This window comes from Heptranchias perlo, unplaced genomic scaffold, assembly GCF_035084215.1.
Source record: "Heptranchias perlo isolate sHepPer1 unplaced genomic scaffold, sHepPer1.hap1 HAP1_SCAFFOLD_325, whole genome shotgun sequence".
Lineage (NCBI taxonomy): Eukaryota > Metazoa > Chordata > Chondrichthyes > Hexanchiformes > Hexanchidae > Heptranchias > Heptranchias perlo.
In genome coordinates this window covers 12851-83656 of record NW_027139337.1, presented here as the reverse complement: position 1 = coordinate 83656, position 70806 = coordinate 12851, and the positions used below count along the sequence as shown (strand labels likewise).

At 53.1% G+C, this 70806-nt stretch overlaps 1 protein-coding gene across 1 annotated transcript; it reads right to left on the bottom strand.

The window, feature by feature from the left end:
* Positions 1-23386: 23386 nt before the first annotated feature.
* LOC137311312 (oxysterol-binding protein 1-like) lies at positions 23387-63286 on the bottom strand. Its single transcript, XM_067978600.1, has 13 exons — positions 63060-63286; positions 61581-61831; positions 58841-59039; positions 51455-51566; positions 50111-50165; positions 44978-45160; positions 43304-43549; positions 41597-41717; positions 40352-40455; positions 34433-34528; positions 29549-29733; positions 26250-26470; positions 23387-24860 (listed from the first exon to the last, which is right to left on the bottom strand). The coding sequence occupies exons 1-13, from the start codon at positions 63253-63255 to the stop codon at positions 24712-24714; spliced, it is 2118 nt and encodes a 705-aa protein (XP_067834701.1). The 5' UTR covers positions 63256-63286; the 3' UTR covers positions 23387-24711.
* Positions 63287-70806: the final 7520 nt, after the last annotated feature.

The following is a 70806-nucleotide window of genomic DNA, read 5'->3' as shown; positions in this document are numbered from 1 at the left end:
TGGTGTCTCTCTCTCACTGTACTCAGTCTCACCTTTATCCATCTCCCTCTGTTGGTGTCTCTCTCTCTCTCTCTATCACTGTACTCAGTCTCACCTTGATCCATCTCCCTCTGTCGGTGTCTCTCTCTCTCTCTATGCTCAGTCTCACCTTTATCCATCTCCCTCTGTTGGTGTCTCTCTCTCTCTATCACTGTTCTCAGTCTCACCTTTCTCCATCTCCCTCTGTTGGTGTCTCTCTCTCTCTCTCTCTCTATCACTGTACTCAGTCTCACCTTTATCCATCTCCCTCTGTTGGTGTCTCTCTCTCTGTCACTGTACTCAGTCTCACCTTGATCCATCTCCCTCTGTTGGTGTCTCGCTCTCTCTGTCACTGTACTCAGTCTCACCTTTATCCATCTCCCTCTGTTGGTGTCTCTCTCTCTCTCTCTCTATCACTGTACTCAGTCTCACCTTTATCAATCTCCCTCTGTTGGTGTCTCTCTCTCTCTCTCTATCACTGTACTCAGTCTCACCTTTATCCATCTCCCTCTGTTGGTGTCTCTCTCTCTCTCTCTCTATCACTGTACTCAGTCTCACCTTTATCCATCTCCCTCTGTTGGTTTCTCTCTCTCTCTCTCTCTATCACTGTACTCAGTCTCACCTTTATCCATCTCCCTCTGTCGGTGTCTCTCTCTCTCTATGCTCAGTCTCACCTTTATCCATCTCCCTCTGTTGGTGTCTCTCTCTCTCTCTCTCTATCACTGTACTGTCTCACCTTTATCCATCTCCGTCTGTTGGTGTCTCTCTCTCTCTCTCTCTCTCACTGTACTCAGTCTCACCTTTATCCATCTCCCTCTGTTGGTGTCTCTCTCTCTCTCTCTATCACTGCACTCAGTCTCACCTTTATCCATCTCCCTCTGTTGGTGTCTCTCTCTCTCTCTCTCCATCACTGAACTCAGTCTCACCTTTATCCATCTCCCTCTGTTGGTGTCTCTCTCTCTCTCTCTCTATCACTGTACTCAGTCTCACCTTTATCCATCTCCCTCTGTTGGTGTCTCTCTCTCTCTCACTGTACTCAGTCTCACCTTTATCCATCTCCCTCTGTTGGTGTCTCTCTCTCTCTCTCTATCACTGTACTCAGTCTCACCTTGATCCATCTCCCTCTGTCGGTGTCTCTCTCTCTCTCTATGCTCAGTCTCACCTTTATCCATCTCCCTCTGTTGGTGTCTCTCTCTCTCTATCACTGTTCTCAGTCTCACCTTTCTCCATCTCCCTCTGTTGGTGTCTCTCTCTCTCTCTCTCTCTATCACTGTACTCAGTCTCACCTTTATCCATCTCCCTCTGTTGGTGTCTCTCTCTCTGTCACTGTACTCAGTCTCACCTTGATCCATCTCCCTCTGTTGGTGTCTCTCTCTCTCTCTCTCTATCACTGCACTCAGTCTCACCTTTATCCATCTCCCTCTGTTGGTGTCTCTCTCTCTCTCACTGTTCTCAGTCTCACCTTTATCCATCTCCCTCTGTTGGTGTCTCTCTCTCTCTCTCTATCACTGTACTCAGTCTCACCTTGATCCATCTCCCTCTGTCGGTGTCTCTCTCTCTCTATGCTCAGTCTCACCTTTATCCATCTCCCTCTGTTGGTGTCTCTCTCTCTCTATCACTGTACTCAGTCTCACCTTTATCCATCTCCCTCTGTTGGTGTCTCTCTCTCTCTCTCTCTCTATCACTGTACTGTCTCACCTTTATCCATCTCCGTCTGTTGGTGTCTCTCTCTCTCTCTCTCTGTCACTGTACTCAGTCTCACCTTTATCAATCTCCCTCTGTTGGTGTCTCTCTCTCTCGATACTCAGTCTCACCTTCATCCATCTCCCTCTGTTGGTGTCCCTCTCGATCACTGTACTCAGTCTCACCTTGATCCATCTCCCTCTGTTGGTGTCTCTCTCTCTCTGTCACTGTACTCAGTCTCACCTTGATCCACCTCCCTCTGTTGGTGTCTCTCTCTCTCTCTCTCTATCACTGTACTCAGTCTCACCTTTATCCATCTCCCTCTGTTGGTGTCCCTCTCTCTCTCTCTCTCTATCACTGTACTCAGTCTCACCTTTATCCATCTCCCTCTGTTGGTGTCTCTCTCTCTCTCACTGTACTCAGTCTCACCTTTATCCATCTCCCTCTGTTGGTGTCTCTCTCTCTCTCTCTCTATCACTGTTCAGTCTCACCTTTATCCATCTCCCTCTGTTGGTGTCTCTCTCTCTCTCTCTATCACTGCACTCAGTCTCACCTTTATCCATCTCCCTCTGTTGGTGTCTCTCTCTCTCTCTCTCTCTATCACTGTTCAGTCTCACCTTTATCCATCTCCCTCTGTTGGTGTCTCTCTCTCTCTCTCTCTATCACTGTTCAGTCTCACCTTTATCAATCTCCCTCTGTTGGTGTCTCTCTCTCTCTCTCTCTCTATCACTGTACTCAGTCTCACCTTTATCCATCTCCCTCTGTTGGTGTCTCTCTCTCTCTCTATCACTGTACTCAGTCTCACCTTTATCCATCTCCCTCTGTTGGTGTCTCTCTCTCTCTCTATCACTGTACTCAGTCTCACCTTGATCCATCTCCCTCTGTTGGTGTCTCTCTCTCTCTCTTTCTATCACTGGACTCAGTCTCACCTTTATCCATCTCCCTCTGTTGGTGTCTCTCTCTCTCTCTGTGTCACTGTCCTCAGTCTCACCTTTATCCATCTCCCTCTGTTGGTGTCTCTCTCTCTCTCTCTCGATACTCAGTCTCACCTTTATCCATCTCCCTCTGTTGGTGTCTCTCTCGATCACTGTACTCAGTCTCACCTTTATCCATCTCCCTCTGTTGGTGTCTCTCTCTCTCTGTCTCTGTCACTGTACTCAGTCTCACCTTTATCCATCTCCCTCTGTTGGTGTCTCTCTCTATCTATCACTGTACTCAGTCTCACCTTCATCCATCTCCGTCTGTTGGTGTCTCTCTCTCTCTATCACTGTACTCAGTCTCACCTTTATCCATCTCCCTCTGTTGGTGTCTCTCTCTCTCTATCACTGTACTCAGTCTCACCTTTATCCATCTCCGTCTGTTGGTGTCTCTCTCTCTCTCTCTGTCACTGTACTCAGTCTCACCTTTATCCATCTCCGTCTGTTGGTGTCTCTCTCTCTCTATCACTGTACTCAGTCTCACCTTTATCCATCTCCCTCTGTTGGTGTCTCTCTCTCTCTATCACTGGACTCAGTCTCACCTTTATCCATCTCCCTCTGTTGGTGTCTCTCTCTCTCTATATCACTGTTCTCAGTCTCACCTTTATCCGTCTCCCTCTGTTGGTGTCTCTCTCTCTCTCTCTATCACTGTCCTCAGTCTCACCTTTATCCATCTCCGTCTGTTGGTGTCTCTCTCTCTGTCACTGTACTCAGTCTCACCTTTATCCATCTCCCTCTGTTGGTGTCTCTCTCTCTCTCTCTCTATCACTGTACTCAGTCTCACCTTTATCCATCTCCCTCTGTTGGTGTCTCTCTCTCTCTATCACTGTTCTCAGTCTCACCTTTATCCATCTCCCTCTGTTGGTGTCTCTCTCTCTCTCTCTGTCACTGTACTCAGTCTCACCTTTATCCATCTCCGTCTGTTGGTGTCTCTCTCTCTCTCTATCACTGTACTCAGTCTCACCTTTATCCATCTCCCTCTGTTGGTGTCTCTCTCTCTCTCTCTCTATCACTGTTCTCAGTCTCACCTTTATCAATCTCCCTCTGTTGGTGTCTCTCTCTCTCTCCATCACTGTACTCAGTCTCACCTTTATCCATCTTCCTCTGTTGGTTTCTCTCTCTCTCTCTCTCTATCACTGTACTCAGTCTCAACTTTATCCATCTCCCTCTGTCGGTGTCTCTCTCTCTCTCTCTCTATCACTGTACTCAGTCTCACCTTTATCCATCTCCGTCTGTTGGTGTCTCTCTCTCTGTCACTGTACTCAGTCTCACCTTTATCCATCTCCCTCTGTTGGTGTCTCTCTCTCTCTCTCTCTATCACTGTACTCAGTCTCACCTTTATCCATCTCCGTCTGTTGGTGTCTCTCTCTCTCTCTCTGTCACTGTACTCAGTCTCACCTTTATCCATCTCCCTCTGTTGGTGTCTCTCTCTCTCTCTCTCTATCACTGTACTCAGTCTCACCTTTATCCATCTCCCTCTGTTGGTGTCTCTCTCTCTCTATCACTGTACTCAGTCTCACCTTTATCCATCTCCCTCTGTTGGTGTCTCTCTCTCTCTATATCACTGTTCTCAGTCTCACCTTTATCCGTCTCCCTCTGTTGGTGTCTCTCTCTCTCTCTCTATCACTGTACTCAGTCTCACCTTTATCCATCTCCGTCTGTTGGTGTCTCTCTCTCTGTCACTGTACTCAGTCTCACCTTTATCCATCTCCCTCTGTTGGTGTCTCTCTCTCTCTCTCTCTATCACTGTACTCAGTCTCACCTTTATCCATCTCCCTCTGTTGGTGTCTCTCTCTCTCTATCACTGTTCTCAGTCTCACCTTTATCCATCTCCCTCTGTTGGTGTCTCTCTCTCTCTCTCTGTCACTGTACTCAGTCTCACCTTTATCCATCTCCGTCTGTTGGTGTCTCTCTCTCTCTCTCTCTATCACTGTACTCAGTCTCACCTTTATCCATCTCCCTCTGTTGGTTTCTCTCTCTCTCTCTCTCTATCACTGTACTCAGTCTCAACTTTATCCATCTCCCTCTGTCGGTGTCTCTCTCTCTCTCTATCACTGTATTCAGTCTCACCTTTATCCATCTCCCTCTGTTGGTGTCTCTCTCTCTCTATGCTCAGTCTCACCTTTATCCATCTCCCTCTGTTGGTGTCTCTCTCTCTCTCTCTATCACTGTACTGTCTCACCTTTATCCATCTCCGTCTGTTGGTGTCTCTCTCTCTCTCTCTCTGTCACTGTACTCAGTCTCACCTTTATCCATCTCCCTCTGTTGGTGTCTCTCTCTCTCTATCACTGTACTCAGTCTCACCTTTATCCATCTCCGTCTGTTGGTGTCTCTCTCTCTCTCTCTCTGTCACTGTGCTCAGTCTCACCTTTATCAATCTCCCTCTGTTGGTGTCTCTCTCTCTCGATACTCAGTCTCACCTTTATCCATCTCCCTCTGTTGGTGTCTCTCTCGATCACTGTACTCAGTCTCACCTTTATCCATCTCCCTCTGTTGGTGTCTCTCTCTCTGTCACTGTACTCAGTCTCACCTTGATCCATCTCCCTCTGTTGGTGTCTCTCTCTCTCTGTCACTGTACTCAGTCTCACCTTGATCCATCTCCCTCTGTTGGTGTCTCTCTCTCTCTCTCTCTATCACTGCACTCAGTCTCACCTTTATCCATCTCCCTCTGTTGGTGTCTCTCTCTCTCTCTCTCTATCACTGTACTCAGTCTCACCTTTATCCATCTCCCTCTGTTGGTGTCTCTCTCTCTCTCACTGTACTCAGTCTCACCTTTATCCATCTCCCTCTGTTGGTGTCTCTCTCTCTCTCACTGTACTCAGTCTCACCTTTATCCATCTCCCTCTGTTATTGTCTCTCTCTCTCTCTCTCTATCACTGTACTCAGTCTCACCTTTATCCATCTCCCTCTGTTGGTGTCTCTCTCTCTCTCACTGTACTCAGTCTCACCTTTATCCATCTCCCTCTGTTGGTGTCTCTCTCTCTCTATCACTGTTCTCAGTCTCACCTTTATCCATCTCCCTCTGTTGGTGTCTCTCTCTCTCTCTATCACTGTACTCAGTCTCACCTTTATCCATCTCCCTCTGTTGGTGTCTCTCTCTCTCTCTCTCTCACTGTACTCAGTCTCACCTTTATCCATCTCCCTCTGTTGGTGTCTCTCTCTCTCTCTCTCTATCACTGTTCAGTCTCACCTTTATCCATCTCCCTCTGTTGGTGTCTCTCTCTCTCTCTCTCTCACTGTACTCAGTCTCACCTTTATCCATCTCCCTCTGTTGGTGTCTCTCTCTCTCTCTCTCTATCACTGTTCAGTCTCACCTTTATCCATCTCCCTCTGTTGGTGTCTCTCTCTCTCTATATCACTGTTCTCAGTCTCACCTTTATCCGTCTCCCTCTGTTGGTGTCTCTCTCTCTCTCTCTCTCGATCACTGTACTCAGTCTCACCTTTATCCATCTCCGTCTGTTGGTGTCTCTCTCTCTCTCTATCACTGTACTCAGTCTCACCTTTATCCATCTCCCTCTGTTGGTGTCTCTCTCTCTCTCTCTATCACTGCACTCAGTCTCACCTTCATCCATCTCCCTCTGTTGGTGTCTCTCTCTCTCTCTCTATCACTGTACTCAGTCTCACCTTTATCAATCTCCCTCTGTTGGTGTCTCTCTCTCTCTCTCTATCACTGTACTCAGTCTCACCTTTATCCATCTCCCTCTGTTGGTTTCTCTCTCTCTCTCTCTCTATCACTGTACTCAGTCTCACCTTTATCCATCTCCCTCTGTCGGTGTCTCTCTCTCTCTATGCTCAGTCTCACCTTTATCCATCTCCCTCTGTTGGTGTCTCTCTCTCTCTCTCTCTATCACTGTACTGTCTCACCTTTATCCATCTCCGTCTGTTGGTGTCTCTCTCTCTCTCTCTCACTGTACTCAGTCTCACCTTTATCCATCTCCCTCTGTTGGTGTCTCTCTCTCTCTCTCTGTCACTGTACTCAGTCTCACCTTTATCCATCTCCCTCTGTTGGTGTCTCTCTCTCTCTATCACTGTACTCAGTCTCACCTTTATCCATCTCCCTCTGTTGGTGTCTCTCTCTCTCTCTCTCTATCACTGTACTCAGTCTCACCTTTATCCATCTCCCTCTGTTGGTGTCTCTCTCTCTCTCTATCACTGTACTCAGTCTCACCTTTATCCATCTCCCTCTGTTGGTGTCTCTCTCTCTCTCTCTCTCTATCACTGTACTCAGTCTCACCTTTATCCATCTCCCTCTGTTGGTTTCTCTCTCTCTCTCTCTCTCTATCACTGTACTCAGTCTCACCTTTATCCATCTCCCTCTGTTGGTGTCTCTCTCTCTCTCTCTCTCTATCACTGTACTCAGTCTCACCTTTATCCATCTCCCTCTGTTGGTTTCTCTCTCTCTCTCTCTATCACTGGACTCAGTCTCACCTTTATCCATCTCCCTCTGTTGGTGTCTCTCTCTCTCTCTATCACTGTACTCAGTCTCACCTTTATCCATCTCCCTCTGTCGGTGTCTCTCTCTCTCTCTCTATCACTGTACTCAGTCTCACCTTCATCCATCTCCCTCTGTTGGTGTCTCTCTCTCTCTCTCACTGTTCTCAGTCTCACCTTTATCCATCTCCCTCTGTTGGTGTCTCTCTCTCTCTCTGCTCAGTCTCACCTTTATCCATCTCCCTCTGTTGGTGTCTCTCTCTCTCTATCACTGTACTGAGTCTCACCTTTATCCATCTCCCTCTGTTGGTGTCTCTCTCTCTCTCTCTCTCTATCACTGTACTCAGTCTCACCTTTATCCATCTCCCTCTGTTGGTGTCTCTCTCTCTCTCTCTCTATCACTGTACTCAGTCTCACCTTGATCCATCTCCCTCTGTTGGTGTCTCTCTCTCTCTCTCTATCACTGTACTCAGTCTCACCTTTATCAATCTCCCTCTGTTGGTGTCTCTCTCTCTCTCTCTCTATCACTGTGCTGAGTCTCACCTTTATCCATCTCCCTCTGTTGGTGTCTCTCTCTCTCTCTCTCTATCACTGTACTCAGTCTCTCCTTTATCCATCTCCCTCTGTTGGTGTCTCTCTCTCTCTCTCTATCACTGTACTCAGTCTCACCTTGATCCATCTCCCTCTGTTGGTGTCTCTCTCTCTCTCTCTCTCTATCACTGTACTCAGTCTCACCTTTATCCATCTCCCTCTGTTGGTGTCTCTCTCTCTCTCTCTATCACTGTACTCAGTCTCACCTTGATCCATCTCCCTCTGTTGGTGTCTCTCTCTCTCTCTCTATCACTGTACTCAGTCTCACCTTTATCAATCTCCCTCTGTTGGTGTCTCTCTCTCTCTCTCTCTATCACTGTACTGAGTCTCACCTTTATCCATCTCCCTCTGTTGGTGTCTCTCTCTCTCTCTGCTCAGTCTCACCTTTATCCATCTCCCTCTGTTGGTGTCTCTCTCTCTCTCTGCTCAGTCTCACCTTTATCCATCTCCCTCTGTTGGTGTCTCTCTCTCTCTATCACTGTACTGAGTCTCACCTTTATCCATCTTCCTCTGTTGGTGTCTCTCGCTCTCTCTCTCTGTCACTGTACTCAGTCTCACCTTTATCAATCTCCCTCTGTTGGTGTCTCTCTCTCTCGATACTCAGTCTCACCTTCATCCATCTCCCTCTGTTGGTGTCTCTCTCGATCACTGTACTCAGTCTCACCTTTATCCATCTCCCTCTGTTGGTGTCTCTCTCTCTCTATCACTGTACTCAGTCTCACCTTTATCCATCTCCCTCTGTTGGTGTCTCTCTCTCTGTCACTGTACTCAGTCTCACCTTGATCCATCTCCCTCTGTTGGTGTCTCTCTCTCTCTCTCTCTCTATCACTGTACTCAGTCTCACCTTTATCCATCTCCCTCTGTTGGTTTCTCTCTCTCTCTCTCTCTGTCACTGTACTCAGTCTCACCTTGATCCATCTCCCTCTGTTGGTGTCTCTCTCTCTCTCTCTCTATCACTGTACTCAGTCTCACCTTTATCCATCTCCCTCTGTTGGTGTCCCTCTCTCTCTCTCTCTCTATCACTGTACTCAGTCTCACCTTTATCCATCTCCCTCTGTTGGTGTCCCTCTCTCTCTCTCTCTCTATCACTGTACTCAGTCTCACCTTTATCCATCTCCCTCTGTTGGTGTCTCTCTCTCTCTCACTGTACTCAGTCTCACCTTTATCCATCTCCCTCTGTTGGTGTCTCTCTCTCTCTCTCTATCACTGCACTCAGTCTCACCTTTATCCATCTCCCTCTGTTGGAGTCTCTCTCTCTCTCTCTCTATCACTGTTCAGTCTCACCTTTATCAATCTCCCTCTGTTGGTGTCTCTCTCTCTCTCTCTCTCTATCACTGTACTCAGTCTCACCTTTATCCATCTCCCTCTGTTGGTGTCTCTCTCTCTCTCTATCACTGTACTCAGTCTCACCTTTATCCATCTCCCTCTGTTGGTGTCTCTCTCTCTCTCTATCACTGTACTCAGTCTCACCTTGATCCATCTCCCTCTGTTGGTGTCTCTCTCTCTCTCTTTCGATCACTGGACTCAGTCTCACCTTTATCCATCTCCCTCTGTTGGTGTCTCTCTCTCTCTCTGTGTCACTGTCCTCAGTCTCACCTTTATCCATCTCCCTCTGTTGGTGTCTCTCTCTCTCTCTCTCGATACTCAGTCTCACCTTTATCCATCTCCCTCTGTTGGTGTCTCTCTCTCTCTCTCTGTCACTGTACTCAGTCTCACCTTTATCCATCTCCCTCTGTTGGTGTCTCTCTCTATCTATCACTGTACTCAGTCTCACCTTTATCCATCTCCGTCTGTTGGTGTCTCTCTCTCTCTATCACTGTACTCAGTCTCACCTTTATCCATCTCCCTCTGTTGGTGTCTCTCTCTCTCTATCACTGTACTCAGTCTCACCTTTATCCATCTCCCTCTGTTGGTGTCTCTCTCTCTCTATATCACTGTTCTCAGTCTCACCTTTATCCGTCTCCCTCTGTTGGTGTCTCTCTCTCTCTCTCTATCACTGTCCTCAGTCTCACCTTTATCCATCTCCGTCTGTTGGTGTCTCTCTCTCTGTCACTGTACTCAGTCTCACCTTTATCCATCTCCCTCTGTTGGTGTCTCTCTCTCTCTCTCTCTATCACTGTACTCAGTCTCACCTTTATCCATCTCCCTCTGTTGGTGTCTCTCTCTCTCTATCACTGTTCTCAGTCTCACCTTTATCCATCTCCCTCTGTTGGTGTCTCTCTCTCTCTCTCTGTCACTGTACTCAGTCTCACCTTTATCCATCTCCGTCTGTTGGTGTCTCTCTCTCTCTCTATCACTGTTCTCAGTCTCACCTTTATCCATCTCCCTCTGTTGGTGTCTCTCTCTCTCTCTCTATCACTGTACTCAGTCTCACCTTTATCCATCTCCCTCTGTTGGTGTCTCTCTCTCTCTCTCTCTATCACTGTTCTCAGTCTCACCTTTATCCATCTTCCTCTGTTGGTTTCTCTCTCTCTCTCTCTCTATCACTGTACTCAGTCTCACCTTTATCCATCTCCCTCTGTTGGTGTCTCTCTCTCTCTCTCTCTCTATCACTGTACTCAGTCTCACCTTTATCCATCTCCGTCTGTTGGTGTCTCTCTCTCTCTCTCTATCACTGTACTCAGTCTCACCTTTATCCATCTCCGTCTGTTGGTGTCTCTCTCTCTCTCTCTATCACTGTACTCAGTCTCACCTTTATCCATCTCCCTCTGTTGGTGTCTCTCTCTCTCTCTGTCACTGTACTCAGTCTCACCTTTATCCATCTCCCTCTGTTGGTGTCTCTCTCTCTCTCTCTCTCTCTATCACTGTACACAGTCTCACCTTTATCCATCTCCCTCTGTTGGTGTCTCTCTCTCTCTATCACTGCACTCAGTCTCACCTTTATCCATCTCCCTCTGTTGGTGTCTCTCTCTCTCTCTCTATCACTGTACTCAGTCTCACCTTTATCCATCTCCGTCTGTTGGTGTCTCTCTCTCTCTATCACTGTACTCAGTCTCACCTTTATCCATCTCCCTCTGTTGGTGTCTCTCTCTCTCTATCACTGTACTCAGTCTCACCTTTATCCATCTCCCTCTGTTGGTGTCTCTCTCTCTCTATATCACTGTTCTCAGTCTCACCTTTATCCGTCTCCCTCTGTTGGTGTCTCTCTCTCTCTCTATCACTGTACTCAGTCTCACCTTTATCCATCTCCGTCTGTTGGTGTCTCTCTCTCTGTCACTGTACTCAGTCTCACCTTTATCCATCTCCCTCTGTTGGTGTCTCTCTCTCTCTCTCTCTATCACTGTACTCAGTCTCACCTTTATCCATCTCCCTCTGTTGGTGTCTCTCTCTCTCTATCACTGTTCTCAGTCTCACCTTTATCCATCTCCCTCTGTTGGTGTCTCTCTCTCTCTCTCTGTCACTGTACTCAGTCTCACCTTTATCCATCTCCGTCTGTTGGTGTCTCTCTCTCTCTCTATCACTGTACTCAGTCTCACCTTTATCCATCTCCCTCTGTTGGTTTCTCTCTCTCTCTCTCTCTATCACTGTACTCAGTCTCAACTTTATCCATCTCCCTCTGTCGGTGTCTCTCTCTCTCTCTATCACTGTATTCAGTCTCACCTTTATCCATCTCCCTCTGTTGGTGTCTCTCTCTCTCTATGCTCAGTCTCACCTTTATCCATCTCCCTCTGTTGGTGTCTCTCTCTCTCTCTCTCTATCACTGTACTGTCTCACCTTTATCCATCTCCGTCTGTTGGTGTCTCTCTCTCTCTCTCTCTCTGTCACTGTCCTCAGTCTCACCTTTATCCATCTCCCTCTGTTGGTGTCTCTCTCTCTCTATCACTGTACTCAGTCTCACCTTTATCCATCTCCGTCTGTTGGTGTCTCTCTCTCTCTCTCTCTGTCACTGTGCTCAGTCTCACCTTTATCAATCTCCCTCTGTTGGTGTCTCTCTCTCTCGATACTCAGTCTCACCTTTATCCATCTGCCTCTGTTGGTGTCTCTCTCGATCACTGTACTCAGTCTCACCTTTATCCATCTCCCTCTGTTGGTGTCTCTCTCTCTGTCACTGTACTCAGTCTCACCTTGATCCATCTCCCTCTGTTGGTGTCTCTCTCTCTCTGTCACTGTACTCAGTCTCACCTTTATCCATCTCCCTCTGTTGGTGTCTCTCTCTCTCTCTCTGTCACTGTACTCAGTCTCACCTTGATCCATCTCCCTCTGTTGGTGTCTCTCTCTCTCTCTCTCTATCACTGCATTCAGTCTCACCTTTATCCATCTCCCTCTGTTGGTGTCTCTCTCTCTCTCTCTCTATCACTGTACTCAGTCTCACCTTTATCCATCTCCCTCTGTTGGTGTCTCTCTCTCTCTCACTGTACTCAGTCTCACCTTTATCCATCTCCCTCTGTTGGTGTCTCTCTCTCTCTCACTGTACTCAGTCTCACCTTTATCCATCTCCCTCTGTTGGTGTCTCTCTCTCTCTCTCTCTATCACTGTACTCAGTCTCACCTTTATCCATCTCCCTCTGTTGGTGTCTCTCTCTCTCTCTCTCTATCACTGTGCTCAGTCTCACCTTTATCCATCTCCCTCTGTTGGTGTCTCTCTCTCTCTCTCTCACTGTACTCAGTCTCACCTTTATCCATCTCCCTCTGTTGGTGTCTCTCTCTCTCCATCACTGTTCTCAGTCTCACCTTTATCCATCTCCCTCTGTTGGTGTCTCTCTCTCTCTCTATCACTGTACTCAGTCTCACCTTTATCCATCTCCCTCTGTTGGTGTCTCTCTCTCTCTCTATCACTGTACTCAGTCTCACCTTTATCCATCTCCCTCTGTTGGTGTCTCTCTCTCTCTCTATCACTGTACTCAGTCTCACCTTTATCCATCTCCCTCTGTTGGTGTCTCTCTCTCTCTCTCTCTATCACTGTACTCAGTCTCACCTTTATCCATCTCCCTCTGTTGGTGTCTCTCTCTCTCTCTCTATCACTGTACTCAGTCTCACCTTTATCCATCTCCCTCTGTTGGTGTCTCTCTCTCTCTCTCTCTCACTGTACTCAGTCTCACCTTTATCCATCTCCCACTGTTGGTGTCTCTCTCTCTCTCTCTCTATCACTGTTCAGTCTCACCTTTATCCATCTCCCTCTGTTGGTGTCTCTCTCTCTCTATATCACTGTTCTCAGTCTCACCTTTATCCGTCTCCCTCTGTTGGTGTCTCTCTCTCTCTCTCTCTCGATCACTGTACTCAGTCTCACCTTTATCCATCTCCGTCTGTTGGTGTCTCTCTCTCTCTCTCTCTGTCACTGTACTCAGTCTCACCTTTATCCATCTCCCTCTGTTGGTGTCTCTCTCTCTCTCTCTATCACTGTTCTCAGTCTCACCTTTATCCATCTCCCTCTGTTGGTGTCTCTCTCTCTCTCTCTGTCACTGTACTCAGTCTCACCTTTATCCATCTCCCTCTGTTGGTGTCTCTCTCTCTCTCTCTCTCTCCATCACTGTTCTCAGTCTCACCTTTATCCATCTCCCTCTGTTGGTGTCTCTCTCTCTCTCTATCACTGTACTCAGTCTCACCTTTATCCATCTCCGTCTGTTGGTGTCTCTCTCTCTCTCTATCACTGTACTCAGTCTCACCTTTATCCATCTCCCTCTGTTGGTGTCTCTCTCTCTCTCTCTATCACTGTACTCAGTCTCACCTTCATCCATCTCCCTCTGTTGTTGTCTCTCTCTCTCTCTCTATCACTGTACTCAGTCTCACCTTTATCAATCTCCCTCTGTTGGTGTCTCTCTCTCTCTATCACTGTACTCAGTCTCACCTTTATCCATCTCCCTCTGTTGGTTTCTCTCTCTCTCTCTCTCTATCACTGTACTCAGTCTCACCTTTATCCATCTCCCTCTGTCGGTGTCTCTCTCTCTCTATGCTCAGTCTCACCTTTATCCATCTCCCTCTGTTGGTGTCTCTCTCTCTCTCTCTCTATCACTGTACTGTCTCACCTTTATCCATCTCCGTCTGTTGGTGTCTCTCTCTCTCTCTCTCTATCACTGTACTCAGTCTCACCTTTATCCATCTCCCTCTGTTGGTGTCTCTCTCTCTCTATCACTGTTCTCAGTCTCACCTTTATCCATCTCCCTCTGTTGGTTTCTCTCTCTCTCTCTCTATCACTGTACTCAGTCTCACCTTTATCCATCTCCCTCTGTCGGTGTCTCTCTCTCTCTCTCTATCACTGTACTCAGTCTCACCTTTATCCATCTCCCTCTGTTGGTGTCTCTCTCTCTCTCTCTATCACTGTACTCAGTCTCACCTTTATCCATCTCCCTCTGTTGGTGTCTCTCTCTCTGCTCAGTCTCACCTTTATCCATCTCCCTCTGTTGGTGTCTCTCTCTCTCTCTATCTCTGTACTCAGTCTCACCTTTATCCATCTCCCTCTGTTGGTGTCTCTCTCGCTCTCTCTGTCACTGTACTCAGTCTCACCTTTATCCATCTCCCTCTGTTGGTGTCTCTCTCTCTCTATCACTGTGCTCAGTCTCACCTTTATCAATCTCCCTCTGTTGGTGTCTCTCTCTCTCTCTCTCTATCACTGTACTCAGTCTCACCTTTATCCATCTCCCTCTGTTGGTGTCTCTCTCTCTCTCTCTCTCTATCACTGTACTGTCTCACCTTTATCCATCTCCGTCTGTTGGTGTCTCTCTCTCTCTCTCTCTGTCACTGTACTCAGTCTCACCTTTATCCATCTCCCTCTGTTGGTGTCTCTCTCTCTCTCTCTCTCTATCACTGTACTCAGTCTCACCTTTATCAATCTCCCTCTGTTGGTGTCTCTCTCTCTCTCTCTATCACTGTACTCAGTCTCACCTTTATCCATCTCCCTCTGTTGGTGTCTCTCTCTCTCTCTCTCTATCACTGTACTCAGTCTCACCTTTATCAATCTCCCTCTGTTGGTGTCTCTCTCTCTCGATACTCAGTCTCACCTTTATCCATCTCCCTCTGTTGGTGTCTCTCTCGATCACTGTACTCAGTCTCACCTTTATCCATCTCCCTCTGTTGGTGTCTCTCTCTCTCTGTCACTGTACTCAGTCTCACCTTGATCCATCTCCCTCTGTTGGTGTCTCTCTCTCTCTCTCTCTCTATCACTGTACTCAGTCTCACCTTTATCCATCTCCCTCTGTTGGTGTCTCTCTCTCTCTCTATCACTGTACTCAGTCTCACCTTTATCCATCTCCCTCTGTTGGTGTCTCTCTCTCTCTCTCTATCACTGTACTCAGTCTCACCTTTATCCATCTCCCTCTGTTGGTGTCTCTCTCTCTCTCTCTCTCTCACTGTACTCAGTCTCACCTTTATCCATCTCCCTCTGTTGGTGTCTCTCTCTCTCTCTCGATCACTGTACTCAGTCTCACCTTTATCCATCTCCCTCTGTTGGTGTCTCTCTCTCTCTATCACTGTTCAGTCTCACCTTTATCCATCTCCCTCTGTTGGTGTCTCTCTCTCTCTCACTGTACTCAGTCTCACCTTTATCCATCTCCCTCTGTTGGTGTCTCTCTCTCTATCACTGTTCTCAGTCTCACCTTTATCCATCTCCCTCTGTTGGTGTCTCTCTCTCTCTCTCTCTATCACTGTTCAGTCTCACCTTTATCAATCTCCCTCTGTTGGTGTCTCTCTCTCTCTCTCTCTATCACTGTACTCAGTCTCACCTTTCTCCATCTCCCTCTGTTGGTGTCTCTCTCTCTCTCTCTATCACTGTACTCAGTCTCACCTTTATCCATCTCCCTGTTGGTGTCTCTCTCTCTCTCTCTCTATCACTGTTCAGTCTCACCTTTATCCATCTCCCTCTGTTGGTGTCTCTCTCTCTCTATCACTGTACTCAGTCTCACCTTTATCAATCTCCCTCTGTTGGTGTCTCTCTCTCTCTCTCTATCACTGTACTCAGTCTCACCTTTATCCATCTCCCTCTGTTGGTTTCTCTCTCTCTCTCTCTCTATCACTGTACTCAGTCTCACCTTTATCCATCTCCCTCTGTCGGTGTCTCTCTCTCTCTATGCTCAGTCTCACCTTTATCCATCTCCCTCTGTTGGTGTCTCTCTCTCTCTCTCTCTATCACTGTACTGTCTCACCTTTATCCATCTCCATCTGTTGGTGTCTCTCTCTCTCTCTCTCTCACTGTACTCAGTCTCACCTTTATCCATCTCCCTCTGTTGGTGTCTCTCTCTCTCTCTCTGTCACTGTACTCAGTCTCACCTTTATCCATCTCCCTCTGTTGGTGTCTCTCTCTCTCTATCACTGTACTCAGTCTCACCTTTATCCATCTCCCTCTGTTGGTGTCTCTCTCTCTCTCTCTCTATCACTGTACTCAGTCTCACCTTTATCCATCTCCCTCTGTTGGTTTCTCTCTCTCTCTCTCTATCACTGGACTCAGTCTCACCTTTATCCATCTCCCTCTGTTGGTGTCTCTCTCTCTCTCTCTCTCTCTATCACTGGACTCAGTCTCACCTTTATCCATCTCCCTCTGTTGGTGTCTCTCTCTCTCTCTATCACTGTACTCAGTCTCACCTTTATCCATCTCCCTCTGTCGGTGTCTCTCTCTCTCTCTCTGTCACTGTACTCAGTCTCACCTTTATCCATCTCCCTCTGTTGGTGTCTCTCTCTCTCTCTGCTCAGTCTCACCTTTATCCATCTCCCTCTGTTGGTGTCTCTCTCTCTCTATCACTGTACTCAGTCTCACCTTTATCCATCTCCCTCTGTTGGTGTCTCTCTCTCTCTATCACTGTACTCAGTCTCACCTTTATCCATCTCCCTCTGTTGGTGTCTCTCTCTCTCTCTCTCTCTATCACTGTACTCAGTCTCACCTTTATCCATCTCCCTCTGTTGGTGTCTCTCCCTCTCTCTCTATCACTGTACTCAGTCTCACCTTTATCCATCTCCCTCTGTTGGTGTCTCTCTCTCTCTCTCTATCACTGTACTCAGTCTCACCTTTATCCATCTCCCTCTGTTGGTGTCTCTCTCTCTCTCTCTATCACTGTACTCAGTCTCACCTTTATCAATCTCCCTCTGTTGGTGTCTCTCTCTCTCTCTCTCTATCACTGCACTGAGTCTCACCTTTATCCATCTCCCTCTGTTGGTGTCTCTCTCTCTCTCTCTATCACTGTACTCAGTCTCACCTTTATCCATCTCCCTCTGTTGGTGTCTCTCTCTCTCTCTGCTCAGTCTCACCTTTATCCATCTCCCTCTGTTGGTGTCTCTCTCTCTCTATCACTGTACTGAGTCTCACCTTTATCCATCTCCCTCTGTTGGTGTCTCTCTCTCTCTCTCTCTCTATCACTGTACTCAGTCTCACCTTTATCCATCTCCCTCTGTCGGTGTCTCTCTCTCTCTATGCTCAGTCTCACCTTTATCCATCTCCCTCTGTTGGTGTCTCTCTCTCTCTCTCTGTCACTGTACTCAGTCTCACCTTTATCAATCTCCCTCTGTTGGTGTCTCGCTCTCTCTATCACTGTACTCAGTCTCACCTTTATCCATCTCCCTCTGTTGGTGTCTCTCTCTCTCTCTCTCTATCACTGTACTGTCTCACCTTTATCCATCTCCGTCTGTTGGTGTCTCTCTCTCTCTCTCTCTATCACTGTACTCAGTCTCACCTTTATCCATCTCCCTCTGTTGGTGTCTCTCTCTCTCTCTCTGTCACTGTACTCAGTCTCACCTTTATCCATCTCCCTCTGTTGGTTTCTCTCTCTCTCTCTATCACTGTACTCAGTCTCACCTTTATCCATCTCCCTCTGTCGGTGTCTCTCTCTCTCTCTCTATCACTGTACTCAGTCTCACCTTTATCCATCTCCCTCTGTTGGTGTCTCTCTCTCTGCTCAGTCTCACCTTTATCCATCTCCCTCTGTTGGTGTCTCTCTCTCTCTATCACTGTACTGTCTCACCTTTATCCATCTCCGTCTGTTGGTGTCTCTCTCTCTCTCTCTCTGTCACTGTACTCAGTCTCACCTTTATCCATCTCCCTCTGTTGGTGTCTCTCTCGCTCTCTCTGTCACTGTACTCAGTCTCACCTTTATCCATCTCCCTCTGTTGGTGTCTCTCTCTCTATCACTGTACTCAGTCTCACCTTTATCCATCTCCCTCTGTTGGTGTCTCTCTCTCTCTATCACTGTGCTCAGTCTCACCTTTATCCATCTCCCTCTGTTGGTGTCTCTCTCTCTCTCTATCACTGTACTGTCTCACCTTTATCCATCTCCGTCTGTTGGTGTCTCTCTCTCTCTCTCTCTCTGTCACTGTACTCAGTCTCACCTTGATCCATCTCCCTCTGTTGGTGTCTCTCTCTCTCTCTCTCTATCACTGTACTCAGTCTCACCTTTATCCATCTCCCTCTGTTGGTGTCTCTCTCTCTCTCTCTATCACTGTACTCAGTCTCACCTTTATCCATCTCCCTCTGTTGGTGTCTCTCTCTCTCTCTCTCTCACTGTACTCAGTCTCACCTTTATCCATCTCCCTCTGTTGGTGTCTCTCTCTCTCTCTATCACTGTACTCAGTCTCACCTTTATCCATCTCCCTCTGTTGGTGTCTCTCTCTCTCTCTCTCTATCACTGTACTCAGTCTCACCTTTATCAATCTCCCTCTGTTGGTGTCTCTCTCTCTCGATACTCAGTCTCACCTTTATCCATCTCCCTCTGTTGGTGTCTCTCTCAATCACTGTACTCAGTCTCACCTTTATCCATCTCCCTCTGTTGGTGTCTCTCTCTCTCTATCACTGTACTGTCTCACCTTTATCCATCTCCGTCTGTTGGTGTCTCTCTCTCTCTCTCTCTGTCACTGTACTCAGTCTCACCTTTATCCATCTCCCTCTGTTGGTGTCTCTCTCGCTCTCTCTGTCACTGTACTCAGTCTCACCTTTATCCATCTCCCTCTGTTGGTGTCTCTCTCTCTATCACTGTACTCAGTCTCACCTTTATCCATCTCCCTCTGTTGGTGTCTCTCTCTCTCTATCACTGTGCTCAGTCTCACCTTTATCCATCTCCCTCTGTTGGTGTCTCTCTCTCTCTCTATCACTGTACTGTCTCACCTTTATCCATCTCCGTCTGTTGGTGTCTCTCTCTCTCTCTCTCTCTGTCACTGTACTCAGTCTCACCTTGATCCATCTCCCTCTGTTGGTGTCTCTCTCTCTCTCTCTCTCTATCACTGTACTCAGTCTCACCTTTATCCATCTCCCTCTGTTGGTGTCTCTCTCTCTCTCTCTATCACTGTACTCAGTCTCACCTTTATCCATCTCCCTCTGTTGGTGTCTCTCTCTCTCTCTCTCTCACTGTACTCAGTCTCACCTTTATCCATCTCCCTCTGTTGGTGTCTCTCTCTCTCTCTATCACTGTACTCAGTCTCACCTTTATCCATCTCCCTCTGTTGGTGTCTCTCTCTCTCTCTCTCTCTATCACTGTACTGTCTCACCTTTATCAATCTCCCTCTGTTGGTGTCTCTCTCTCTCGATACTCAGTCTCACCTTTATCCATCTCCCTCTGTTGGTGTCTCTCTCAATCACTGTACTCAGTCTCACCTTTATCCATCTCCCTCTGTTGGTGTCTCTCTCTCTCTCTCTATCACTGTACTCAGTCTCACCTTTATCCATCTCCCTCTGTTGGTGTCTCTCTCTCTCTCTGCTCAGTCTCACCTTTATCCATCTCCCTCTGTTGGTGTCTCTCTCTCTCTATCACTGTACTGAGTCTCACCTTTATCCATCTCCCTCTGTTGGTGTCTCTCTCTCTCTCTCTATCACTGTACTCAGTCTCACCTTTATCCATCTCCCTCTGTCGGTGTCTCTCTCTCTCTATGCTCAGTCTCACCTTTATCCATCTCCCTCTGTTGGTGTCTCTCTCTCTCTCTCTGTCACTGTACTCAGTCTCACCTTTATCAATCTCCCTCTGTTGGTGTCTCGCTCTCTCTATCACTGTACTCAGTCTCACCTTTATCCATCTCCCTCTGTTGGTGTCTCTCTCTCTCTCTCTCTATCACTGTACTGTCTCACCTTTATCCATCTCCGTCTGTTGGTGTCTCTCTCTCTCTCTCTCTATCACTGTACTCAGTCTCACCTTTATCCATCTCCGTCTGTTGGTGTCTCTCTCTCTCTCTCTCTGTCACTGTACTCAGTCTCACCTTTATCCATCTCCCTCTGTTGGTGTCTCTCTCGCTCTCTCTGTCACTGTACTCAGTCTCACCTTTATCCATCTCCCTCTGTTGGTGTCTCTCTCTCTATCACTGTACTCAGTCTCACCTTTATCCATCTCCCTCTGTTGGTGTCTCTCTCTCTCTATCACTGTGCTCAGTCTCACCTTTATCCATCTCCCTCTGTTGGTGTCTCTCTCTCTCTCTATCACTGTACTGTCTCACCTTTATCCATCTCCGTCTGTTGGTGTCTCTCTCTCTCTCTCTCTCTGTCACTGTACTCAGTCTCACCTTGATCCATCTCCCTCTGTTGGTGTCTCTCTCTCTCTCTCTCTATCACTGTACTCAGTCTCACCTTTATCCATCTCCCTCTGTTGGTGTCTCTCTCTCTCTCTCTATCACTGTACTCAGTCTCACCTTTATCCATCTCCCTCTGTTGGTGTCTCTCTCTCTCTCTCTCTCACTGTACTCAGTCTCACCTTTATCCATCTCCCTCTGTTGGTGTCTCTCTCTCTCTCTATCACTGTACTCAGTCTCACCTTTATCCATCTCCCTCTGTTGGTGTCTCTCTCTCTCTCTCTCTATCACTGTACTCAGTCTCACCTTTATCAATCTCCCTCTGTTGGTGTCTCTCTCTCTCGATACTCAGTCTCACCTTTATCCATCTCCCTCTGTTGGTGTCTCTCTCAATCACTGTACTCAGTCTCACCTTTATCCATCTCCCTCTGTTGGTGTCTCTCTCTCTCTGTCACTGTACTCAGTCTCACCTTGATCCATCTCCCTCTGTTGGTGTCTCTCTCTCTCTCTCTCTCTATCACTGTACTCAGTCTCACCTTGATCCATCTCCCTCTGTTGGTGTCTCTCTCTCTCTCTCTCTCTATCACTGTACTCAGTCTCACCTTTATCCATCTCCCTCTGTTGGTGTCTCTCTCTCTCTCTCTGTCACTGTACTCAGTCTCACCTTTATCCATCTCCCTCTGTTGGTGTCTCTCTCTCTCTCTCTCTCACTGTACTCAGTCTCACCTTTATCCATCTCCCTCTGTTGGTGTCTCTCTCTCTCTATCACTGTTCAGTCTCACCTTTATCCATCTCCCTCTGTTGGTGTCTCTCTCTCTCTCACTGTACTCAGTCTCACCTTTATCCATCTCCCTCTGTTGGTGTCTCTCTCTCTATCACTGTTCTCAGTCTCACCTTTATCCATCTCCCTCTGTTGGTGTCTCTCTCTCTCTCTCTCTGTCACTGTTCAGTCTCACCTTTATCAATCTCCCTCTGTTGGTGTCTCTCTCTATCACTGTACTCAGTCTCACCTTTCTCCATCTCCCTCTGTTGGTGTCTCTCTCTCTCTCTCTATCACTGTACTCAGTCTCACCTTTATCCATCTCCCTGTTGGTGTCTCTCTCTCTCTCTATCACTGTTCAGTCTCACCTTTATCCATCTCCCTCTGTTGGTGTCTCTCTCTCTCTATCACTGTACTCAGTCTCACCTTTATCAATCTCCCTCTGTTGGTGTCTCTCTCTCTCTCTCTATCACTGTACTCAGTCTCACCTTTATCCATCTCCCTCTGTTGGTGTCTCTCTCTCTATCACTGTTCAGTCTCACCTTTATCAATCTCCCTCTGTTGGTGTCTCTCTCTCTCTCTCTCTATCTCTGTACTCAGTCTCACCTTTATCCATCTCCCTCTGTTGGTGTCTCTCTCTCTCTCTCTCTCTCACTGTACTCAGTCTCACCTTTATCCATCTCCCTCTGTTGGTGTCTCTCTCTCTCTCTCTCTGTCACTGTACTCAGTCTCACCTTTATCCATCTCCCTCTGTTGGTGTCTCTCTCTCTCTCTCTATCACTGTACTCAGTCTCACCTTTATCAATCTCCCTCTGTTGGTGTCTCTCTCTCTCTATCACTGTACTCAGTCTCACCTTTATCAATCTCCCTCTGTTGGTGTCTCTCTCTCTGTCACTGTGCTCAGTCTCACCTTGATCCATCTCTGTCTGTTGGTCTCTCTCTCTCTCTCTGTCACTGTACTCAGTCTCACCTTTATTCACGGTTCATACTCCTGTGACTCGGCCAACGTTGTCTCCCTCATACGTTGCAGGAAAGAATGCCCTCCCGGAGCATGGTACATTGGCGAGACCATGCAGACACTGCGACAACGGATGAACGGACACCGCGCAACAATCGCCAGACAGGAGGGTTCCCTCCCAGTCGGGGAACACTTCAGCAGTCAGGGACATTCAGCCACCGATCTTCGGGTAAGCGTTCTCCAAGGCGGCCTTCGAGACACACGACAACGCAAAATCGTCGAGCAGAAATTGAGAGCCAAGTTCCGCACCCATGAGGACGGCCTCAACCGGGATCTTGGGTTCATGTCGCGCTACACGTAACCCCACCAGCAAGGGAAAAAAAGGTTATCTGTTTTTAATACAACTGGACATTCTCTCTCTCTCTCTCTCTCTCACTGCCATTCGGGTCTCTTTCTCTCTCTGGCTTTGTAATCTGACCCATTGTGTATTCAGTATACTGGGACGGACTGTTTTCCGTGGCTCACCTGTCTGAACACCAACGACACCTTTGATTGGTATGATCGTGTCCCAGCCTGATATAAGATTATGCGATTTGAGAACCTTTCACTCACTCACCTGACGAAGGGGATAATCTCCGAAAGCTTGTGATTTACAAATAAAACTGTTGGACTGTAACCTGGTGTCGTAAGACTCCTGACATTCTGTTGAAAGGTCTTTGACCTGAAAATTTAACTCTGTTTCTTTCTGCACAGATGCTGCCTGACTCGCTGAGCTATTTTCTGTTCATGGGGATGTGGGTTTATCAAACTGTTAACAGCCCATTCTATCAGTCAGGCCTCATTGTCTGCAAAGTGATTAATACTGTCCCCCGACTCCCACACACAACCCACCTCCCCCCAGGATTCTCGGCATTCTCCCCCACCCCCCCCTCCGCGGGATCCTGCAGTCGACCCAACCCCCCCCCGACACCTCCTGGATCCTCAGACCTCAGAGCGCTGGAGACTCGACGTGACATTTCTACGTCTCCTTCGACGAATCCAACAACCCATGGAATTGACCTTCAGGAGAGCGTCCAACTTTCTTCAGACTTGAGCAGGACCCAAGGAGGGGGCCTGGGACAGGACGAGGAGGGGGCCTGGGACAGGACGAGGAGGGGGCCTGGGACAGGACGAGGAGGGGGCCACGGTAGACAACGAGGGAGGGAAGGGGAGCAGCACGAGGGAATAATGGAGGTCCAACAAGACAATATCTGGTGAGTGTGAAATATTGGCCAAGTCTGTCCCAGCTCACTGCCCGTGTGAACAGAACCAAGCTTCACTGGCTGGCTCTTTTGACAATGTCGAAACACCAGCAAATCCCACTCCTCCCCCCCCCCGCGGGACGACCCCGCTCCCTCCCGCGGGACAATCCCACTCCCTCCCCAATCAAGGGACCAAGAAACCTTCCGTTCCCTCAATCCCCGAACCCACGACTCCCTGCGACGCGGCTCCTTCCCATCGTCAAACCATTGGAAAGAAAGACTCCCCTCCCCGTCGTGCCTTTCACCAGGACGCCCTGAAGCCCTTCACAGCCAACAAAGTACTTTTTATTGAAGTGTGCTCACTGTTGGAACGTGGGAAACGCAGCAGCCGATTTACACACAGCAAGATCCCACAAACCGCCATGTGATAAATGAAAAGATAATCTGTGGTGGTTTTTTTTCTGAAAAAGTGATGCTGGTCAAGGGATAAAGATGGGCCCCAGGACACCAAGGAGATCTCCAACCCCCCCCCCCATTGCTGCTCTTCGAAATAGCGGCCGTGGGATCTTTTGCGTCGTCCCGAGAGGGGCAGACGTGGACTTGGTTTCACGTCTCATCGCGAAGGTGGCACCTCAGACAGTCCCTCGGTACCACCCCTCCAACAATACAGCACTCCCTCAGTACCGACCCTCCGACGCTCCCTCGGGACCGACCCTCCGAGCCGACTGGCGCCTGAGGAGTGTGGGCCTGGCTTATGGAGTGGGGGCTCCAACCCAGGACTTTTGGATGCAGAGGAGAGAGAGAGAGAGAGAGAGAGAGAGAGAAAGAGACACCCAGGGCTGACAATTCAGCCATCCCCTGCAACCTGGGGAACGATGAGCCCCAAACCCTTCCCGCCACCGCCCCATGTTAAAAGCCCACGCAGTCCCTCTCCTTGCGAGGGGAACATCTCTCCCACTTATCAGTCTTCACCCGACAAAGCGAACAGACAAAACCCTCCCCCACGTCCGACTGCTGCTGCAAATCCAGCTCTCAACTCAGTCTGTCTCTCAGCCCCCCCCAGGCCAGATCCTGACAACTTCCAGCTGAAGGCAGCCCCCCAAGGCCGAATAGCTACACCCAGACCGCCCCCCGGCCCCCACCTCCCGCGTTCCGAAGGTGGACCCACGCTGGGAAAAGGCACGGAAATATCGCCAGCCAAGGCGCGGCCATCATCGACAGCAGCCGTCGCAAAAAAACGCCCGGTACGTGCGTGAGCCCCATCTCCGCTCGCCGGAAGAGATAAATAAAACGGTAAAAGGAGGGGCGGGGGTGGGGGGGGAGAAAGAGAAATAGGGAATCGGTTAAAAGAAAACTGGTTTTGGAAAGTAACCCAATAACATTACTTTTTATAGAATATATTGGCAGCCATTTTACAACAGGGTAATATGGCCCCCCTCCCCCCGCCCCAACGGCTTTGGCGGGGGGGGGGAAAAAAAAAAGAGGGGTTTTGGGAGATCCTTCGCTGTCGATGCTCCTCCTCCCTCGGGAATCAATACAGAGGAGGACGCTCAGTCCAGTCTGGTACAGTCCGTCCCGTCCCGTCCCGTCCCGTCCAGTCCAGTCCGTCGCGCACACACACGCACACAGCAGCGGTGGGCAGCGGGCGTCAGAAGATTTCAGGGCACAGTTGCCAGTCCTGCCTCTCTTTCGCCTCCCAGTAGCTGCCCTTGTACATGTGAACCATCTCTTTGGTGAAAGGGTCTTCCTCCTTCTCAAACCACAGCGGGCGGTACGAGGAATCCAGGGCGGGGTGACCTGCAAACGGGAGGAGCAAGGGGTTAATGTAATCCTTCCAAAACACTCCCAGGGTCAGGGACAGGGTTAGATACAGAGTAAAGCTCCCTCTACACTGTCCCATCAAACACTCCCAGGGTCAGGTACAGGGTTAGATACAGAGTAAAGCTCCCTCTACACTGTCCCATCAAACACTCCCAGGGTCAGGTACAGGGTTAGATACAGAGTAAAGCTCCCTCTACACTGTCCCATCAAACACTCCCAGGGTCCGGTGCAGGGTTAGATACAGAGTAAAGCTCCCTCTACACTGTCCCATCAAACACTCCCAGGGTCAGGTACAGGGTTAGATACAGAGTAAAGCTCCCTCTACACTGTCCCATCAAACACTCCCAGGGTCAGGTACAGGGTTAGATACAGAGTAAAGCTCCTTCTACACTGTCCCATCAAACACTCCCAGGGTCAGGTACAGGGTTAGATACAGAGTAAAGCTCCCTCTACACTGTCCCGTCAAACCCTCCCAGGGTCAGGTACAGGGTTAGATACAGAGTAAAGCTCCCTCTACACTGTCCCATCAAACACTCCCAGGGTCAGGGACAGGGTTAGATACAGAGTAAAGCTCCCTCTACACTGTCCCATCAAACACTCCCAGGGTCAGGTACAGGGTTAGATACAGAGTAAAGCTCCCTCTACACTGTCCCATCAAACACTCCCAGGGTCAGGTACAGGGTTAGATACAGAGTAAAGCTCCCTCTACACTGTCACATCAAACACTCCCAGGGTCAGGTACAGGGTTAGATACAGAGTAAAGCTCCCTCGACACTGTCCCGTCAAACACTCCCAGGTCAGGTACAGGGTTAGATACAGAGTAAAGCTCCCTCTACACTGTCCCATCAAACACTCCCAGGGTCAGGTACAGTGTTAGATACAGAGTAAAGCTCCCTCCACACTGTCCCATCAAACACTCCCAGGGTCAGGTACAGTGTTAGATACAGAGTAAAGCTCCCTCTACACTGTCCCATCAAACACTCCCAGGGTCAGGTACAGGGTTAGATACAGAGTAAAGCTCCCTCTACACTGTCCCATCAAACACTCCCAGGGCAGGTACAGTGTTAGATACAGAGTAAAGCTCCCTCTACACTGTCCCGTCAAACACTCCCAGGATCAGGTACAGGGTTAGATACAGAGTAAAGCTCCCTCTACACTGTCCCATCAAACACTCCCAGCCCTCCCACAGCGCCGACACCAAGTGTGTCGGCCTGGATTATGAGCTCGAGCTCGAACCCACGACCCTGAGGCCGAGTCGCATGACAGCAAGGGAGAGACAGCCGACACCAATTGAGGGAAGGCGATGGGGGACTTCGGAGGTCGGGGTCTCTCCCTCCCTCCCTCCCCTCCCCGAGACGCCCTCACCGTCCTCCGCTGCCTTGTTGATTTCGGACTCCCGTTTGCGGCGGACGGCCCGCTGCTTCTCCTCCAGACGCTGCTTCTCCATGTTGGCCTCGTCCCACCTGCCGTTCTCCATCAGTCTCTGGTCGGGCCTCAGCCTGCTGTCGGTGGGAGCCACCCCTTCCTCAGGCTCGTTCAGGGTCAGGGCCAGCTCCGAGAAGTAGTACATGGTCTCGGCGTGCTCCCTGGCGGGACAGGAGAGGGGGAGGAGAAGAGGGGGATGAGAGGCCTGCATTCATTCAAAGCAATTCCCTCCCTCAATATCGGGGCCATGGTCCCTCTGGGCACCAGCCTCCTGCACAATGTCGGAGGGCTGCTCGACCGTGAGCAGCATCGCATCCGACGCCCCCACCCCCCCAACATTTTTCAGCATTAGGGACTGGTACAGCACGGGTTCGATACAGAGCAAAGCTCCCTCTACACTGTCCCGTCAAACACTCCCAGGGTCAGGTACAGGGTTAGATACAGAGTAAAGCTCCCTCTACACTGTCCCATCAAACACTCCCAGGGTCAGGTACAGGGTTAGATACAGAGTAAAGCTCCCTCTACACTGTCCCGTCAAACACTCCCAGGGTCAGGTACAGGGTTAGATACAGAGTAAAGCTCCCTCTACACTGTCCCGTCAAACACTCCCAGGGTCAGGTACAGGGTTAGATACAGAGTAAAGCTCCCTCTGCACTGTCCCGTCAAACACTCCCAGGGTCAGGTACAGGGTTAGATACAGAGTAAAGCTCCCTCTACACTGTCCCGTCAAACACTCCCAGGGTCAGGTACAGGGTTAGATACAGAGTAAAGCTCCCTCTACACTGTCCCATCAAACACTCCCAGGGTCAGGTACAGGGTTAGATACAGAGTAAAGCTCCCTCTGCACTGTCCCGTCAAACACTCCCAGGGTCAGGTACAGGGTTAGATACAGAGTAAAGCTCCCTCTGCACTGTCCCGTCAAACACTCCCAGGGTCAGGTACAGGGTTAGATACAGAGTAAAGCTCCCTCTGCACTGTCCCGTCAAACACTCCCAGGGTCAGGTACAGGGTTAGATACAGAGTAAAGCTCCCTCTACACTGTCCCGTCAAACACTCCCAGGGTCAGGTACAGGGTTAGATACAGAGTAAAGCTCCCTCGACACTGTCCCATCAAACACTCCCAGGTCAGGTGCAGGGTTAGATACAGAGTAAAGCTCCCTCAACACTGTCCCATCAAATACTCCCAGGGTCAGGTACAGGGTTAGATACAGAGTAAAGCTCCCTCAACACTGTCCCATCAAACACTCCCAGGGTCAGGTACAGGGTTAGATACAGAGTAAAGCTCCCTCTACACTGTCCCATCAAACACTCCCAGGGTCAGGTACAGGGTTAGATACAGAGTAAAGCTCCCTCCACACTGTCCCGTCAAACACTCCCAGGGTCAGGTACAGGGTTAGATACAGAGTAAAGCTCCCTCTACACTGTCCCGTCAAACACCCCCAGGGTCAGGTACAGGGTTAGATACAGAGTAAAGCTCCCTCTACACTGTCCCATCAAATACTTGCATTTATACCCAGCCCCTTTCACCATCTCAGGACGTCCCAAAGCTTCACAGCCAATGAAGTACTTTTTTTTTTGAAGTGTGCTCACTGTTGTATTGTGGGAAACGCAACAGCCAATTTGCACACAGCAAGATCCCACAAACAGCAATGAGATAAACGACCAGACCATCTGTTTTCTTTTAGTGATGTTGGTCGAGGAATAAATATCGGGGCCCAGGACCCCGGGGAGAACTCCCTCCTGCTCTTCTTCCAATAGTGGGCCGTGGGATCTTTTCCATCCACCCGAGAGGGGCAGACGGGGCCTCGGTTTAACGTCTCATACGAAAGACGGCGCCTCCGACAGCGCGGCGCTCCCTCAGTACTGACCCTCCGACAGCGCGGCGCTCCCTCAGTACCGACCCTCCGACAGTGCGGCGCTCCCTCAGTACCGACCCTCCCACAGTGCGCTCTCCCTCAGTACCGACCCTCCGACAGTGCGGCGCTCCCTCAGTACCGACCCTCCGACAGCGCGGCGCTCCCTCAGTACCGACCCTCCCACAGTGCGCTCTCCCTCAGTACCGACCCTCCGACAGTGCGGCGCTCCCTCAGTACCGACCCTCCGACAGCGCGGCGCTCCCTCAGTACTGACCCTCCGACAGTGCGGCGCTCCCTCAGTACCGACCCTCCCACAGTGCGCTCTCCCTCAGTACCGACCCTCTGACAGTGCGGCGCTCCCTCAGTACTGACCCTCCGACAGTGCGGCGCTCCCTCAGTACTGACCCTCCGACAGTGCGGCGCTCCCTCAGTACCGACCCTCCGACAGTGCGGTGCTCCCTCAGTACCGACCCTCCGACAGTGCGGCGCTCCCTCAGTACTGACCCTCCGACAGTGCGGCACTCCCTCAGTACCGACCCTCCGACAGCGCGGCGCTCCCTCAGTACTGACCCTCCGACAGTGCGGCACTCCCTCAGTACTGACCCTCCGACAGTGCGGCACTCCCTCAGTACTGACCCTCCGACAGCGCGGCGCTCCCTCAGTACCGACCCTGGATTTTGTGCTCAGGAGTGGGACTCGAACGCACAACCTTATGATTCAGAGGCGGGAATGCTTCCCACTGAGCCATGGTTGACACCTTTAATTGCCCATCCCTAGTTGCCCTCGAAAAGGTGAAGAGCCTGGATCTGGAATAACTCCCCTTCATACAGCGTCTTCAACACAGGAGAAACGTCCCCGAGCGATTCACAAGAGTGTTCGCAGGCAAAATCCAACACCGGGCCACGTAAGGAGATATTAGGACAGGTGACCAAAAAAGCTCGGTCAAAGAGGGAGGTTTTAAGGAGCGTCTGAAAGGAGGAGGGAGAGAGAGGGGGAGAGGTTTAGGGAGGGAATTCCAGAGCTCAGGGCCCCGGGCAGCTGAAGGCACGGCCGCCAATGGTGGAGCGATGGGAATCGAGGGGAGGGGGGGATGGACAAGAGGGCGGAATCGGAGGAGGGCCGAGATCTGGGAGGTTCCAGAGATCGGGAGGGCGTGGAGGGATTTGAGAATTTGCAATTGCGGACCGGGGGTCAGTGTCGGTCCAGGGGAGGGGAAGGATTTTGACCCAGCGACGGTGAAGGATACTCGGGACGGTGTGCGATGGTAAGAGGTGGCGGGGGGGTCGGAGCCCCCCGCCCCTCCTCCTGCCGCTGGCTTTCAGCGAGACGACGCCCCGCCCCGCCCGTTGCGAACCGCCCTGACGGTCTATCCGCTCCACTCACGGTGCTTTGTGTTTCCTCCACAGCTCTTTCCCCCGCAGCGTCTCGTACACCGTCTTCTGCCGGCCCTCCGTGCCGTTCTCCCCCCTGCTGCTGTGCAGGACCCGCGAGTAGTCCATCTTTTCGTCCCAGGTGCCTGAGAGGACGAAGTGAGCTTTGCCCGCGCTGTCCGTCACGACGCCAGTGACCTGCGCCGTGGCAAATTGGAAAAAAAAAAAAAAAATGAACACACGCGCACGCAGTCGCTCAGACCTCGGGCGGTCGTTCCACGTTGCAAACCCGGACAGAATCGATTTCTCGCATCCCCAGCGCTCTGCTGTCGTTTCGATGTTGAATTCACTGCCCGGAATTGTCCCGCCTTTATCGAATCGTAGAATGTTGCAGCGCAGGAGGCCGCTCGGCCCATTGTCCCTGGGCCGGCCCTGTGGGAGAGCTCTCCAATCAGTCCCAATCTCTCCCTCCCCCCGTCGCCCTGTAAATTTTCCCCCTTCGAGCATCTCTCCGATTCCCCCCTTTTGAAAGTTATTATTGAATCTGCTCCCTCCGCCCTTTCAGGCAGTGAATTCCAGATCATCACAACTCGCTGCGTAAAAAAACATTCTCCTCATCTCCCCCTCTTTCCCCGATTATCTTCAATCTGCGTCCTCTGGTTCCCGACCCTCCTGCCCACTGGGAAACACTCTCTCCTTATTTACTCTCTCAAAACCCCTCCTGATTTCGAACCCCTCGATTAAATCTCCCCTTAACCTTCTCTGCTCTGAGGAGAACAATTCCCAGTTTCTCCAGTCTCTCCACATAACTGAGGTCCCTCATCCCTGGTCCCATTCTGGGAAATCTCCCCTCAACCTTCTCTGCTCTGAGGAGAACAATTCCCAGTTTCTCCAGTCTCTCCACATAACTGAGGTCCCTCATCCCTGGTCCCATTCTGGGAAATCTCCTCCGCACCCTCTTCGAGGCCTGGACATCCGTCCTCCTAAATGAATATTTACGGTTGAGAAAGGCATGGATGTTAGGGAACTTGGGGAAATAAATAGTGATGTCTTGAGGAGTGTACATATTACAGAGAGGGAGGTGCTGGAAGTCTTAACGCGCATCAAGGGAGATAAATCTCCGGGACCTGATGAAATGTATCCCAGGACGTTATGGGAGGTTAGGGAGGAAATTGCGGGTCCCCTAGCAGAGATATTTGAATCATCGACAGCTACAGGTGAGGTGCCTGAAGATTGGAGGGTAGCAAATGTTGTGCCTTTGTTTAAGAAGGGCGGCAGGGAAAAGCCTGGGAACTACAGACCAGTGAGCCTGACATCTGTAGTGGGTAAGTTGTTAGAGGGTATTCTGAGGGACAGGATCTACAGGCATTTGGAGAGGCAGGGACTGATTAGGAACAGTCAGCATGGTTTTGAGAGAGGAAAATCATGTCTCACGAATTTGATTGAGTTTTTTGAAGGGGTAACCAAGAAGATAGATGAGGGCTGTGCAGTAGACGTGGTCTACATGGACTTCAGCAAAGCATTTGACAAGGTACCGCATGGTAGGTTGTTACATAAGGTTAAATCTCATGGGATCCAAGGTGAGGTAGCCAATTGGATACAAAATTGGCTTGACGACAGGAGACAGAGGGTGGTTGTGGAGGGCTGTTTTTCAAACTGGATGCCTGTGTCCAGCGGTGTGCCTCAGGGATCGGTGCTGGGTCCGCTGTTATTTGTTATTTATATTAATGATTTGGATGAGAATTTAGGAGGCATGGTTAGTAAGTTTGCAGATGACACCAAGATTGTTATCTAGGATTGCAACGGGATCTTGATAAATTGGGCCAGTGGGCCGACGAATGGCAGATGGAGTTTAATTTAGATAAATGTGAGGTGATGCATTTTGGTCGATCGAATCGGGCCAGGACCTACTCCGTTAATGGTAGGGCGTTGGGGAGAGTTATAGAACAAAGAGATCTGGGAGTACAGATTCATAGCTCCTTGAAAGTGGAGTCACAGGTGGATAGGGTGGTGAAGAAGGCATTCGGCATGCTTGGTTTCATTGGTCAGAACATTGAATACAGGAGTTGGGATGTCTTGTTGAAGTTGTACAAGACATTAGTACGGCCACACTTGGAGTACTGTGTACAGTTCTGGTCACCCTATTATAGAAAGGATATTATTAAACTAGAAAGAGTGCAGAAAAGATTTACTAGGATGCTACCGGGACTTGATGGTTTGATTTATAGGGAGAGGTTAGACAGACTGAGACTTTTTTCCCTGGAGAGTAGGAGGTTAAGGGGTGATCTTGTAGAAGTCTATAAAATAATGAGGGGCATAGATAAGGTCGATAGTCAAAATCTTTTCCCAAAGGTAGGGGAGTCTATAACGAGAGGGCATAGATTTAAGGTGAGAGGGGAGATACACAAAAGGGTCCAGAGGGGCAATTTTTTCACTCAAAGGGTGGTGAGTGTCTGGAACGAGCTGCCAGAGGCAGTAGTAGAGGCGAGTACAATTTTGTCTTTTAAAAAGCATTTGGACAGTTACATGGGGAAGATGGGTATCGAGGGATATGGGCCAAGTGCAGGCAATTGGGACTAGCTTAGTGGTATAAACTGGGCGACATGGACATGTTGGGCCGAAGGGCCTGTTTCCATGTTGTAAACTTCGATGATTCTATAAGTGTGCAGGGCCCAGAATTGGACACAATACTCCAGCTGAGGCCTAACCCAGTGTTTTATAAAGGTTTAGCATAACTCCCATGCTCTCCGTGCCTCTCCGAAACAAAAAGGCAGCTGGGATGCTTGCCAACAGGCTTCCCAACTTGTCCTGCCAAAGGTGAGTGCAGAGACAAGTTGAGAAGGTTTACAGAAATTGTCTCCAGCTCTGATGAAAGGTCATCGGCCTGAACCGCTAACTCGTTTCTCTGTCTCTCCACAGACGCTGCCTGACCTGCTGAGCTCGTGCCAGTATTTTCTGATCCTATTAATAAACGTGTTGGCAAAACGGAAGCCCCTGGGATTGACGGGGCAGTGGCAGTACGGATCGGAGAATGGCCAAGTTTCAGGGGCGATCGAATTGAGGGCGTTAAGACGATTAACGGAGTTGATAGAGCAGATCGAGAGAGGCTGCTTCCAGTGGGCAGGAGGGTCGGGAACCAGAGGACGCAGATTGAAGATAATCGGGGAAAGAGGAGGAGATGAGGAGAACGTATTTTTACGCAGCGAGTTGTGATGATCTGGAATTCGCTGCCTGAGAGGGCGGAGGGAGCAGATTCAATAATAACTTTCGAAAGGGGGAATCGGAGAGATACTCGAAGGGGGAAAATTTACAGGGCTGTGGGGGGGGGAAGATTGGGACTAATTGGAGAGCTCTTTCACGGAGCTGGCACAGGGCCCGACGGGCCGAGCGGCCTCCTCCGGCAGAGTACGATTCAATCGGCAAAAGCTCCGCAGAAAGACCGAACCAGCACCGCACTGGGTCGACGCGGCGACGGCGATGGCAGTGTTTCAGTACGGCCGATTGTACATGGCGGGGGGGTTGGGAGCTCGGATTATGGGGAGGCCTCTGTTCCCCAGGTGAGGCGCACAGGGTCCTGGGAACTTCTGGGCATGGCGCGAGCAATTCCCGAGTCTCGCGCAAGCCATCATTTCTCCGCTACAGCAACGGCAGCTGGCGTCGAATTTCACCGCAGAGAAACGGGCCATTCGGCCCGACTGTGGTCTATCCCGGTGTTCCTGCTCCTCCCTCCCCTACTCCATCTCACCCTCTCACCATCTCCTTCTATCCCTTTCTCCCTCATGTGTTTATCGAGCTTCCCCTTAAATCCATCTCCACTATTCACCTCAACTACTCCTTGTGGGAGCGAGTTCCACATTCTCACCGCTCTCTGGGGAAAGAAGTTTCTCCTGAATTCCCCGATTGGATTTATTAGTGACGATCTTATATTGATGGCCCCCTAGTTCTGGTCTCCCCCCACAAGTAGAAACATCTTCTCTCCGTCTACCCTATCGAACCCCTTTCATAATCTTAAAGACCTCCATCAGGTCACCCCTCAGTCTTCTCTTTTCTGGAGAAGAGAGCCCCCAGGCCTGTTCAGCCTTTCCTGATAACCCGATAAGATTCTGGGCCAATTAATCTGGTAAATTGTGCGGGTGGGTGGCATGAAAATAACTGAATAGTATTTCACCCACCTCCCACCCGGCCTGAGCTACACGCGACTGCAGTCCCTCGCCCGATGGTTGGGGTCTTCATGGCCTCAAGGCCAAGCAATCAGGGAATGGACGACCAACATGGGCTTGCAAGCTCCGCCCACCTCCCAAGAACAAATTAGAAACAAAAAATATGAGCGATATCTGGGAGGAACAACATCTTAATAAGTCTTGCATTTATATAGCGTCTTTAACGCAGTAAAACGTCCCCCAGGAGCGATTATCAGACAAACTTTGACACCGAGCCACAGGAGGAGATATTAGGACAGGCGACCAAAAGCTGGGTCCAAGAGGGAGGTTTTAAGGAGCGTCTTAAAGGAGGAGGGGAGAGAGGCGGAGAGGTTTAGGGAGGGAATTCCAGAGCTCAGGGCACGGCCGCCAATGGTGGAGCGATGGGAATCGGAAGGGGATGGACAAGAGGCCGGAATTGGAGGAGGGCAGAGATCTCGGAGGAGGTTACAGAGATAGGGAGGGGGGCGAGGGGCCGCGGAGGGGATTTGAACACGAGGACCGGGAGCCAATGTCGGTCCAGCGAGCACAGGGGGGGTGATGGGTGAACGGGACTCGGTTCACCTCTCGAGGGTTGAGGAGGCGGCCTTCCTGAGAGAGGTGGGAGTTTGGAGGGAGAGAGGGGGGGTGCTGACTGGCCGAGGTCCCTTCACTCAGTCCGAGCTCTCTCGTGCGCGTCCAACATCCCAGCAACCTACCTTTCGGGCCACGTCCCGGGAGAAGTAGCTGTAAGGTGCAAACTTAAGGTGGCACTTATCCCCTGTCTTCTTGTTGATGATGTCGATTTCCCCACTCTGTCAGCACAAAAAACAAGAGGACGACTGTAAGGTACCACATGTCAGAGGAACAGGAGGAGGCCCATTCAGCCCCCCTCGAGCCTGTTACACAGGAACAGGAGGAGGCCATTCAGCCCCCCCTCGAGCCTGTTCGTTCATTCAATTAGATCATGGCTGATCTGCATCTTAATTGCATCTACCCACTTTGGTTCCAGAACCTTTACTACCCTTACCGAACAAATATCTATCAGTCCCAAATAATCCCACTGCCCCACTCTCTCCCCATAGCCCCGTATCAATCCCCAAACTAATCCCACTGCCCCACTCTCTCCCCATAGCCCTGTATCAATCCCCAAACTAATCCCACTGCCCCACTCTCTCCCCATAGCCCCGTATCAATCCCCAAACTAATCCCACTGCCCCACTCTCTCCCCATAGCCCTGTATCAATCCCCAAACTAATCCCACTGCCCCGCTCTCTCCCCATAGTCCTGGATCAATCCCCAAACTAATCCCACTGCCCCGCTCTCTCCCCATAGTCCTGGATCAATCCCCAAACTAATCCCACTGCCCCGCTCTCTCCCCATAGTCCTGGATCAATCCCCAAACTAATCCCACTGCCCCGCTCTCTCCCCACAGCCCTGTATCAATCCCCAAACTAATCCCACTGCCCCACTCTCTCCCCATAGCCCTGTATCAATCCCCAAACTAATCCCACTGCCCCGCTCTCTCCCCATAGTCCTGTATCAATCCCAAACTAATTCCACTGCCCCACTCTCTCCCCATAGCCCTGTATCAATCCCCAAACTAATCCCACTGCCCCGCTCTCTCCCCATAGCCCTGTATCAATCCCCAAACTAATCCCACTGCCCCGCTCTCTCCCCATAGCCCTGTATCAATCCCCAAACTAATCCCACTGCCCCGCTCTCTCCCCATAGCCCTGTATCAATCCCAAACTAATCCCACTGCCCCACTCTCTCCCCATAGCCCTGTATCAATCCCCAAACTAATCCCACTGCCCCACTCTCTCCCCATCGCCCTGTATCAATCCCAAACTAATCCCACTGCCCCGCTCTCTCCCCATAGCCCTGTATCAATCCCAAACTAATCCCACTGCCCCACTCTCTCCCCATCGCCCTGTATCAATCCCAAACTAATCCCACTGCCCCGCTCTCTCCCCATAGTCCTGTATCAATCCCACACTAATCCCACTGCCCCACTCTCTCCCCATAGTCCTGTATCAATCCCCAAACTAATCCCACTGCCCCACTCTCTCCCCATAGCCCTGTGTCAATCCCCAAACTAATCCCACTGCCCCACTCTCTCCCCATAGCCCAGTATCAATCCCCAAACTAATCCCACTGCCCCACTCTCTCCCCATAGCCCTGTATCAATCCCCAAACTAATCCCACTGCCCCACTCTCTCCCCATAGCCCTGTATCAATCCCCAAACTAATCCCACTGCCCCACTCTCTCCCCATAGCCCTGTATCAATCCCCAAACTAATCCCACTGCCCACTCTCTCCCCATAGCCCTGTATCAATCCCAAAATAATCCCACTGCCCCACTCTCTCCCCATAGCCCTGTATCAATCCCCAAACTAATCCCACTGCCCCACTCTCTCCCCATAGCCCTGTATCAATCCCCAAACTAATCCCACTGCCCCACTCTCTCCCCATAGTCCTGTATCAATCCCCAAACTAATCCCACTGCCCCGCTCTCTCCCCATAGCCCTGTATCAATCCCCAAACTAATCCCACTGCCCCACTCTCTCCCCATAGCCCTGTATCAATCCCCAAACTAATCCCACTGCCCCACTCTCTCCCCATAGCCCTGTATCAATCCCCAAACTAATCCCACTGCCCCACTCTCTCCCCATAGTCCTGTATCAATCCCCAAACTAATCCCACTGCCCCGCTCTCTCCCCATAGCCCTGTATCAATCCCCAAACTAATCCCACTGCCCCACTCTCTCCCCATAGCCCTGTATCAATCCCCAAACTAATCCCACTGCCCCACTCTCTCCCCATAGCCCTGTATCAATCCCCAAACTAATCCCACTGCCCCACTCTCCCCATAGCCCTGTATCAATCCCAAACTAATCCCACTGCCCCACTCTCTCCCCACAGTCCTGTATCAATCCCCAAACTAATCCCACTGCCCCACTCTCTCCCCATAGCCCTGTATCAATCCCCAAACTAATCCCACTGCCCCACTCTCTCCCCATAGTCCTGTATCAATCCCCAAACTAATCCCACTGCCCCACTCTCTCCCCATAGCCCTGTATCGATCCCCAAACTAATCCCACTGCCCCACTCTCTCCCGAAAGCCCTGTATCAATCCCAAACTAATCCCACTGCCCCACTCTCTCCCCATAGCCCTGTATCAATCCCAAACTAATCCCACTGCCCCACTCTCTCCCCATAGTCCTGTATCAATCCCAAACTAATCCCACTGCCCCGCTCTCTCCCCATAGCCCTGTATCAATCCCCAAACTAATCCCACTGCCCCGCTCTCTCCCCATAGCCCTGTATCAGTCCCCAAACTAATCCCACTGCCCCGCTCTCTCCCCATAGCCCTGTATCAATCCCCAAACTAATCCCACTGCCCCGCTCTCTCCCCATAGCCCTGTATCGATCCCCAAACTAATCCCACTGCCCCACTCTCTCCCCATAGCCCTGTATCAATCCCCAAACTAATCCCACTGCCCCGCTCTCTCCCCATAGCCCTGTATCAATCCCACACTAATCCCACTGCCCCACTCTCTCCCCATAGCCCTGTATCAATCCCACACTAATCCCACTGCCTCACTCTCTCCCCATGGCCCTGTATCAATCCCCAAACTAATCCCACTGCCCCGCTCTCTCCCCATAGCCCTGTATCAATCCCCAAACTAATCCCACTGCCCCACTCTCTCCCCATAGCCCTGTATCAAACCCCAAACTAATCCCACTGCCCCACTCTCTCCCCATAGCCCTGTATCAATTCTCAAACTAATCCCACTGCCCCACTCTCTCCCCATAGCCCTGTATCAATCCCCAAACTAATCCCACTGCCCCACTCTCTCCCCATAGCCCTGTATCAATCCCCAAACTAATCCCACTGCCCCACTCTCTCCCCATAGCCCTGTATCAATCCCCAAACTAATCCCACTGCCCCACTCTCTCCCCATAGCCCTGTATCAATCCCCAAACTAATCCCACTGCCCCACTCTCTCCCCATAGCCCTGTATCAATCCCACACTAATCCCACTGCCCCACTCTCTCCCCATAGCCCTGTATCAATCCCCAAACTAATCCCACTGCCCCACTCTCTCCCCATAGCCCTGTATCAATCCTCAAACTAATCCCACTGCCCCACTCTCTCCCCATAGCCCTGTATCAACCCAAACTAATCCCACTGCCCCGCTCTCTCCCCATAGCCCTGTATCAATCCCACACTAATCCCACTGCCCCACTCTCTCCCCATAGCCCTGTATCAATCCCCAAACTAATCCCACTGCCCCACTCTCTCCCCATAGCCCTGTATCAATCCCCAAACTAATCCCACTGCCCCGCTCTCTCCCCATAGCCCTGTATCAATCCCAAACTAATCCCACTGCCTCACTCTCTCCCCATAGCCCTGTATCAATCCCACACTAATCCCACTGCCTCACTCTCTCCCCATAGCCCTGTATCAATCCCAAACTAATCCCACTGCCTCACTCTCTCCCCATAGCCCTGTATCAATCCCACACTAATCCCACTGCCCCACTCTCTCCCCATAGCCCTGTATCAATCCCAAACTAATCCCACTGCCCCGCTCTCTCCCCATAGCCCTGTATCAATCCCCAAACTAATCCCACTGCCCCACTCTCTCCCCATAGCCCTGTATCAACCCAAACTAATCCCACTGCCCCGCTCTCTCCCCATAGCCCTGTATCAATCCCCAAACTAATCCCACTGCCCCACTCTCTCCCCATAGCCCTGTATCAACCCAAACTAATCCCACTGCCCCACTCTCTCCCCATAGCCCTGTATCAATCCCCAAACTAATCCCACTGCCCCGCTCTCTCCCCATAGCCCTGTATCAATCCCAAACTAATCCCACTGCCTCACTCTCTCCCCATAGCCCTGTATCAATCCCACACTAATCCCACTGCCCCACTCTCTCCCCATAGCCCTGTATCAATCCCAAACTAATCCCACTGCCCCACTCTCTCCCCATAGCCCTGTATCAATCCCAAACTAATCCCACTGCCCCACTCTCTCCCCATTGCCCTGTATCAATCCCACACTAATCCCACTGCCCCACTCTCTCCCCATAGCCCTGTATCAATCCCAAACTAATCCCACTGCCCCGCTCTCTCCCCATAGCCCTGTATCAATCCCCAAACTAATCCCACTGCCCCACTCTCTCCCCATAGCCCTGTATCAATCCCAAACTAATCCCACTGCTCCGCTCTCTCCCCATAGCCCTGTATCAATCCCCAAACGAATCCCACTGCCCCACTCTCTCCCCATAGCCCTGTATCAATCCCAAACTAATCCCACTGCCCCACTCTCTCCCCATAGCCCTGTATCAATCCCAAACTAATCCCACTGCCCCACTCTCTCCCCATAGCCCTGTATCAATCCCAAACTAATCCCACTGCCCCACTCTCCCCCCATAGCCCTGTATCAATCCCAAACTAATCCCACTGCCCCGCTCTCTCCCCATAGTCCTGTATCAATCCCCAAACTAATCCCACTGCCCCACACACTGACCATGAATTGCTTCGGGATGTCCCAAGGACTGAAAGGCACAACATAAATTAAGATAAGAGGCCTTTCATGGCCTCAGGACCTCCCAGAGCCAATGAAGTACTTTCGAAGTGCAGGAAATACAGCAGCCAATCTGCGCACAGCAAGATCCCACAAACAGCGATGTGATAAATGACCCAGATCATCTGTTTTATTTTTTAGTGATGTTGGTCGAGGGATAAATATCGGGGCCCAGGACCCCGGGGAGAACTCCCCCCTGCTCTTCTTCCAATAGTGGGCCGTGGGATCTTTTACACCCACCCGAGAGGGGCAGACGGGGCCTCGGTTTAATGTCTCATCCGAAAGATGGCACCTCCGACAGTGCGGCGCTCCCTCAGTACTGACCCTCCGACAGTGCGGCTCTCCCTCAGTACTGACCCTCCGACAGTGCGGCGCTCCCTCAGTACTGACCCTCCGACAGTGCGGCGCTCCCTCAGTACTGACCCTCCGACAGTGCGGGGCTCCCTCAGTACCGACCCTCCGACAGCGCGGGGCTCCCTCAGTACCGACCCTCCGACAGTGCGGCGCTCCCTCAGTACCGACCCTCCGACAGTGCGGCGCTCCCTCAGTACCGACCCTCCGACAGTGCGGCGCTCCCTCGGTACTGACCCTCCGACAGTGCGGCGCTCCCTCAGTACCGACCCTCCGACAGTGCGGCGCTCCCTCAGTACCGACCCTCCGACAGTGCGGCGCTCCCTCAGTACCGACCCTCCGACAGTGCGGCGCTCCCTCAGTACCGACCCTCCGACAGTGCGGCGCTCCCTCAGTACCGACCCTCCGACAGTGCGGCGCTCCCTCGGCACTGGGAGGTGTCGGCCTGGATTATGGGGCTCGAGTCTCTGGAGTGGGGGCTCGAACCCACGACCTTCTGACTCACGAGGGCGAGAGAGAGAGAGAGAGAGAGAGAGCGCCCCCGCTGACACCTCATTCCTTTCGATCTACTGGACGGAGGGAGCGGGCTGCACCCATCGCAGCTGGTGGGCCTGCTCCCTTGCCCTCGCCCTCGGGCCCCCCGTCCTCACAGCGAGCGAACAGACGGGCACGCGGCTCGCGCTCCCTCACCTGGTCGATCCACAACTTGCCCACGATGATGTTGTGCACGGTTGTAGTGACTTTCTTCCAGGTGTAGTGATTGCCGCTCTGAAGGAACGTACAGTGAATGGAGCCTGCAACACAGAAGGGACGGGCTCAGCTCAGCTCAGAGCCCAGGCCTCACCGAGACGAGACTCCAGGCCTCGACCCCGGTCTGGGCCCAGACGCGACCCCAGTCCCCGCCCCCAGTCCGGGCCCAGACGCGACCCCAGTCCCCGCCCCAGTCCGGGCCCAGACGTGACCCCAGTCCCCACCCCAGTCCGGGCCCAGACGCGACCCCAGTCCTCGCCCCAGTCCGGGCCCAGACGCGACCCCAGTCCCCGCCCCCAGTCCGGGCCCAGACGCGACCCCAGTCCCCGCCCCCAGTCCGGGCCCAGACGCGACCCCAGTCCCCGCCCCCAGTCCGGGCCCAGACGCGACCCCAGTCCCCACCCCCAGTCCGGGCCCAGACGCGACCCCAGTCCCCGCCCCCAGTCCGGGCCCAGACGCGACCCCAGTCCCCGCCCCCAGTCCGGGCCCAGACGCGACCCCAGTCCTCGACCCCAGTCCGGGCCCAGACGCGACCCCAGTCCCCGCCCCCAGTCCGGGCCCAGACGCGACCCCAGTCCCCGCCCCCAGTCCGGGCCCAGACGCGACCCCAGTCCCCGCCCCCGGTCCGGGCCCAGACGCGACCCCAGTCCCCGCCCCCAGTCCGGGCCCAGACGCGACCCCAGTCCCCACCCCCAGTCCAGGCCCAGACGCGACCCCAGTCCCCGCCCCCGGTCCAGGCCCAGACGCGACCCCAGTCCCCGCCCCCAGTCCGGGCCCAGACGCGACCCCAGTCCCCACCCCCAGTCCAGGCCCAGACGCGACCCCAGTCCCCGCCCCCAGTCCGGGCCCAGACGCGACCCCAGTCCCCGCCCCCAGACGCGACCCCAGTCCCCGCCCCCAGTCCCCGCCCCCAGTCCGGGCCCAGACGCGACCCCAGTCCCCGCCCCGGTCGCGACCCCAGGCGTGGCCGTCTCTCAACCGCCCCTCCGAAGCGGGCCCAGCAAACAAAAGGCTCTCCGTCGTACCCGGGGCAACTCGGGGACGGGAAAACAAAGGCCGGCCTTGCCTGCGGCGCCCAAGATCCCGAGGACGGAGGCCCGTCATTCCAAGGAAGAGGCAACGTGCGGCGAGCCGGGTTTGCCCTGGGGCTTCCTGGACCGCTGGCTGGCTCGCTCGCTCACTCACCCAGGGGCATGATGGACAAGTACTTCCCGCGGAACTTGCTGGCGATGGCGATCTCCTGGCGGAGCGTCCAGCCGCACCTGGACTCGGCGTGATGGGCAGCAGCTGGAGGGTGGTGGCTGACCTGTTTGGGGAGAGGGGAAGGGGGGGGGGGAAAAGCAGAGCAGCACATGGTTAAAATGCACCCCGCCGACAATGCTCAATTGGCTCCCCTCCCCTCCCTATCTCCGTAACCTCCTCCAACCCTCCGAGATCTCTGCCCTCCTCCGATTCCGCCCTCTTGTCCGCCCTCCCCCCGATTCCCATCGCTCCGCCATTGGCGGCCGTGCCTTCAGCTGCCTGGGGCCCCGAGCTCGGGAATTCCCTCCCTAAACCTCTCCGCCTCTCTCTCTCCTCCTTTAAGACGCTCCTTAAAACCTCCCTCTTTGACCGAGCTTTTTGGTCGCCTGTCCTGATATCTCCTCGTGGGGCTCGGTGTTAAATTTTATCCGATTTACGCTCCTGTGAAGCGCCCCTGGGACGTTTTAAAGGCGCTATACAAACGCAGTTCGACGTTGATCTCGGTTCGGAGACAGCTTGGGGAGAGGGGTTAGAGATCTCGAGGCTTTTGTGGGGGGGGAAAAAACGGGAAGAGACATTGCTTCCCGTTTCTATCCCGGGAACCCCGACAAGGAGACGTGAACCGAGTCGAGTGAAGACCAGGGGGGGGGGGGTGGGGGGAAACGGGGACAAGCAGAGTTAGGGGGGGGCGTTACCTCCGGCCCGATCCGCCGCGGCCAGGCGGCTTTACGAAGTTTGGGGGGGGGAGGGGGTAAAGAGAGCTCTGGAATTCCCTTCCCAAACCTCTCCCTCTCCTCCTGTGTCAACGCACGTGCTTTACAACCAACCGAGTACTTTCATTTTTGGATAAGAAGTGCGCTCACTGTTGTAATGTGGGAAACGCAGCAGCCAATTTGCGCACAGCAAGATCCCACAAACAGCGACGTGATAAATGACCATAGGTTTCGTTCCAGCCCCCCCCGCCCCCCCCCCCTCAACCCCGGGGTACGGATCGGGGCGTCTCTCCGTTATGGTGTCCTCCTGCTGTCTGTCTAGGTACCGGGCAGTGAAAGGGTGCGCTCCGGATAATAAGGGACGTTAGGTCCAGCCGAGGGAGCGACCTGGGCATTCGTGGGATGGTAGAAATTTACAGCACAGGGGGGTGGCCGTTCGGCCCATCGTGTCCGTGCCGGCCGAGGAACAGCCAAATGTCTAATCCCACTTTCCAGCTCTTGGTCCGCAGCCCTGGAGGTCCCGGCTCTTCAGGTGCACATCCAGGTACTTTTTGAATGAGTTGAGGGTCTCTGCCTCTCCCGCCCTCTCAGGCTGAGAGTTCCAGACTCCCACCACCCTCTGGGGGAAAACATTTCTCCTCAGCTCCCCTCTAATCCTTCTACCAATTACTTTAAATCTATGCCCCCTGGTCACTGATCCCTCTGCTCAGGGAAATAGGTCCTCCCTATCCACTCTATCTCGGCCCCTCGTAATTTTATACACCTCAATTAAATCTCCCCTCGCCCTCCTCTGTTCCAAAGAGAACAACCCCATCTTTCCTCACGGTTAAAATTCTCCAGTCCTGGCTGAACGCCCTCGTAAATCTCCTCTGCACCCTCTCCGGTGCATCGCTGAAGCCCCGCAATGGCGAGGAGGGGACCGGGAAGGGATAATCACCTGCTCGCAGATGGACCGGAAACCGTCTTCTGCCAGTCGGTCCAGCTCGAAGGTCTCGCCGAGCAACGGGTTAAAAGGCTTGCCTGTGCGGAAGACGGTGGTGGAATAGGAGGAGACGGTGAAGGCAGCCACGTAGCACAGCTGCTCTAAGGCATTCTCGCACTTGGACGCCCTGTCGAGGAGCTCGTGGTATTCCAGGTCCTCTGTTAACCGCTGCAGCATTGACAGGGGTTCGTTAAAATTAACCTGCGGCGGGGGGGGGGAGGAGGGCAGAAATCAGCACACGGCCTTGAGAGCAAAACAACGTGTACAAAACAGAACCCGGGGCACCGAACCCCGTCCCGCCCGCCCCCGGGGCACCGAACCCCGTCCCGCCCGCCCCCGGGGCACCGAACCCCGTCCCGCCCGCCCCCGGGGCACCGAACCCCGTCCCGCCCGCCCCCGGGGCACCGAACCCCGTCCCGCCCGCCCCCGGGGCACCGAACCCCGTCCCGCCCGCCCCCGGGGCACCGAACCCCGTCCCGCCCGCCCCCGGGGCACCGAACCCCGTCCCGCCCGCCCCCGGGGCACCGAACCCCGTCCCATTCACTCCCAGTGTACACAGACCCCAATGTACCGAACCCCGTCCCATTCACTCCCAGTGTGCACAGACCCCAATGTACCAAACCCCTTCCCATTCACTCCCAGTGTACACAGACCTCAATGTATCAAACCCCATCCCATTCACTCCCAGTATACACAGACCCCAATGTACCAAACCCTTTCCCATTCACTCCCAGTGTACACAGACCCCAATGTACCAAAGCCCTTCCCATTCACTCCCACTGTACACAGACCCCAATGTACCAAACCCCTTCCCATTCACTCCCAGTGTACACAGACCCCAATGTACCAAACCCCTTCCCATTCACTCCCAGTGTACACAGACCCCAATGTACCAAACCCCTTCCCATTCACTCCCAATGTACCAAACCCCTTCCCATTCACTCCCAGTGTACACAGACCCCAATGTACCAAACCCCTTCCCATTCACTCCCAGTTTACACAGACCTCAATGGACCAAACCCCTTCCCATTCACTCCCAGTGTACACAGACCTCAATGTACCAAACCCCATCCCATTCACTCCCAGTGTCCACAGACCTCAATGTATCAAACCCCATCCCATTCACTCCCAGTATACACAGACCCCAATGTACCAAACCCCTTCCCATTCACTCCCAGTGTACACAGACCCCAACGTACCAAACCCCTTCCCATTCACTCCCAGTGTACACAGACCCCAACGTACCAAACCCCTTCCCATTCACTCCCAGTGTACACAGACCCCAATGTACCAAACCCCTTCCCATTCACTCCCAGTGTACACAGACCCCAATGTACCAAACCCCTTCCCATTCACTCCCAGTGTACACAGACCCCAATGTACCAAACCCCTTCCCATTCACTCCCAGTGTACACAGACCCCAATGTACCAAACCCCTTCCCATTCACTCCCAGTGTACACAGACCCCAATGTACCAAACCCTTTCCCATTCACTCCCAGTGTACACAGACCCCAGTCTGTCGAGACGCCAAACCCACACACATTCACACCAAATCCTGGGCCGACTGTGCCCCTCCCTGACTGCGCCCGAACCCTGTCCCCAAGCGGGCCCCGTGCGCTGGTACTCACAGGCATAGGGATTTTGGAGAGCTCTTTTCCGATGCAGTTTTTCATGATACTCCACAGGTTGAGGCTGTAGTTGGGCTTGTCGGGGATTCGGTCCCTCCGATGCCTCTTGGGTATGGATTCCCGGCTGACCGATTCCAGGGTGCTGGTGCTGGTGCTGGTACTGGACAGCTGGTCTTCCGTGGACTGCGGAAGAGACGAGGGGCAGAGAGTTGAGTCGCCAGACGGGCTCGTCCCAAAGCCGACGCCCTCCCCCCCCTCCCCCCCTCCCCCCCCCGAGACACCGCCCAAGCAGCCACTCGGCAAGCGAGGCACCGCGGCCTGGGCGGCTCGGTGGGTGGAGGCGCAGCCACAACCCTGGCCGTCAAGGTCACTGGGTCGCGGGGACCGAGGATCGGCGCTGCCGTTTCGGCACTGGGACCGTCTGAATATTTCTAATCTGGGTGGGTCAGGGAGTTAAGAGGGCAGTAAAGCCGCACACACAGCCAGCCGGACGCGGGCACGCGCAGCCAGCCGGGGACACGCGCGCGCGTGCGCGCAGCGCCGCGCCAGAGAGATTTGATATACCTCCATTGTCTACGAGCCTGCGCCTCTTGTCATTCTCCGTCTGTTCTCAGAGTCTTGCTATCCACTCGTCTCGAACGCTTTCTTTCCCCTCTCTCTCTCTCTCTCTCTCTCTCTACAAACTCTGCCTCTGCTCCTGCCCCAGTTCTATTCCCTTCCTTTGCCTTTCAGTCTCCGTTCCATTCCTGACTTTATTCTCCACTGACAGACACTATAAAAACAAGAACAGCAGCCCTGTGCCTGAGGGGGGGAGGGAGGGAGAGAGGGAGGGGGGGAGGGAGAGGGAAGAGGGAGGGGAGGGAAGAGAGAGGATTAGTGGGCGCACAGGGAACAGACAGCATGAAAACAGCCAGACTTGGGACAAGGCATCAACAAATCCTGCACCGATCGTCTCGATAGCACTGATTTAAAACTCAAGAACACGGGGGGGCAGGTTTAGCACGGTCACTGGAACAGGCCGTTCAGCCCCTCGGGCCGTTCTATTCGATCAAGGCGGATCTGCGCCTCAATTCCACGTGGCCCCTCACCCAACAAAAAAAAAATCGATCGATCTCAGGTTTGAAATTCCCAATTGACCCCCGGCCCCGACAGTTATTGGGGGGAGAGAGTTCCAGATTCTCACTCCCCCTTTGTGTGAAGAAATGCTTCCTGGACGGGCCCAGCTCTCATTTTAAGATTCTGCCCCCTTGTTCTGGACTCTCCCCCGACCCCCGACCAGAGGAAATAGTTTCTCTCCATCGACCCTATCGAATCCTTCAATCATCTCAAACCCCTCGATTAGATCACCCCTCAATCTTCTACACTCGAGGGAACACAAGCCCGGTCTGTGCGACCCCTCCTCGGGTTTTAGCCCCTGGTGAATCTGGGTCTCACCCCCTCCGAGGGCCGATATATCCTTCCCGAGGGGCGGTGCCCAGGACTGGACGCAGCTCCTCCAGACGTGGGGTCTGGCCATGACTCTTGTAAAACTGCCTCCCCTTTGTGTTCCAGCCCCCTCGAGATCAACATCGGCGGCATTCAGTGGCCAGTTAATGCGTGATACAAGGGCTGGGGGAGATAACTGATCATTGGAACGTCGGAACAGGAGGAGGCCGTTCAGCCCCTCCTATTCCGCCATTCAACGAGATCCTGGCTCATCTGCATCACAACTCCACGATCCCTGAATACCCTTGGCTAGCAAAATATCTACAAAACTGGCCAGACGCCGAGAGGCTGCTGCCCCTGGCTGGAGGGTCTCGTCTCGGGATAAGGGGTCGGCCATCCAAGACTGAGATGAGGAGGAATTTCTTCACTCGGAGGGTGGTGAACCGTTGGAATTCTCTACCCCAGAGGGCTGTGGATGCTGAGGGGGGGGAGTCAAGGGGGAGTCAAGGGATCGGGCGGGAAAGTGGAGTTGAGGTCGAAGATCGGCCATGATCTGATGGAATGGCCTACTCCTGCTCCTATTTCTTAGAGTTATAGAGTTATCCAGCACGGATAGAGGCCCTTCTTATGTTATGTAATCTCCGATGTAGAATGATTAATTGAGCTAGCATCGACTGCTTTTAGTGGGAGGGAGTTCCACACATCTCCCACCCTTTGTGTGAAGAAATGTCTCCAAACTCCTCTCCTGAACGGCCCAGCTCTGATTTTAAGGGTCTTCCCCCTTGCCCCAGGCTCCCCCGACCAGCGGAGAAAGTTTCTCTCTCTCTCTCTCGACCCTATCAATTCCTTTCCAGATCCGAAAAACCCCAATCAAATCGCCCCCTTAACCTTCGACGTTCCAGGGGAATACAAGCCTGGTTTATGGAACCTCTCCTCGTAATCCAACACTCGGGAGTCCTGGTAACATTCTGGGGAATCTGCACTCCCTCCCAGGCCAAATCGTGAGTTTCGGCTCGAGATCCCTGGGATCTGAACCAGCCATCAGCGTGGACCCATCGATCTAGGTCAGTGCTGTCAGTCGCTGCGGGGAATCACAGCAGAGGAGGTGCTGGTTAAACCACGGTCAGATAGCAGGAGCCCTGGCCGCAATCGTCCTCGGGATACGGGAGCGGTGGCGGGGACTGCAAATGTTACACCCCTGTTCAAAATTAAAAGGGGAGGTGGACAAACCTGGCAACTGAGGGCCAGTCACCCCAAGGTCGGACAAAAGTAATGCTCCGAGGGACAGCCCGCGCGGGTCTGTTGAAGGCAAATCGGGTCTGACCAACCTGATTGAAGTAAGAGAGAGGGTTGACGATGGTGGTGCAGTCGCTGTTGTAAATATGGACTTTCAAAAGACATTTGACAAAGTAGCCCCTAACGGGCGAATCGGAAAATAGCAGATGGGATTAAGGGGCGGTGGTAATTTGGGTACGGAGTCGGCTAAGGGAGTAGTGGTGAAGGGATGCTTCTCCGACTGGAGACACGTCTGCAGTGGGGTCCCCATTAGGACCACTGCTTTTCTCGTTGTATATAAAAGTGGCCTGGACTTGGGTAGAGGGAATCTCGAAACCTGCGGCTGATACAAAACTTGCCAACGTAGTTAATAGCGAGGAGGATTAGCAGCAGACTTCAGGAGGACACAGACAGACTGGTGGCAGGTGCAATTTAATGCTGGTAGGAACATGGAGAGGCAGCATAATCTAAATGGTACGATTTTCAGGGGGGTGCAAGGGCAGAGGGATCTGGAGGGGCGGGGGCATGTTGAGAAGGGGAAGAAAAGATAAGGGATCCTGGGCTTTATTAATAGAGGCACGGAGCACAAAAGCAAGGGAGTGATGCTAAACCTTAATAAAACACTGGGGTAGACCTCAGCTGGAGTATTGTGTCCAATTCTGGGCCCCGCACTCTTTAGGAAGGATGTCCAGGGCCTCGGAGAGGGTGCGGAGGAGATTGACCAGAATGGGACCAGGGGATGAGGGACCTCAGTTATGTGGAGAGACTGGAGAAACTGGGAATTGTTCTCCTCAGAGCAGAGAAGGTTAAGGGGAGATTGACCAGAATGGGACCAGGGATGAGGGACCTCAGTTATGTGGAGAGACTGGAGAAACTGGGAATTGTTCTCCTCAGAGCAGAGAAGGTTAAGGGGGAGACTGCTTCCTCTGGCAAGTGGGTTGAAAAAAAAAATCAGAAGAATGAGAGGGGGGAAGGGGAGGGGGGGGGAAGAAGAGAGGCAGGTGGGGGGGAAGAAGAGAGGCAGAGCCTGAGGTTTGGGGGATGGGGAAGAGAGAAAGGAGAGGAGAGGAGAGAGGCAGAGCCAGAGGAGTGGGTGGGGGGAAATGGGGGAGAGAGAAGGAAGGAGAGAGAGAAGGAAGGAGAGAGAGAAGGAAGGAGAGAGAGAAGGAAGGAGAGAGAGAAGGAAGGAGAGAGAGAAGGAAGGAGAGAGAGAAGGAAGGAGAGAGAGAAGGAAGGAGAGAGAGAAGGAAGGAGAGAGAGAAGGAAGGAGAGAGAGAAGGAAGGAGAGAGAGAAGGAAGGAGAGAGAGAAGGAAGGAGAGAGAGAAGGAAGGAGAGAGAGAAGGAAGGAGAGAGAGAAGGAAGGAGAGAGAGAAGGAAGGAGAGAGAGAAGGAAGGAGAGAGAGAAGGAAGGAGAGAGAGAAGGAAGGAGAGAAAGAAGGAAGGAGAGAGAAAGAAGGAAGGAGAGAGAAAGAAGGAGAGAGAGAGAGAAAGAAGGAGAGAGAGAGAGAAAGAAGGAGAGAGAGAGAGAAAGAAGGAGAGAGAGAGAGAAAGAAGGAAAGAGAGAGAGAAAGAAGGAAAGAGAGAGAGAAAGAAGGAAAGAGAGAGAGAAAGAAGGAAAGAGAGAGAGAAAGAAGGAAAGAGAGAGAGAAAGAAGGAAAGAGAGAGAAAGAAGGAAAGAGAGAGAAAGAAGGAAAGAGAGAGAGAGAAAGAAGGAAAGAGAGAGAGAGAAAGAAGGAAAGAGAAAGAAGGAAAAAGAGAGAGAAAGAAGGAAAGAGAAAGAAGAGAAAGGAGAGAAAGAAGGAAAGAGAAAGAAGGAAAAAGAGAGAGAAAGAAGGAAAGAGAAAGAAGAGAAAGGAGAGAAAGAAGGAAAGAGAAAGAAGAGAAAGGAGAGAAAGAAGGAAAGAGAGAAAGGAGAGAAAGAAGGAAAGAGAGAAAGAGAGAGAGAAAGATAGATAGAGAGAAAGAGAGAGAGAAAGATAGATAGAGAGAGAAAGATAGATAGATAGAGAGAGAAAGATAGATAGATAGAGAGAGAAAGATAGATAGATAGAGAGAGAAAGATAGATAGAGAGAGAAAGATAGATAGAGAGAGAAAGATAGATAGAGAGAGAAAGATAGATAGAGAGAGAAAGATAGATAGAGAGAGAAAGATAGATAGAGAGACAGAGAGAGACACACACACACGGCAGGGGGAGGGGGCAGAGAATGAGGGGGCTCGGGGAGGGGCCCGAAGGGGAAGGAGAGAGGGGTATCGTATCTCCAGCTGCACCCCTCCAATCCGGGGCCATCCCCTCTCCTCCGAGGTTGGCAGGGGCCTGAAGCAGGCTGGGGGTACTGGGAAGAACCTGAGGGGACTGTGCTGGAGGCTCCCCCCACTGCCATGCCACCCCACCCCCTCTGAACCCCTTCACCAGCTCAACACCCAAACTTACTTGCTCCTCGAAGGCACCCTCACTGCTGGCACCGCTGATATTACTGCCTGTCCGTCTGCAATGAGAGAAAGCCAGTGTTAATGGGGGCACAGAGAGTCCGGAGCGGGGAGAAGGGGTCAAACCAAGTAGTTTCGCACGGTGTCAGTAAAGGCAGAAAGCATCGATTGTAGCACCTTTAACCCAGCAAAACGTCCCAGGACAAAATTGGGCCCCCCGAGCCGCACAAGGAGACAACGGGACAGGTGACCAAAAGCTCGGTCAAAGAGGGAGGTTTGAAGGAGCGTCTGAAAGGAGGAGAGAGAGAGAGACGGAGAGGTTTAGGGAGGGAATTCACGGCCGCCAATGGTGGAGCGATGGGAATCGGGGGGGATGAGCAAGAGGTCGGAATTGGAGGAGGGCAGAGATCTCGGAGGGTTGCAGGGGCCGGAGGAGGATTATAGAGAGAGAGGGGGAGGTGGGCGAGAGGCCATGGAGGGATTTGAAAACACAGGATGAAGAATTTTTAAAAATCGAGGCCTGGCCGGACCGGGAGCCAATGTCGGTCAGCGGTGGTTGTAATGGCCACAGAGGTCAGGCTTGGAGCAGCAGTGGCGTCAACAAACTGTCACGAGAAGGGATAACGTCACAGGTTCGCACGCGAGGTGAGCCGTTCGTAAGGAAGAACAAAGAAAGATATTATAGTGGAGAATCGTTGAAGGGAGATTTACTAAATGCAGAAAAATACACCACTCTGGAGAATCGAGTCTTGCTGAGGCGAGCAGAAGCAGTGTTGACGATAAATTTGCGACCTCCTGACGGAGTCCTTGGTACGTGAGTATAATTGTCGCCAAGATGTCGGACACACTGCATGCGTTATCTCAATGGCTTGATTTAATTAAATTAACCAGACTTTTAATTGCTCCCTCGTCCTCGATCTTGTATCAGAGGTAGAGGATGGGACAATACCCAAAATCTCCACCGAAGGGCAATGGGTGCGGCTCCCACCTTCCCAACCACCGCGCCCACCCCCCCCCACCACCCAAGGCCACGACTGCAAGAGGAGCAGGGGGGAGTTCTCCCCGGTGTCCTGGCCCATATTGATCCCCTCAACCAATATCACCAACGACCGATAACCCGCGCACGATCGCATTGCTGTTTGCGGGATCTTGCTGTGCGCAAATTGGCGCGAGGCGCTGGACGAAGATCTGCCGACACTCTCGGGAGCTCGCACGCCCGGCGACAAACCGGACAACAGGACAGACGTCGGACACAGCTCCTGCTCGGCCCCCGGACTCTGGGGCAGACCAGACCAGCCCAGCCCAGCCCAGCCCGCCCACCGCCCCCCGCTCCCTGCGTGACACTGACCTGTGGTACCGTGAATCAGCCTGGACCGTTATAAACTCTGCCACGTCCTCCATTGCATCGAAGAACTCATTCTCATCGTCCTCATCACTCAGGTCCCGACTGCTGGAGCTCCCTGAAATCACAGTGCGTTTCATCAGATAGGGGGGGAGTGGGGGATAAAACTAATGGGGGGGGCGGGGGGGAAAGAGACGGAGCGCGAGCCCGCGGCTCTTCCTGCTGCCTGTGGGACTCAGTGAAGGTTTATACGCTGCTGCTATCGACTGCTTCCATCTTCCGCCCTCCAAGCTCATGCCAAATCCTCTCTCGCCCAGATGCTTCCTCACACCGTGTCCCCGGTCATCCATCGCCCCAGCGCGCTCTCGAAAATTCTCATCCGTCTTTTCAAATCCCTCCGCAGCCGCCAACCCCCTCCCGATCTCTGCAACCTCCGACAACCCTCCGCGATCTCGGCGCTCCTCCGATTCCGGCCTCTGGCGCGTCCCCCATCGCCCCGCCATTGGCGGCCGTGCCTTCAGCTGCCCGGGGCCCCGAGCTCTGGAATTCCCGCCCTGAACCTCTCCCTCCCTCTCTCCCTCTCTCCCTCTCTCCCTCTCTCCCTCTCTCCCTCTCTCCCTCTCTCCCTCTCTCCCTCTCTCCCTCTCTCCCTCTCTCCCTCTCTCCCTCTCTCCCTCTCTCCCTCTCTCCCTCCTCCTTTAAGACGCTTCTTAAAACCTCCCTCTTTGACCGAGCTTTTGGTCACCCGTCCGAATATCTCCTTCTGTGGCCCGGTGTTAAATTTTGTTTGATAATCGTTCCTGTGAAGCGCCTTGGGACGTTTTACGACGTTCAAGGCGCTATATAAATGCAGGTTGCTATACAGACCACATTGTCCCTCAGTAACCCCTCTCCCCCCAGCGCCCTGTGTTACTGACTGTATCTCTACTGATGTTAATCCCTCTCCCTCACACTGTCACTCAGTAACCCCTCTCCCCCCAGCGCCCTGTGTTACTGACTGTATCTCTACTGATGTTAATCCCTCTCCCTCACACTGTCTCTCAGTAACCCCTCTCCCCCAGCGCCCTGTGTTACTGACTGTATCTCTACTGATGTTAATCCCTCTCCCTCACACTGTCACTCAGTAACCCCTCTCCCCCCAGCGCCCTGTGTTACTGACTGTATCTCTACTGATGTTAATCCCTCTCCCTCACACTGTCACTCAGTAACCCCTCTCGCCCCAGTGCCCTGTGTTACTGACTGTATCTCTACTGATGTTAATCCCTCTCCCTCACACTGTCACTCAGTAACCCCTCTCCCCCCAGCGCCCTGTGTTACTGACTGTATCTCTACTGATGTTAATCCCTCTCCCTCACACTGTCACTCAGTAACCCCTCTCCCCCCAGCGCCCTGTGTTACTGACTGTATCTCTACTGATGTTAATCCCTCTCCCTCACACTGTCTCTCAGTAACCCCTCTCCCCCCAGCGCCCTGTGTTACTGACTGTATCTCTACTGATGTTAATCCCTCTCCCTCACACTGTCTCTCAGTAACCCCTCTCCCCCAGCGCCCTGTGTTACTGACTGTATCTCTACTGATGTTAATCCCTCTCCCTCACACTGTCACTCAGTAACCCCTCTCCCCCCAGCGCCCTGTGTTACTGACTGTACCTCTACTGATGTTAATCCCTCTCCCTCACACTGTCACTCAGTAACCCCTCTCCCCCCAGCGCCCTGTGTCACTGACTGTATCTCTACTGATGTTAATCCCTCTCCCTCACACTGTCACTCAGTAACCCCTCTCCCCCCAGCGCCCTGTGTTACTGACTGTATCTCTACTGATGTTAATCCCTCTCCCTCACACTGTCACTCAGTAACCCCTCAACCCAGCTCAGAGCACTGTGCACAGTTCTGGTCTCCATATCACACTGGGAGCACTGTGCACAGTTCTGGTCTCCATATCACACTGGGAGCACTGTGCACAGTTCTGGTCTCCATATCACACTGGGAGCACTGTGCACAGTTCTGGTCTCCATATCACACTGGGAGCACTGTGCACAGTTCTGGTCTCCATATCACACTGGGAGCACTGTGCACAGTTCTGGTCTCCATATCACACTGGGAGCACTGTGCACAGTTCTGGTCTCCATATCACACTGGGAGCACTGTGCACAGTTCTGGTCTCCATATCACACTGGGAGCACTGTGCACAGTTCTGGTCTCCATATCACACTGGGAGCACTGTGCACAGTTCTGGTCTCCATATCACACTTGGAGCACTGTGCACAGTTCTGGTCTCCATATCACACTGGGAGCACTGTGCACAGTTCTGGTCTCCATATCACACTGGGAGCACTGTGCACAGTTCTGGTCTCCATATCACACTGGGAGCACTGTGCACAGTTCTGGTCTCCATATCACACTGGGAGCACTGTGCACAGTTCTGGTCTCCATATCACACTTGGAGCACTGTGCACAGTTCTGGTCTCCATATCACACTTGGAGCACTGTGCACAGTTCTGGTCTACATATCACACTGGGAGCACTGTGCACAGTTCTGGTCTCCATATCACACTTGGAGCACTGTGTACAGTTCTGGTCTCCATATCACACTTGGAGCACTGTGCACAGTTCTGGTCTCCATATCACACTGGGAGCACTGTGCACAGTTCTGGTCTCCATATCACACTGGGAGCACTGTGCACAGTTCTGGTCTCCATATCACACTGGGAGCACTGTGCACAGTTCTGGTCTCCATATCACACTGGGAGCACTGTGCACAGTTCTGGTCTCCATATCACACTGGGAGCACTGTGCACAGTTCTGGTCTCCATATCACACTGGGAGCACTGTGCACAGTTCTGGTCTCCATATCACACTGGGAGCACTGTGCACAGTTCTGGTCTCCATATCCCACTGGGAGCACTGTGCACAGTTCTGGTCTCCATATCACACTGGGAGCACTGTGTACATTTCTGGTCTCCATATCACACTTGGAGCACTGTGCATAGTTCTGGTCTCCATATCCCACTTGGAGCACTGTGCACAGTTCTGGTCTCCATATCACACTGGGAGCACTGTGCATAGTTCTGGTCTCCATATCCCACTTGGAGCACTGTGCACAGTTCTGGTCTCCATATCACACTGGGAGCACTGTGCACAGTTCTGGTCTCCATATCACACTGGGAGCACTGTGCACAGTTCTGGTCTCCATATCCCACTTGGAGCACTGTGCACAGTTCTGGTCTCCATATCACACTGGGAGCACTGTGCACAGTTCTGGTCTCCATATCACACTGGGAGCACTGTGCACAGTTCTGGTCTCCATATCCCACTGGGAGCACTGTGCACAGTTCTGGTCTCCATATCACACTTGGAGCACTGTGCACAGTTCTGGTCTCCATATCACACTGGGAGCACTGTGCACAGTTCTGGTCTCCATATCACACTGGGAGCACTGTGCACAGTTCTGGTCTCCATATCACACTTGGAGCACTGTGCACAGTTCTGGTCTCCATATCACACTGGGAGCACTGTGCACAGTTCTGGTCTCCATATCACACTGGGAGCACTGTGCACAGTTCTGGTCTCCATATCACACTGGGAGCACTGTGCACAGTTCTGGTCTCCATATCACACTGGGAGCACTGTGCACAGTTCTGGTCTCCATATCACACTGGGAGCACTGTGCACAGTTCTGGTCTCCATATCACACTGGGAGCACTGTGCACAGTTCTGGTCTCCATATCACACTGGGAGCACTGTGCACAGTTCTGGTCTCCATATTATAAAAAGGATATAGAGGCACTGGAGAGGATGCAAAACAGATTTACAAGGATGATCCCAGAACTGAGAGGTTTATAACTATCAGGAAAGACTGAACAGGCTGGGGCTCTTTTCTCTTGAAAAGAGAAGACTGAGGGGTGACCTGATCGAGGTCTTTAAGATTATGAAAGGGTTCGATAGGGGAGACGTAGAGATGTTTCCACTTGTGGGGGGAGACCAGAACTCGGGGGGCCATAAATATAAGATCGTCACTAATAAATCCAATCGGGGAATTCAGGAGAAACTTCTTTCCCCAGAGAGCGGTGGGAATGTGGAACTCACTCCCACAAGGAGTAGTTGAGGGGAATAGTGGAGATGGATTTAAGGGGAAGCTCGATAAACACATGAGGGAGAGAGGAATAGAAGGAGATGGTGATAGGGTGAGATGGAGTAGGGAGGGAGGAGCAGGAACACCGGGATAGACCACAGTCGGGCCGAACGGCCTGTTTCCGTGCTGTAAAATTCGATGTAATTCTATGTAACTGGTATGGAAATAGAGTAGCAGGAACAGGAGGAGGCCATTCAGCCCCTCGAGTCTGTTACACAGGAACAGGAGGAGGCCCATTCAGCCCCCCTCGAGCCTGTTACACAGGAACAGGAGGAGGCCCATTCAGCCCCCCTCGAGCCTGTTACACAGGAACAGGAGGAGGCCATTCAGCCCCCCTCGAGCCTGTTACACAGGAACAGGAGGAGGCCCATTCAGCCCCTCGAGCCTGTTACATAGGAACAGGAGGAGGCCCATTCAGCCCCTCGAGCCTGTTACACAGGAACAGGAGGAGGCCATTCAGCCCCTCGAGCCTGTTACACAGGAACAGGAGGAGGCCATTCAGCCCCCCTCGAGCCTGTTACACAGGAACAGGAGGAGGCCCATTCATTCCCCCTCGAGCCTGTTACACAGGAACAGGAGGAGGCCCATTCAGCCCCCCTCGAGCCTGTTACACAGGAACAGGAGGAGGCCATTCAGCCCCCCTCGAGCCTGTTACACAGGAACAGGAGGAGGCCCATTCAGCCCCCCTCGAGCCTGTTACACAGGAACAGGAGGAGGCCATTCAGCCCCCCTCGAGCCTGTTACACAGGAACAGGAGGAGGCCCATTCAGCCCCCCTCGAGCCTGTTACACAGGAACAGGAGGAGGCCATTCAGCCCCCCTCGAGCCTGTTACACAGGAACAGGAGGAGGCCCATTCAGCCCCTCGAGCCTGTTACACAGGAACAGGAGGAGGCCCATTCAGCCCCTCGAGCCTGTTACACAGGAACAGGAGGAGGCCATTCAGCCCCTCGAGCCTGTTACACAGGAACAGGAGGAGGCCATTCAGCCCCCCTCGAGCCTGTTACACAGGAACAGGAGGAGGCCCATTCAGCCCCCCTCGAGCCTGTTACACAGGAACAGGAGGAGGCCCATTCAGCCCCTCGAGCCTGTTACACAGGAACAGGAGGAGGCCCATTCAGCCCCCCTCGAGCCTGTTACACAGGAACAGGAGGAGGCCATTCAGCCCCTCGAGCCTGTTACACAGGAACAGGAGGAGGCCCATTCAGCCCCTCGAGCCTGTTACACAGGAACAGGAGGAGGCCCATTCAGCCCCTCGAGCCTGTTACACAGGAACAGGAGGAGGCCCATTCAGCCCCTCGAGCCTGTTACACAGGAACAGGAGGAGGCCATTCAGCCCCTCGAGCCTGTTACACAGGAACAGGAGGAGGCCCATTCATTCAGCCCCTCGAGCCTGTTACACAGGAACAGGAGGAGGCCCATTCATTCAGCCCCTCTCGAGCCTGTTACACAGGAACAGGAGGAGGCCCATTCAGCCCCTCGAGCCTGTTACACAGGAACAGGAGGAGGCCATTCAGCCCCTCGAGCCTGTTACACAGGAACAGGAGGAGGCCCATTCAGCCCCCTCGAGCCTGTTACACAGGAACAGGAGGAGGCCCATTCAGCCCCTCGAGCCTGTTACACAGGAACAGGAGGAGGCCATTCAGCCCCTCGAGCCTGTTACACAGGAACAGGAGGAGGCCATTCAGCCCCTCGAGCCTGTTACACAGGAACAGGAGGAGGCCATTCAGCCCCTCGAGCCTGTTACACAGGAACAGGAGGAGGCCATTCAGCCCCTCGAGCCTGTTACACAGGAACAGGAGGAGGCCATTCAGCCCCTCGAGCCTGTTACACAGGAACAGGAGGAGGCCATTCAGCCCCCTCGAGCCTGTTACACAGGAACAGGAGGAGGCCATTCAGCCCCTCGAGTCTGTTACACAGGAACAGGAGGAGGCCATTCAGCCCCCCTCGAGCCTGTTACACAGGAACAGTAGGCGGCCATTCAGCCCCCCTCGAGCCTGTTACACAGGAACAGGAGGAGGCCATTCAGCCCCTCGATCCTGTTACACAGGAACAGGAGGAGGCCATTCAGCCCCTCCTCGAGCCTGTTACACAGGAACAGGAGGAGGCCCATTCAGCCCCCCTCGAGCCTGTTACACAGGAACAGGAGGAGGCCATTCAGCCCCTCGATCCTGTTACACAGGAACAGGAGGAGGCCATTCAGCCCCTCGAGCCTGTTACACAGGAACAGGAGGAGGCCATTCAGCCCCCCTCGAGCCTGTTACACAGGAACAGGAGGCCCATTCAGCCCCTCGAGCCTGTTACACAGGAACAGGAGGAGGCCCATTCAGCCCCCCTCGAGCCTGTTACACAGGAACAGGAGGAGGCCATTCAGCCCCTCGAGCCTGTTACACAGGAACAGGAGGAGGCCATTCAGCCCCCTCGAGCCTGTTACACAGGAACAGGAGGAGGCCCATTCAGCCCCTCGAGCCTGTTACACAGGAACAGGAGGAGGCCCATTCAGCCCCTCGAGCCTGTTACACAGGAACAGGAGGAGGCCCATTCAGCCCCCCTCGAGCCTGTTACACAGGAACAGGAGGAGGGCCATTCAGCCCCTCGAGCCTGTTACACAGGAACAGGAGGAGGCCATTCAGCCCCCCTCGAGCCTGTTCCGCCATCCAATGAGACCATGTCTGACCTGTATCTTAACCCCATTTACCCCCCTTGGTTCCCGAACCCTTAATCCCCTCACCTGACAAAAATCCATCGATCTCAGGTTTGAAATTCCCAATTGACCCCCGGCCCCGACAGCTTTTTGCGGGGAGAGAGTTCCAGATTCCCACTCCCCCTTTGTGTGAAGAAATGCTTCCTGACATCACCCCTGGACGGGCCCAGCTCTCATTTTAAGATTCTGCCCCCTTGTTCTGGACTCTCTCCCCCGACCAGAGGGAATAGTTTCTCTCCATCGACCCTATCGAATCCTTCAATCATCTCAAGCCCCTCGATTCGATCACCCCTCAATCTTCAACACTCGAGGGAACACAAGCCCGGTCTGTGCGATCTGCCCTCGGGATTCAACCCTTTCAGCCCCGGGGATCGTTCTGGGGAATCTGAGCCCCACCCTCCGTCCGAGGGCCGATATATCCTTCCCGAGGGGGCGGTGCCCAGGACTGGACGCAGCTCCTCCAGATGGGGGTCTCTTTCTACGACTGTTAAGAGAGTCGCCCTCCGCCCTGCCAAACCCCCTTTTGAGCGGCAGAAGGCGGACGAGCCGAGACGATTACCTTTGACGGTGCCAGCGCTGAGGATGCTGCAGGCAGGCAGGACGGTGGCTCCTCGGAAGGCACGCTCCAGGTTATTGTGCTGCTTGGCCAGCTGCTCCAGGGTCTCCTCCAGACGCATCCGCTGTTCCCGCTCGTGCTGCAGGGCTTTCTGCCACTTCTTACTGTGTGTTTGGGCCAGCATCAGGAAGTCTCGGCAGGCCTGGTCAGGTGGGAGGGGGGAAAGAGAGAGAGGGGTTACCGAGGGACAGTGTGAGGGAGAGGGATTAACATCAGTAGAGATACAGTCAGTAACACAGGGCGCTGGGGGAGAGGGGTTACTGAGAGACAGTGTGAGGGAGAGGGATTAACATCAGTAGAGATACAGTCAGTAACACAGGGCGCTGGGGGGAGAGGGGTTACTGAGGGACAGTGAGGGAGCGGGATTAACATCAGTAGAGATACAGTCAGGAACACAGGGCGCTGGGGGAGGGGGGTTACTGAGGGACAGTGTGAGGGAGAGGGATTAACATCAGTAGAGATACAGTCAGTAACACAGGGCGCTGGGGGGAGAGGGGTTACTGAGAGACAGTGTGAGGGAGAGGGATTAACATCAGTAGAGATACAGTCAGTAACACAGGGCGCTGGGGGAGAGGGGTTACTGAGTGACAGTGTGAGGGAGAGGGATTAACATCAGTAGAGATACAGTCAGTAACACAGGGCGCTGGGGGGAGAGGGGTTACTGAGAGACAGTGTGAGGGAGAGGGATTAACATCAGTAGAGATACAGTCAGTAACACAGGGCGCTGGGGGGAGAGGGGTTACTGAGAGACAGTGTGAGGGAGAGGGATTAACATCAGTAGAGATACAGTCAGTAACACAGGGCGCTGGGGGGAGAGGGGTTACTGAGTGACAGTGTGAGGGAGAGGGATTAACATCAGTAGAGATACAGTCAGTAACACAGGGCGCTGGGGGGAGAGGGGTTACTGAGAGACAGTGTGAGGGAGAGGGATTAACATCAGTAGAGATACAGTCAGTAACACAGGGCGCTGGGGGAGAGGGGTTACTGAGTGACAGTGTGAGGGAGAGGGATTAACATCAGTAGAGATACAGTCAGTAACACAGGACGCTGGGGGAGAGGGGTTACTGAGTGACAGTGTGAGGGAGAGGGATTAACATCAGTAGAGATACAGTCAGTAACACAGGGCGCTGGGGGGAGAGGGGTTACTGAGGGACAGTGTGAGGGAGAGGGATTAACATCAGTAGAGATACAGTCAGTAACACAGGGCGCTGGGGGGAGAGGGGTTACTGAGTGACAGTGTGAGGGAGAGGGATTAACTTCAGTAGAGATACAGTGAGTAACACAGGGCGCTGGGGGAGAGGGGTTGCTGAGAGACAGTGTGAGGGAGAGGGATTAACTTCAGTAGAGATACAGTGAGTAACACAGGGCGCTGGGGGAGAGGGGTTACTGAGAGACAGTGTGAGGGAGAGGGATTAACATCAGTAGAGATACAGTCAGTGACACAGGGCGCTGGGGGGAGAGGGGTTACTGAGTGACAGTGTGAGGGAGAGGGATTAACATCAGTGGAGATACAGTCAGTAACACAGGGCGCTGGGGGGAGAGGGGTTACTGAGAGACAGTGTGACGGAGAGGGATTAACATCAGTAGAGATACAGTCAGTAACACAGGGCGCTGGGGGGAGAGGGGTTACTGAGAGACAGTGTGAGGGAGAGGGATTAACATCAGTAGAGATACAGTCAGTAACACAGGGCGCTGGGGGGAGAGGGGTTACTGAGTGACAGTGTGAGGGAGAGGGATTAACATCAGTGGAGATACAGTCAGTAACACAGGGCGCTGGGGGAGAGGGGTTACTGAGAGACAGTGTGAGGGAGAGGGATTAACATCAGTAGAGATACAGTCAGTAACACAGGGCGCTGGGGGGAGAGGGGTTACTGAGTGACAGTGTGAGGGAGAGGGATTAACATCAGTAGAGATACAGTCAGTAACACAGGGCGCTGGGGGGAGAGGGGTTACTGAGAGACAGTGTGAGGGAGAGGGATTAACATCAGTAGAGATACAGTCAGTGACACAGGGCGCTGGGGGGAGAGGGGTTACTGAGTGACAGTGTGAGGGAGAGGGATTAACATCAGTGGAGATACAGTCAGTAACACAGGGCGCTGGGGGGAGAGGGGTTACTGAGAGACAGTGTGAGGGAGAGGGATTAACATCAGTAGAGATACAGTCAGTAACACAGGGTGCTGGGGGGAGAGGGGTTACTGAGAGACAGTGTGAGGGAGAGGGATTAACATCAGTCGAGATACAGTCAGTAACACAGGGCGTTGGGGGGAGAGGGGTTACTGAGAGACAGTGTGAGGGAGAGGGATTAACATCAGTGGAGATACAGTCAGTAACACAGGGCGCTGGGGGGAGAGGGGTTACTGAGAGACAGTGTGAGGGAGAGGGATTAACATCAGTAGAGATACAGTCAGTAACACAGGGCGCTGGGGGGAGAGGGGTTACTGAGAGACAGTGTGAGGGAGAGGGATTAACATCAGTAGAGATACAGTCAGTAACACAGGGCGCTGGGGGGAGAGGGGTTACTGAGTGACAGTGTGAGGGAGAGGGATTAACATCAGTAGAGATACAGTCAGTAACACAGGGCGCTGGGGGAGAGGGGTTACTGAGAGACAGTGTGAGGGAGAGGGATTAACATCAGTGGAGATACAGTCAGTAATGGCAGGAGACCGCAGCGTGCTTTGCTCACGTTGATCATGGCGTTCGAGGTGATGCGGAAGAGCGTGGCTCGCTCGTTGACTTGCTTGATCTTCTCCGTGCTCTCGGGCGGCAGCTTGAGATTCTCCAGCTCGCTCAGCGAGCGCTGCAGGGCCGTGCCGTGCTTGGCGATGAGGTCGTTGCAGGTGCTGAGGTCTTCGACCTTGCTGGTGAGGGTCCGCAGGGTGTTCTGAACCTCCGTCTTGTCGGTCTGCGAGGCCGGCTCCTCGTCCGCGGAGTCGTCTGGAAACACAGGGGGGGCCCGAGCAAAAGGGGTGTGAATACCAGTCGCTCGGTGGGCTCCCTCCCTCCTGCCCACGCTCTCTCCCACTGGATATTTAATCCCTGCCCCAGGTATCTAACCCCTCGTACCCCCCCAGATAGTTAACCCCTCGTCCACCCCCACTACCCCCCCAGATATCTAACCCCTCGTACCCCCCCAGATATCTAACCCCTCGTACCCCCCCAGATAGTTAACCCCTCGTCCACCCCCACTACCCCCCCAGATATCTAACCCCTCGTACCCCCCCAGATAGTTAACCCCTCGTCTACCCCCACTACCCCCCCAGATATCTAACCCCTCGTACCCCCCCAACTCCCCCAGATAGTTAACCCCTCGTCTACCCCCACTACCCCCCCAGATATCTAACCCCTCGTACCCCCCCAACTCCCCCAGATAGTTAACCCCTCGTCCACCCCCACTACCCCCCCAGATATCTCATCCCTCGTACCCCCCCAGATAGTTAACCCCTCGTCCACCCCCACTACCCCCCCAGATATCTCACCCCTCGTACCCCCCCAGATAGTTAACCCCTCGTCTACCCCCACTACCCCCCCAGATATCTAACCCCTTGTACCCCCCCAGATAGTTAACCCCTCGTCGACCCCCACTACCCCCCCAGATATCTAACCCCTCGTACCCCCCCAACTCCCCCAGATAGTTAACCCCTCGTCCACCCCCACTACCCCCCCAGATATCTCACCCCTCGTACCCCCCCAGATAGTTAACCCCTCGTCCACCCCCACTTCCCCCCCAGATATCTAACCCCTTGTACCCCCCAGATATCTCACCCCTCGTACCCCCCCAGATAGTTAACCCCTCGTCTACCCCCACTACCCCCCCAGATAGTTAACCCCTCGTCCACCCCCACTTCCCCCCCAGATATCTAACCCCTTGTACCCCCCAGATATCTCACCCCTCGTACCCCCCCAGATAGTTAACCCCTCGTCTACCCCCACTACCCCCCCAGATAGTTAACCCCTCGTCCACCCCCACTTCCCCCCCAGATATCTAACCCCTTGTACCCCCCAGATATCTCACCCCTCGTACCCCCCCAGATAGTTAACCCCTCGTCTACCCCCACTACCCCCCCAGATATCTCACCCCTCGTACCCCCCCAGATAGTTAACCCCTCGTCTACCCCCACTACCCCCCCAGATATTTAACCCCTCGTAATCCCCCCCCCCCTACCTGACTCCGCCTGCATCTTGACAGCCTTGGCTTTGGCCAGTTCCAGCGCTGTGATCCAGCGCTGCCTCTCCACCTCAGAGTTTGCCTTCAGGTGGTAGGTCTGGGCGCCCCCGTTGGAGATGATGAAGTTGCACGAGTCCTCCACCGTTATGTTGGCGGTCGCCAGATTGATGGTGCCGCGGCAGGTGTGACCCATCTCCGCCTGGGTCCTGGGTGGGAGGGTAGAGAGAGAGAGAGAGAGAGAGCGGGGGGGGTCAGCATACGATTATCCGCACCAAATTCAGGCCGCTCTTTGCAAGCTTCTTACAGGTTACAACGCAAACTTTCTTTTATATAGCGCTTTTAAAGTCCCCAAGGGGCTTCGCAGGAGGGGAAATCAGACACCGAGCCACATACGGAGATATTAGGGACAGGCGACCAAGAGCTCGGTCAAAGAGGGAGGTTTTAAGGAGCGTCTTAAAGGAGGAGGGGAGAGAGAGAGGGAGAGGTTCAGGGAGGGAATTCCAGAGCTCGGGGCCCCAGGCAGCTGAAGGCACGGCCGCCAATGGTGGAGCGATGGGAATCGAGGGGGAATGGACAAGAGGGCGGAATTGGAGGAGGGCAGAGATCCCGGAGGGTTGGAGGAGGTGCCGAGGGGCCATGGAGGGGATTTGAACGCGAGGATGAGCATTTTAAAATCGAGGTGTTCCCGGACTGGGAGCCGATGTGGGTCCAGCGAGCACAGTGGGGGGGTGATGGGTGAACGGGACTCGGTGAGAGTTGGGATACGGGGGAGGGGCGGGGGGGGGCGGACAGCAGACTTTCGGATGAGCTGGAGTTTACGGAGGGTGGGTGGGTGGGTGGAAGTTGGGAGGGGGGCCGGGAGAGACTTGGAATGGTGGAGTCTGGGGGGTTTCGGAAGCGGACGAGCCGAGGGATCCCTCTCGGCTGACACTCGAGGTTCAGGTAAGTGTTGAAGATCCCATTGTTGGAGCAGCAATGGGGGAAGATTGCCCCAGAGGCTTGACTGACCCTCCTCCATCAATAAACGCCACAGAGCAACTGGTCATTCAGTCTGCGACACCTTGCACACAACTCAGCTGCCCCGTTTACCTGTCGAGAGAGACTCGGAACACAGGAACAGGAGGAGGCCATTCAGCCCCTTGAGCCTGTTACACAGGAACAGGAGGAGGCCCATTCAGCCCCTCGAGCCTGTTACACAGGAACAGGAGGAGGCCCATTCAGCCCCTCGAGCCTGTTACACAGGAACAGGAGGAGGCCCATTCAGCCCCTCGAGCCCGTTACACAGGAACAGGAGGAGGCCCATTCAGCCCCTCGAGCCTGTTACACAGGAACAGGAGGAGGCCATTCAGCCCCTCGAGCCTGTTACACAGGAACAGGAGGAGGCCCATTCAGCCCCCCTCGAGCCTGTTACACAGGAACAGGAGGAGGCCATTCAGCCCCTCGAGCCTGTTACACAGGAACAGGAGGAGGCCCATTCAGCCCCCTCGAGCCTGTTACACAGGAACAGGAGGAGGCCATTCAGCCCCCCTCGAGCCTGTTACACAGGAACAGGAGGAGGCCATTCAGCCCCCCTCGAGCCTGTTCCGCCATCCAGTGAGACCATGTCTGATCTGTATCTTAACCCCATTTACCCCCCTTGGTTCCCGAACCCTTAATCCCCTCACCCAACAAAAATCGATCGATCTCAGGTTTGAAATTCCCAATTGACCCCCGGCCCCGACAGCTTTTTGCGGGGAGAGAGTTCCAGATTCCCCACTCCCCCTTTGTGTGAAGAAATGCTTCCTGACATCACCCCTGGACGGGCCCAGCTCTCATTTTAAGATTCTGCCCCCTTGTTCTGGACTCTCTCCCGACCCCCGACCAGAGGAAATAGTTTCTCTCCATCGACCCTATCGAATCCTTCAATCATCTCAAACCCCTCGATCTCGGACACTCGAGGGAACACAAGCCCGGTCTGTGCGACCCCTCCTCGGGATTCAACCCTTTTAGCCCCGGGGATCATTCTGGAGAATCTGGGCCTCACCCCCTCCGAGGGCCGATATATCCTTCCCGAGCTTACACTGCATTTATATCGTGCCTTTCACCTCGGTGTCCCAAAGGGTGTTTTACAGCCAATTACGTCCTCTTTTTCTTGAAGTGTAGTCACTGTTGTGATGTGGGAAACGTGGCAGCCAATTTGTGCACAGCAAGATCCCACCAGCGGCAATGTGAGAAATGACCCAGATCGTGCGTTTTCGGGAGGGGGTGCAGAGTGGTTCTCGTTCAGGGTGCAGATGTTGGCATGGGGCGGGGTCGGGTCAGTCATTGGGAGGGTCACCAGGAGTCGCTAATTGTTTAGCGTTACAGGGGGGAGAGGGGGGTCAGTCACGGGGAGACACTATTCAGTGTTACAGAAGGGGGCTCAGCCACTGACCTCTGCCCTCCTCCGATTCTGGCCTCTTGTCCATCCCCCCGATTCCCATCGCTCCACCATTGGCGGCCGTGCCTTCAGCTGTCTGGGGCCCTGAGCTCTGGAATTCCCTCCCTAAACCTCTCCGCCTCTCTCTCCTCCTTTAAGACGCTCCTTAAAACCTCCCTCTTTGACCCAGCTTTGGGTCACCTGTCCCAATATCTCCGTATGCGTCTCGGTGTCAAGTTAGTGTCTGATTTACGCTCCCGTGAAGCCCGATATAAACGCAAGGCTGTTGTGGTGAGAGAAAACCCCACCGTTGAACAGAAGCTGGCGTGTCTGACCAGCCGACCGTCTCCTTCACTGCGGGTCGGGGGCCTGACTTTTACCCAGCACCTCAGGGCGTGCCAAAGCGCACAGGGCCAAAGGAACATTCTTCAAACGGACTCTCTGTCTTAATGTCGGCAAACATGGCAGCCAATTGGCACTTGGTTTCAGCCATGGATTGGTGGGTCTCTCTCTCTCGCCTCCGAGTCCAAAGATCACGGGTACAAGTGGGACCCCCAGAGACATGAGCCCATAATCCAAGCTGACGCGCCCAGGGCCCGGGGGAGGGGCCATCCTTTGACTGAGGCATCAAACCAAAGGCCCCGTCCGCCATCTTGGGCGGATGTAAAAGATCCCACGGCCAAATATTTCCAAGAAGAGCAGCAGGGGGGGTGGGGGTTCTCCCCCGATGTCCTGGGCGATCACATATCCCTCAACCAACATTACTAAAAACAGACGATCCGGTCATTTATCACATTGCTGCTCATGGGATCTTGCTGTGCACGGATTGGCTTCTGCCTTTCCTGCATGACAACAGTGACCACACTTCAAAAAAAAAGTACTTCATTGGCGGTAAAGCTCTTCGGGCCGTGAAAGGAGCTGGATAAATGCAATTCCTGTCTTTCCCACAAATAGCGATGGGGAGAATGACTGGATACTCGACAGAAGACAGAGGTTGGTTGTGGAGGGTTGTTTTTCAGACTGGAGGCCTGTGACCAGCGGTGTGCCTCAGGGATCGGTGCTGGGTCCGCTGTTATTTGTTATTTATATTAATGATTTGGATGAGAATTTAGGAGGCATGGTTAGTAAGTTTGCAGATGACACCAAGATTGGTGGCATTGTGGACAGTGAAGAAGGTTATCTAGGATTGCAACGGGATCTTGATCAATTGGGCCAGTGGGCCGACGAATGGCAGACGGAGTTTAATTTAGATAAATGTGAGGTGATGCATTTTGGTCGATCGAATCGGGCCAGGACCTACTCCGTTAATGGTAGGGCGTTGGGGAGAGTTATAGAACAAAGAGATCTAGGAGTACAGGTTCATAGCTCCTTGAAAGTGGAGTCACAGGTGGATAGGGTGGTGAAGAAGGCATTCGGCATGCTTGGTTTCATTGGTCAGAACATTGAATACAGGAGTTGGGATGTCTTGTTGAAGTTGTACAAGACATTAGTAAGGCCACACTTGGAATACTGTGTACAGTTCTGGTCACCCTATTATAGAAAGGATATTATTAAACTAGAAAGAGTGCAGAAAAGATTTACTAGGATGCTACCGGGACTTGATGGTTTGACTTATAGGGAGAGGTTGGATAGACTGAGACTTTTTTCCCTGGAGAGTAGGAGGTTAAGGGGTGATCTTATAGAAGTCTATAAAATAATGAGGGGCATAGATAAGGTAGATAGTCAAAATCTTTTCCCAAAGGTAGGGGAGTCTATAACGAGGGGGCATAGATTTAAGGTGAGAGGGGAGAGATACAAAAGGGTCCAGAGGGGCAATTTTTTCACTCAAAGGGTGGTGAGTGTCTGGAACGAGCTGCCAGAGGGAGTAGTAGAGGCGGGTACAAATTTTGTCTTTTAAAAAGCATTTGGACAGTTACATGGGTAAGATGGGTATAGAAGGATATGGGCCAAGTGCAGGCAATTGGGACTAGCTTAGTGGTGTAAACTGGGCGACATGGACATGTTGGGCCGAAGGGCCTGTTTCCATGTTGTAAACGTCGATGATTCTACGTGGGTTGGGTGGGGTGGGGTCCAAACATCGGCCGGGGGCACAGCTCCTGAGCCCCTGCGAACCAGGCAGCAGCCGGAGCGCAGGCCAGCTCGCGGGAACGGTCAGCGCCGCGGTCTGACCTGCGCGGGCCCCGGCAGCACCCGGTCCCCGGCGATAACGCGCGAAGGGCAATTCTCAAACTATAAAACGGTCTCGTCGCCGACGAGGCCTCGGGTGTCGGCCGGCCGGTACCAGGCAGCAGCGAGTACCAGAGACTCACATGGTTGGCCAGCTGCTTATCTTATCCGGAGTGGTTAAAGATCACCCTTGGCACGCAGTCGCGAGATAGACGCCAACAAGGTGAACGAGAGGGGGGGAGGGGGGGGGAAGAGAGGGCAGTACGGGCTGGTCAGAATTAACGCAGCTCACTCAAAGCTCTCCCTAGGCGGGTCAGCAAACTGCCTGGTGTAGTACGGGGACTCGATGCAGAGGGGATGTCATGATTGCAGAACTGTCAATGCACAAAGCACTTCAAGACTTCCTGGAGGTAGTGACCTGCACTTTCACCAACCCCCACTTTCAGGCAGTCCAATTATCTTAAACCTGCGCCCTCTGGCGCCCGACCCTCCTCCCACTGGAAACAGTCTCTCCTTATTTGCTCCGATCGAAACCCCTTCCTGACTTTGAACGCCTCTATTAAAATCTGCGGAGAACAACCCCCGGCTTTTCCGCGAGGGACGCCCTGGCACCGTTCTGGTAAAATCTCCCTCTGTTCTTGTGTTAACAAAACAAACAAAAAAAAAAATCGATTTGACGTGCAATCTGGAGATGTGGTGAGGTGCAGTCTGATAGTCCAAGGGAGCACAGCGAGTCACCGTGACTCACTCGCTGATTAATAAAGCTCCTGACAGATAACACAGCTCCCTAACCTTTCGCTGACACACAGCCAGCATCTTGTATTTATCACAGATTAGTTCTGCGAAAGGTTAGATTATTTTTTTTTTTTTTAAAGTGCATTCTCGGGAACGCGAGTACAAATGGTACAATTTTAAAAAGGTACAAACATTTTGATGTCTATTAATGGCCTGGACTTGGAGATAGAGGGCATAACTTCAAAGTTGGCAGACACGAAACTGGGAAATGCTGTAAACAGTGCGGGGGATAGCAACAGACTCCAGGGGGACGCGGACAGACTGGGGAAACGGGCAGACACGTGGCAGATGAAATTTAACGCAGAGAAGGGAGAATGAGGAGAGGCAATATGAACTAAAGGGTATAATTTTAACGGGGGTGCAGGGACAGAGAGAACTGGGGGTGTAGGTGTACACAACTCTTTGAAAGGTGGCAGGACAAGTTGAGAAGGTTGTTAAAAAAAAAAGCACATGGGATCCTGGGCTTTATTAATCGAGGCACGGAGTACAAAAGCAAGGGAGTTGTGCTAAACCTTTATATCCTAACTCGCACCGAGTCCCGTTCCCCCATCACCCCGTGCTCGCTGGACCGACACTGGCTCCTGGTGCGAGAAAGCCTCGATTCAAATTTCTCACCCTCGCTTTCAAATCCCTCCATGGCCCTCCCTCCCCATCTCCTCCAGTGAAAGGCGCTATATAAATGCAGTTGATGTTTGCCGGAACCTTCACGGGGGGGGTCCGTGCACAGCTCCCCCCCGGACGCACGTCGACACGCAAGACGCAGCTTCTGTTTCGAAGAGGGGGGGCGGCGGTCCCGGGCCCCGATATTTATCCCTCAACCAACGGAGAGGGACAGGCCGTTTGCGGGATCTTGCTGTGCGGAAGGTTTTGGCGGCCGCCTCCCCCCGGCGTTACGGCAGCGGCTGCGCTTTGGGAGCGCCCCGTGGCGGGGAAAGGCGCCCTGGAGGCGGGGGGTGGGGGTCTTAATTGTGACTTTCCCCCTGTGCCGTTCGGCCACCTCACTGGCCGACCTCCGCTGGCACTGCTCCTGGTGAGCATGAAAGCTCCGCAGTAGTTTCCAACATGCAGGTGGCTGATTGCATTTCTGATCAGTAAATAATAAATCGAGTAATAAGACACCGTCCTTGGGCATGCAATCTCTCCGCTCATAATTGCGCAGGACGGGCATCTGAGCTTCAGCCCCTCTTGCGCATTTGCTGCTAGAACGGTACGGCCGAGAGCAGAGTTGGCGCCTGCTTTACGGCTGCTTTACTGCCTTGGTCACCGAACGGCAGTCCGTGTTTGTCCAGGAGGCCCATTCAGCCCCTCTCGAGCCTGTTACACAGGAACAGGAGGAGGCCCATTCAGCCCCTCGAGCCTGTTACACAGGAACAGGAGGAGGCCATTCAGCCCCTCTCGAGCCTGTTACACAGGAACAGGAGGCGGCCATTCAGCCCCTCTCGAGCCTGTTACACAGGAACAGTGAGGAGGCCCATTCAGCCCCCTCGAGCCTGTTACACAGGAACAGGAGGAGGCCCATTCAGCCCCTCTCGAGCCTGTTACACAGGAACAGGAGGAGGCCATTCAGCCCCTCTCGAGCCTGTTACACAGGAACAGGAGGAGGCCCATTCAGCCCCCCTCGAGCCTGTTACACAGGAACAGGAGGAGGCCCATTCAGCCCCTCTCGAGCCTGTTACACAGGAACAGGAGGAGGCCCATTCAACCCCTCTCGAGCCTGTTACACAGGAACAGGAGGCGGCCATTCAGCCCCTCTCGAGCCTGTTACACAGGAACAGGAGGAGGCCCATTCAGCCCCCCTCGAGCCTGTTACACAGGAACAGGAGGAGGCCCATTCAGCCCCTCTCGAGCCTGTTACACAGGAACAGGAGGAGGCCATTCAGCCCCTCTCGAGCCTGTTACACAGGAACAGGAGGAGGCCCATTCAGCCCCCCTCGAGCCTGTTACACAGGAACAGGAGGAGGCCCATTCAGCCCCTCTCGAGCCGTGTTACACAGGAACAGGAGGAGGCCCATTCAGCCCCCTCGAGCCTGTTACACAGGAACAGGAGGAGGCCATTCAGCCCCTCGAGCCTGTTACACAGGAACAGGAGGAGGCCCATTCAGCCCCCTCGAGCCTGTTACACAGGAACAGGAGGAGGCCCATTCAGCCCCCTCGAGCCTGTTACACAGGAACAGGAGGAGGCCATTCAGCCCCTCGAGCCTGTTACACAGGAACAGGAGGAGGCCCATTCAACCCCCCTCGAGCCTGTTACACAGGAACAGGAGGAGGCCCATTCAGCCCCTCGAGCCTGTTACACAGGAACAGGAGGAGGCCATTCAGCCCCTCGAGCCTGTTACAGGAACAGAGGAGGCCCATTCAGCCCCCCTCGAGCCTGTTACAGGAACA

Coding starts and splice junctions, on each gene's coding strand:
- LOC137311312 (XM_067978600.1), bottom strand. CDS start 63,255: ATGGGTCACACCTGCCGCGGCACCATCAATCTGGCGACCGCCAACATA. Junction 61,832..63,059: donor CAAGATGCAGGCGGAGTCAG/GTAGGGGGGGGG, acceptor CTGTGTTTCCAG/ACGACTCCGCGGACGAGGAG. Junction 59,040..61,580: donor CCTCGAACGCCATGATCAAC/GTGAGCAAAGCA, acceptor CCACCTGACCAG/GCCTGCCGAGACTTCCTGAT.